The sequence below is a fragment of the Microcaecilia unicolor genome, unplaced genomic scaffold (genome assembly GCF_901765095.1).
Source record: "Microcaecilia unicolor unplaced genomic scaffold, aMicUni1.1, whole genome shotgun sequence".
Classification (NCBI taxonomy): domain Eukaryota; kingdom Metazoa; phylum Chordata; class Amphibia; order Gymnophiona; family Siphonopidae; genus Microcaecilia; species Microcaecilia unicolor.
Genome location: NW_021963543.1, coordinates 16,963 through 81,292, shown reverse-complemented (window position 1 = coordinate 81,292; position 64,330 = coordinate 16,963). Strand labels below are relative to the sequence as shown.

The 64,330-nt window shown below is 43.3% G+C and overlaps 1 protein-coding gene across 1 annotated transcript; it reads left to right on the top strand.

The window, feature by feature from the left end:
• Positions 1-4,528: 4,528 nt before the first annotated feature.
• LOC115459412 (tubulin glycylase 3B-like) lies at positions 4,529-59,918 on the top strand (the record flags this gene model as incomplete). The annotated part of the gene is made up of 5 exons (XM_030189241.1): positions 4,529-4,700; positions 23,322-23,462; positions 27,562-27,678; positions 55,190-55,283; positions 57,898-59,918. Coding segments are annotated over 5 exons (1,333 nt in total), but the record flags the coding sequence as incomplete, so codon positions are not given.
• Positions 59,919-64,330: the final 4,412 nt, after the last annotated feature.

Genomic DNA, 64,330 nt, shown 5'->3' with positions numbered 1-64,330 from the left:
GGCGTAGGAAGGGGGAGGGCGGTGGGGCGGTACGCCCCGGGTTCACGCCGCTGGGGGGTGTCGGCGACGCTGGTTACCTGCTCTCTGTGCCCCGGAACAGGTTACTTCCTGTTACGGGGCAGAGAGAGCAGGGAACCGACGGAGCCGACGCAGCTCCCAGCGACGACGTGCACTCGGCGGGGCGGAGCACCAGTGGTAATAATGCACTCCGGGGGGGGGGGGTGCACAGCTGCGACCTGCTCTGGGTGTCAGCCGCCCTCGCTACGCCACTGGAGAAACCAAAGCTAGTATAAAGTCCATAAGTTTATTATTGGGCTCTGGAGGGATATTTCTGGAGAAGAGGATCTTAATTGAATGATCTTGTAGAAGATTTTGATATTAGTATCCAGATTCAATATTTTGGAAATTCTGTTCCATACATCGGACCAAAAAGACTCAACATATGGACAGGAAAATAACATATGTGATAAAGAGTCATCTTGAACTGAGCAGGATCAACCTTTGTGAGGGAGATTAATCCTTGTGATTTTCATTATTTTGCTTGGAGTCCAATATGCTTTGTGTAATATAAAAAAGGAGGACTGTGTAATTCATAGAAACATAGAATCATGATGGCAGATAAAGGCCAAAAGGCCCATCCAGTCTGCCCATCCTCTGTAACCCCTAACTCTTCCGTTTCCTAAGGGATCCCACGTGCTTATCTCACGCTTCCTTAAAATTTTACACAGTCCTTGACTCCACGACCTCCACCAGATGAAGAGGGTCTATTAGTTTCCGTCTAAAAAAGTTTCCAATTAACCAAGCCTGGTGTCAAATTAAGTTCCCGTAGAAGCAACGTATGTGCCTTGGGCATACGTGAGGGCACCAAAGGCAGTGATCCAATCATGTTTCTTCAATCTTTGCTCCTGAAACTACAGGATATATATTTTGATCTTCCCCTGGAAATTGGAAGGGCCCACTATGTACCTTCTGTATGCTCTGCTAATAATAAGTTCCCACGATATCCACATACTTTGGCAATTCTTTTGATGATCCCGAAGACCTGCAATCCTACTTAGACTCTCTAAAATCCTGAAGGGGTCTAATTTTACATGCGGTCAGCTACTCAGTATTTCATGGCATTTCACTGTTCTTTCTCTAAGCATATACTCCACTTCACAGGTTACATTTTCTGTTGGTTACTGCACAGCTCACTTTATGTTTACTATGAATATATGTCTGTTTTTGGATATTGCTAATCAATTAATCTGTGCTTGAGCCAACGTATTCTTTACTTTGAATGTTGTTATAAGATAATTTTCTCATTTTCTAATGCTATATTCTGCTTAAGCTTGCATAATTTCCGTTCTAGTCTACTAGTGTAAACTGGCAACAATTCGCCTACATTCAGGCCTGTCCATGTACCCCAGTTCTATAGCTGTTGTATGTATGTAGCATTTCAGTGCATAACTTAGTTACACCTGTAAACGTTAGCCCTGCCTATGCCCTACCCATGCAAATCCTTGTGAACGAACGCACCCTTGCATTTATGTGCTAAGGCAGTTATGTGCATATTGTAGAATAACACTGAGTACATACAGTGGGGGAAATAAGTATTTGATCCCTTGCTGATTTTGTAAGTTTGCCCACTGACAAAGACATGAGCAGCCCATAATTGAAGGGTAGGTTATTGGTAACAGTGAGAGATAGCACATCACAAATTAAATCCGGAAAATCACATTGTGGAAAGTATATGAATTTATTTGCATTCTGCAGAGGGAAATAAGTATTTGATCCCCCACCAACCAGTAAGAGATCTGGCCCCTACAGACCAGGTAGATGCTCCAAATCAACTCGTTACCTGCATGACAGACAGCTGTCGGCAATGGTCACCTGTATGAAAGACACCTGTCCACAGACTCAGTGAATCAGTCAGACTCTAACCTCTACAAAATGGCCAAGAGCAAGGAGCTGTCTAAGGATGTCAGGGACAAGATCATACACCTGCACAAGGCTGGAATGGGCTACAAAACCATCAGTAAGACGCTGGGCGAGAAGGAGACAACTGTTGGTGCCATAGTAAGAAAATGGAAGAAGTACAAATGACTGTCAATCGACAAAGATCTGGGGCTCCACGCAAAATCTCACCTCGTGGGGTATCCTTGATCATGAGGAAGGTTAGAAATCAGCCTACAACTACAAGGGGGGAACTTGTCAATGATCTCAAGGCAGCTGGGACCACTGTCACCACGAAAACCATTGGTAACACATTACGACATAACGGATTGCAATCCTGCAGTGCCCGCAAGGTCCCCCTGCTCCGGAAGGCACATGTGACGGCCCGTCTGAAGTTTGCCAGTGAACACCTGGATGATGCCGAGAGTGATTGGGAGAAGGTGCTGTGGTCAGATGAGACAAAAATTGAGCTCTTTGGCATGAACTCAACTCGCCGTGTTTGGAGGAAGAGAAATGCTGCCTATGACCCAAAGAACACCGTCCCCACTGTCAAGCATGGAGGTGGAAATGTTATGTTTTGGGGGTGTTTCTCTGCTAAGGGCACAGGACTACTTCACCGCATCAATGGGAGAATGGATGGGGCCATGTACCGTACAATTCTGAGTGACAACCTCCTTCCCTCCGCCAGGGCCTTAAAAATGGGTCGTGGCTGGGTCTTCCAGCACGACAATGACCCAAAACATACAGCCAAGGCAACAAAGGAGTGGCTCAGGAAGAAGCACATTAGGGTCATGGAGTGGCCTAGCCAGTCACCAGACCTTAATCCCATTGAAAACTTATGGAGGGAGCTGAAGATGCGAGTTGCCAAGCGACAGCCCAGAACTCTTAATGATTTAGAGATGATCTGCAAAGAGGAGTGGACCAAAATTCCTCCTGACATGTGTGCAAACCTCATCATCAACTACAGAAGACGTCTGACCGCTGTGCTTGCCAACAAGGGTTTTGCCACCAAGTATTAGGTCTTGTTTGCCAGAGGGATTAAATACTTATTTCCCTCTGCAGAATGCAAATAAATTCATATACTTTCCACAATGTGATTTTCCGGATTTAATTTGTGATGTGCTATCTCTCACTGTTACCAATAACCTACCCTTCAATTATGGGCTGCTCATGTCTTTGTCAGTGGGCAAACTTACAAAATCAGCAAGGGATCAAATACTTATTTCCCCCACTGTAGCTCACACTTACATGCATCAGTGTGCACATTCTTGCATATGTCCTGGTATTCCATAAGCACATGCCTACAATTGGCATCTAACTTTAGGCGCCCTGTATAGAATGAGGGGCAAATGGATAGTGATATTCTTCATTTACTAGCTGTATAACTGAGCTGTTTAAGTTAGGACAGCTTTTTTGATGTCCATATTTAAACGACTTTTACTATTTGGATAGTGGAATGCCACCCCAGCACTATCTGCCGGATTCTATATAGTGCACCTAGAGATCCGCGCCGAAATCCAGGTGTATTCTGTACCAATGTGTGTAACTTAATTGGCTTAACAAGCAAATCAGTGTATTTAACAGCACTTGACAAGTAATAATGAGCACTGATTGGCAATAATGATAATTTACTCACATAACTCACTAAGCAGATTCTGTAATGAACTGCGCCTAAATTCTAAAGTGTGCAGTTCAAAAGGGGAGTGGCTATGGGCGGGGAAATGGGTGTTTCATGGGTGTTCCAAAATTTATGCGCGTTGTTATAGATAGAATATGGTCCAGTGTGTGTAAATATACACGCAGGGATTTACACCACATTTTTGTTGATGTAAATGGACGTGTGTAGTTGTAAGCTCTAGGATATCAACTAAGTGTATTCTATATACCGTGCCTCAGTGCCATAGCGAGGGCAGCTGACACCCGGGGCGGGTCGCCGCTGCGCACCCCCCGGGTGCAGCTCGGCGCCCCCCCCCTCGGTGCGCACCCCCCATCCAGAGCGCACCCTCCCCCGAGCGCATTTTTAATTGATTTAAAAGCAAGAGGCGGGCGGGAGGGCCGATCCGCCCCCGAGTCCACATCGCTGGGAGCTGCGTCAGCTCCGTTGGTTCCTTGCTCTCTCTGCCCCGGAAAAGGAAGTAACCTGTTCCGGGGCAGAGGGAGCAAGGAACCAACAGAGCGGACACCCTCCCAGCGGCGTGCACCCGGGGCGGACCGCCCCACCGCCCCCCCTTCCTATGCCACTGCCGTGCCTAAATCTAGGCGTTGCTTATAGAATACGCTTAGGTGGAAATGTTACCGCACAGATTAAGTAAACGCCATATAATAGAATTTGGCCCTATATGGAAAGCACCAGGACAGTAACGGTGAATTTTCAGCAGCACTATCTGTATAATGACACAGAACACTCCTGGTAGGGATTTGTACATTTACTGGCTGCCACTAAACATGTGAACTTCTTTCAATATCTGGCCTTGCTTTTTAATCAGTTCTAGATTCTCCAACCCCGGTTACTGTACACATTCAGCGTGTGTGCTTCTTTTCATGTACTCTGTATCCATAGCTCTGACCCTTACAAGTTCATTGCTTTTTGTAGGTACATCCAGAACCCTCTGCTTTTGGAAGGCAGGAAGTTTGATGTCCGCTCCTATCTCCTCATTGCCTGCACAGTGCCATATGTTGTCTTCTTCCGCCATGGCTATGTTCGATTGACCTGCAACAACTATGATCCCAACTCTGACGATCTCACTGGCCACCTGACCAATCAGGTAAAGGCCAAGTGAGGCTTTAGTAGCATTGGTAATGCTTAGGCAAGTGGCACCTTGGAGACTACCCAATTTATGTTACTGTTATCACTCCCTTTCCACACCTTGCCCTTCCTCCTGGTTGTGTCTTAGGGACCCTTTTACTAAGCTGCATAGGGCGCCTATGCGTGCCCAATGCACACCAATTCGGAGTTACCGCTTGGCCTGTGTGGTAATTTCATTTTTTACGTGCGCCTGCTATCTACGCCAGAACATATATTTTATCTTCTGGCACGCAGTGAAAATCAGGCGGTAACTCTGACTTGATGTGCGCAGGTGATTAGCGCACAGTTAATGCGAGAGACCTTACAGCTAAGTCAATGGCTGCCGGTAAGGTCTCAGACCCAAAATGGCCTTGCGGCAATTTTAATTTTGCCGCACATCCATTTTCAGCAAAAATAAAAAGGCATTTTTTGCAGGCGTGCTGAAAAATGGATCTGCACACACCCAAAACCCGCACCTACACTACCGCAGGCCATTTTTCAGCACATCTTGTAAAAGAACCCCTTAGAGTGATTATATTAACATAGTTCACGTCTCCTATTTTCTTTCTCCTTTTCTATTAGTATTGTTAAACCTGTTTGCAGTAAAATCAAAATGTGAATGTTTTCTCTTTATTCTGTATCCTCCCCCCCCCCCCCCCGTCCCCTATGCATCTTCATTTATTTATTGTTTGCATTTGTATCCCACATTTTCCCACCTCTTTGCGGGCTCAGTGTGGCTTACAATAAGATATGAATAATGAAAATACATTTGTTACAACTTGGTTATGGGTTACATTGTACAAGTTATGCGAGATAATCGAATTATCATTAGGAATATCACAATGGGACATCAACATTGAGACATTGGGAGGAGACAATGGGAAGCTTAAGGGCAGTGTTAAGACACAAAGGCACATGGTGTACATATTTCTGTGGGTAAATGTATGAGTAATGTGGAATTAGGGGGGATGAGAGATCATAAGTGGATGTATGATGCATTGATGAACAGTGAGTGTGGACTCTATGTGTTTTGGTTCTCTGATGAACTGCACTCCTGTCCTTGAAAGCTCAGGCCTCAATAAATTGGTTCGTCTGTAAGGTACCACCTGCCTCTGTCATTTGTGCTATGCCAGACTAACACGGCTACCCTTTGAAAGTAATGTTAAGAAGTGTCATGCAGTAGGCACGGCTAGATGTTATGCTCTTCCCTCTCAGGTACATATGGACCATAAGAACATTCTGCACTGTCATGCTTTAGTCAGGCTTTGAACCTTTGCCTTCCTGCAGCTAATACATTTTGTTTGGTAGAATTGCAGGCTGGCTCTATTGCAGAAGTGGTTCCTACACTGTGAAATGCTCTGTCGTTAGAATTAAAACTGTGACAGAATAAGCTATTTCACCTTAGGCTAAAATCTCGTAGGTTGATAGCCTATGGTGGTCAGTATTTTTTTTTTTTAATGCTGGCCACCACAGCTTTGTATTCCTAGATATCAGAGTGGAATATCCAGGAATTACGCAGCTGCTGGCACTTATCTCTGTTACTGGAGATATTCAGATTGGTACCTGGATTAAAGCCTTTTTGTAGTCCTAACTTTATCCAGACTGTTACCCAGTTAGTGAATTGAATATTGCCACTAATAATGTAACTCCTGGCTCTCCCTAGACCACCCTGGCACTGCCCGAATAGTGCTCAGGTCATCTGACTGGTGAAATTAGAAAAGAGAAGGGCAATGAAAATGATAAAGCGGATGAGACAACTTCCATATCAGGAAAAGCTAAAGCAGATCGGGCTCTTCACCTTGGAGAAGAGATGGTTAAGGGGAGATATGATAGAGGTCTATAAAATACTGAGTGGACATGAATTGATTGTTTATCCTTTCCGAAAATAAAAGGTCTATGGGGCATGCAATGAAGCAACTAAGTAGTAAATTTAGAACAAATCAGAGAAAATATTTTTTCACTCAGCTGTAATTAAACTCTGGAATTCATTGCTAGAGAATATAGTAAAAGCAGTTAGCTTAGCAGTGTTTAAAAAAGGTTTGGCTACTTTCCTAAAAAAAAATCCATAAGCCTTTATTAAGATGGACTTGGGAAAATTTCTGCGATAAGCAGAATAAATCCTGTTTTACCGTTCTGGGATCTTGCCAAGTACTTGTGACCTGGATTGGCCACTGTTAGAAACAGGATACTGGGCATGATGGACCTTTGGGCTGTCCCAGTATGGCAATGCTTATGTTCTTATGTGTTTAGTGGTGTTATGAAGGTAAGTGGTGCTAAAAACCAGGTAACATAGTAACAAAGTAAATGACGGCAGATAAAGACCTGTACGGTCCATCCAGTCTGCCCAACAAGATAAACTCATTTTACATGGTGGTATGACCTAGTCGGCTGGTGGTAGACAGTTGTTACTAGTGGTGGTGGTGGGGGAGGGGCAATAAATATAGATTACACTATGTGTCAATGATTCTTCTTCTTTCTCTAGAAGTTGTGTGTATAGGAGGTCCTAATCAGCTGTTGAGCTGAACACCAAGCCTATAGTATTGGGGTGGGAGCAAACAGGCTTCTATGGAGCTGTGTTGGATTGGTGGGGGAGGGGGGGAGAGGAGTGAATTCTCAGGACCCTATTTTCATGGGATGGGATCGCCCCTGATCCTTAGCATTTCATGAGGCAGATTAATGGCCTACCACGCTTGGTCCTGTTTTCCTTGATGCAGCTTTTTTAGAGAAAATTTGACCACCGCCGATGGGACTTTGCTCTTCTAACAGAGAAACATTTTTGAGAATACAGATAAGTCTTTTTGAATATTGAACACTGATACGTTTTTCATTATTCTGACAAATAATTGTTTTGTATATTTGTACAAGTTTTGATACAATTTGGTATAATTTTTGTTTAAATGCAAATTAACTTTAAGGGAAGGTTTTTATTCCGCCAATGAAGTTATTAACCCAAGAAGGTTTAAAAGAAAATGACACTTTAGATCAGGCACTGAGGCTTTTTCCTTCTGGTATAAGATAATTAATTAGGCTGCAGGCTGTCCTGTTTTAGCATACAATTTATGATTGTTTGAGTGGAAATTGATGATTGGGTTGGTTGATATAATTCCACATTCTACTTGTTTGGAATACTTTATAGCACATATATCCCCGCATTTCTAGCTATTTCTATAGGTTTATATTTACTACTACTACTATGTATGTAGCGCTATAAGTTGTATGCAGTGCTTTACAGAACCCTGCTCTGTGCAGTTTACAGTCTAGTCAAGACAGACAGGACATTTAGCAGGAAGGGTCTCTGCTGCCCTCTACAGTCTAAACAAGGAAACAGTCGGTTTCTGGGATGGGGATACAAAAGGAAGAACCATTTGTTTTCAACCACAATTTTTCTGTTTTGCTAACTGAGATGACTTGCATATGAACATAGCTCCTGTTTACTCAAGAAGGTTGACGGGCATCTTTTTTTTTTTTTAATCTCTCTACCTTTTTACATTACCCCATCAGCAAGTACCCCAGCAATACCCGTCTCTACCTGGGGGGTTGATAAAGAGATTTAAGTGGCTGGTTAAATCGCCTGGCCATGGCTAACTGCTAATTTTCAGTGGCACTTAACCGATTAGCGCTGAATTGAAAACTGGCTATTTTGGGAGCATTCCAGGGCAGAGTCGGCACTTGGCCTTTTAAGTACCAATATTCCAGGGGTGTAGCCAGGTACTGGGTTTTGGATGGGCCTAGACAAGAAGTGGGTGGGCACCAAGTGTCTTCCCCCATTATCTTAAAAAAAAAAATCTCAGCTGGCAGGAAAATGCTGCTCTTCACCTCAGCAGTCTGCAGCAGGCATGAACTGAAAACTGAGTATGCGCGGCTTAGGAAGTTCAGACTGCTGAAGTGGAGAGCAGCATTTTTGGCACCAACAGAGGGAGGTCTTCAGCTGGTAGAGCTTGGGATCCCCACCAGCTGCTGCTAAGGGTGTGCCGCTGGGTGGGCTTGAGCCCTAAGTCGGTGGGCCCTGGCCCACCCAGGCCCACCTGTGGCTACACCACTGCAATATTCAGCACTTAACCGGCCAGGTTAATCACATAAATAGAACCACATAAAAGTCAGTCCTATCTTTATGTGGTAACCCATAGCTACTGAAGTGCTAAATATTGTGCGTTAGCCGGCTCTGGAAACCTGGAAATTCAATGTGGTGCCCGGCATTGAATTTCTGGGTTTAACACTAGCAGTGGTAAGCAAAATACAGGTTGCAACTGGCTGAATATCAGGCCCCTGGTCCTTAATTATAACACAGTAGTATATTTTGTACATGCAGTTCACATTTACTTATTTATTTATTGGGATTTATTTACCGTCTTTTTGAAGGAATTCATTCAAGGTGGTGTACAGTAAGAATAAATCAAACATAAGCAATAGACAATTACAGCAGTAAAAATATTCAAATAACAATACAAAGTATGGCATAGTATAGGACTTAATATCAACACAATACATAATAGAACATGTTAATAAACAGCATAGGGTGTAAAAAAATGGAACATATAGGTAGATAAGATAGATGTTCTGAATGTTACACATGTGTTATGATGCTGCTATTTGCTGAGCTCCTCAATACCAACTAAAAGCAAACAAATGACAGCTGCTTATTAGCATAAATTACTGTGAAACCCAGGGGAGTGAGGGGTTGAACCTGAGCAAGTGCCAGAATCCAACCCTCTTGTGCCCACACTAAGTTCTTCTTCTTCATTTTTTTTTTTTTTGTAATTATTTGCAGTGACTCAGGGAGGAAGATGCAAGATACAGTAGGTCTGAGCTCAAATAACTTTCTCAATACAGTTTGGGATCATCAAAATAGTTGGTTTTCAACAGTAATCTAGAGAAAAGGTAGCAGTTCAGGGCTGGCATGGGTTTCCTCTTTAGCTCCAGCTGCAAAGGGGAGGCAAGTTCAGAAAGGTTCTGGGTAACCTTACAGAAAATAATCGCTGTTTACTTCTGTGCAAGCTTGGATTACAGTAAACTTCTATACTGCTGAAACCTACAGGTTCTTAGTGGTTTACAATAATTAAAAAAACAAAAACAAAAAAACAAGACAATCTCGGAAGCAAAATAAAAAATAGAAAATCTTATTCAGGAACTAATTGCAACAAACGTCTTAAAAAGATAGGTTTTTACATTTTTCTTGAATGAAAAAAAGATAACTGAGCAGCAAAACAAATATTAAAATTACTCAAAGACCTTGATGCTTGAACTGCAAGACGTCTATAATTACTTTCATTTATGCAAAGTTATCATGATTTATCAAGCTTGTTTGTAGTTTCTGATAACTTTTATTGGACCTGAATAAAACAATTCTGATGATATTGTACAGAAACATTTGAGAACGCTTGGGTCTGTGCATCAGAACACAGAATTTTGCATAATTTCATATTAGTCAAACATTCTTCACCCTCAAACAGTACCAAAATCCCTGCACAACTTGATATGGATACACTGTTGGAGGAAATATAATTATTGTACAATGTAATATTTACGCCATCTTACCAGCAGCCACAAAGTTCACACCTTCAATGTAAGTGCTGAAAGGCGGTGAATAAATAGAAAAATGAATACATTTTGCTGCTAGATTGTACTAGTATTTATAAAGACGAATAGGCACTGATACGTCTTTATAAAATAGGCCGCTTCTTGTCTGCTAAACCCTGTTACAAAACGACCCTTCTATTGGTAATTCCTGTTGATCATTAATTGCTGTAAGCTTAGGCAGCAAAAACCCTGGCCTTCTGAAGGCAGGTCATGAGAATCTCTCTGCTCTTCATTGTCTGAAGATTGACAGATAAGAAGATGACGGCAGATAGAATCTGGATCTACCTATTCGTGCTGCATCTACAGACATCCAATTTAAAGAACAAACCATTTTTGATAAGCTTATGGAATTTAGGGCTAAAAATCATTAAACACTGTTTGGGATGTTTTCCTCTATATAAAGCTTCTGCATCATTTCCCACTGGTGTATTTAAAAGACAGCCCATATCCTCTGCAATAGCACAGGAACATAGAATCTGATGTCAGATAAGGGACATTATGGCCCATCTAGTCTCTAACAAAAACCAACAAGAGTGGAGAAACTTGATCCACTACGAGGGTAAAGATAAAAGAACAGCAAAAAAGTAGCGAGATCAACACAACACTTCCAAAACACTGTGGAGGCGAGTAATAAAAAATGCTTTATTAAAAAAGTAAAAAGTACTCGAAAGACTCGACACGGAGCCGTGTTTCGGCGGAAAACACCTGCTTCAGGAGTCTGTTTATTGTGTAAGCCAGTGAGTGAAGCACCATTAGCAAGGAAACCAAATCAAGCCTTTAAAAAGGCTGATAATAGGTGATTGTACAAAGCATAAGCTTAGAATGACAATAAAGACAGAGAGTCAACCGCGGAGGTGCTTAACAAAAAACGCTTGGAGAAACAGGCGTTTTCCGCCGAAACACGGCTCCGTGTCGAGTCTTTTGAGCTCTTTTAACTTTTTTAATAAACCATCTAGTCTCTAAGCACTTTATTCCCGGACAGTGCACATATCTGGTTTTCCTTTCACTTCTTTGCAATTGGGGATCCTCTGTGCTTACCCTGTTTCTTGAATTATGTTACTGATTTGCTTCTGCCACCTCACCTGGGAGTACCTTCTATACAACTACCATCCAGAACGTATATGGCACAATTCTATACCATAACTGCAAGCAATTACATGCTCATTATACAAGTAACTGTTTAGCGTAATGACATTTATTTTTTATTTTATTTTTTTTATTTATTACATTTCTACCCTGTGCTTTCCCACACATGGCAGGCTCAATGCGGCTTACATAGTAACAATAAAAGAATTACAAGTCGTATGAAGAATATACAGTTTGTAATAAACGTAACAATAATGGGTTAGCAGATAAGTAAATTGAACAAAGGAGGAATTAGGTGTAGAATTAAATTGAATATAGGAGGAATAAGGTGTAAAAGGGAATGGGCGTAGGGAGGTAGGCATGGGAAGATGAAGAGGAATATATGGAGAGGAAAAGATTAGGGATAGCAATGAGGATTATGAAAAACATGATCAATATATGACAATCGTTGGTAAGAATCAAGTGGGCACGCTTTAGTTAGTATAATTGTTAGGGTAGGCTTTCTTGAATAGATGGGTCTTCAATGCTTTTCTGAAGGGCAAAAGGGTGTTAATTGTTCGGATTGGTCTTGGTAGAGCGTTCCAAAGTTGGCTACCCAGAAAGAAAAAATTGGATGCATAGAAGGATTTGTACCTGATACCTTTGCAGTTGGGAAGGTGTAAATTAAGGTAAGTATGGGAAGACACCAAACTGTTTCTGGTTGGGAGGTCAATGAGGGTATTCATGTAGGTAGGGGCTTCTCCGGGTAGTATCTTGTAAATCATTGTATGAACTTTAAAATTAATTCTTTCTCTGAAAGAATTAATTTTAAATCATTTTAACTTTAGAATGTACAAATTCATATAAATCCGCTATTAACAATGCTAAGAGGGAATATTACTCTAAGTGATAGTCTGACCTCATATGCAACTTTCTTTAAATTGGTCACCTTATTTTCTAACTCTTCTTGCTCTCTTACCTATCTATATTATCCTTCTTTGCTTATACCTTATGCTGTCTATTAAAATGTTCTATTACGTACTTTGTTGACAGACAGGCATATTTTCAAAGCACTTTGGGAGGCTAAGTTCCATAGGTTTCTATGGAACTTTGGGAGGCTAAGTGCTTTGAAAATGAGCTTGATAGTGTACTATGCCATACGTTGCATTGTTATTTGAATATTTTCACTGCTGTAATTGTCTATTGCTTATGTTTGATTTATTCTTACTGTACACCACCTTGAATGAATTCTTTCAAAAGGGCAGTAAATAAATCCTAATAAATAAAATAAATAAGCTTATTGATCGACTCTTTGATTCCTCCATACTCTTTAGTTTGCTTAAATCTCTTACAGGCTCATCAATTTCTGTTAATAACTCTTGCTTTATTTGTTTAATATTTGACTACTTATTTACTTATTTCTTGGACAAAATCATAATTTTATAAAGCCAATTATCTACAAGTCAAGTTAATTGTATTATCACTGCATCTCAAATTTTGATTTTATCTGGAGTATCCCCCTGTTCTTCAATTTACCTCTCCTTTTGTTCTATCTCTCGAGAAACGTCTACAGTCAGTGAGACCCACTAAATTGCAATGAGATCCTGTCCCTGCTTATCTAATTATTTCATAGGAGGATCTCTCTGAGCATGGACATGAGTTCTGTACCCAGTGCTTGGAAAGCTGCATGTATGTACATAAGTACATAAGTACATAAGTACATAAGTAGTGCCATACTGGGAAAGACCAAAGGTCCATCTAGCCCAGCATCCTGTCACCGACAGTGGCCAATCCAGGTCAAGGGCACCTGGCATGCTCCCCAAACGTAAAAACATTCCAGACAAGTTATACCTAAAAATGCCTAAGGTTAAAAGATGCTACTCAGAAATTAATGTTGCTTATGAAGTGTCGTCCAGTATCTAACTATCCATTTGTATCAAATTTTGTGGAGAAAATTATTTCATTATAATTAGAAAAATTTAGGCTCCTGTTTACTAAGGTGCGCTAGTGTTTTTAGCGCACGCTAAAAATTAGCCCATACTAAGGCTAGAGACACGAGCACTAATTTTTAGTGTGCACTAAAAATGCTAGTGTGCCTACAGCACGGCTTAGTAAACAGGGCCCTTATTGTGAAAACAAATGTTTTCCATCCACATCAAACAGGATTTAGGAAACATCATAGCACAGCGATGGTTATTATTGGCTGACTAACACATATCCAGACCAATTTAGATTTAGACCAACATAATGCCCTCCCGCAGGAGGTGGTGGAGATGAAAACGGTAATGGAATTCAAACATGCGTAGGATAAACACAAAGGAATCCTGTTTAGAAGGAATGGTTCCGCGGAATCTTAGCAGAGATTGGGTAGTGACGCCGGTAATTGGGAAAAAAAACGGGAGCTGGGCAGACTTCTACTTTCTATGCCCTGATTGTGACTGAATAGATAGGGATGGGCTTGAGTGCAAATTTTAAGGGGCTTCTTCAGAACTTAGTACAAGAACAGTGCTGGCCAGACGTCTACGGTCTGTGCCCTGAGAAAGGCAAGGACAAATCAAACTTGGGTATACATATAAAGTATCACCAGTGCTTTTTTTGTGCTGGTACGCACCGGTACGGCGTACGGCACCTTTTTTTGTGAGGTTCGGCTCACCTGCCCGCTCCTTTCCATTTGTGCACCTGTGCTCCCTGCTTTGAAATCTTTAATTTACCTGAAGTCGCAGTGAATCGGCAGTAAAAGCAGCAGGCAGGCAGGCAGGCTTGCCTCTTTGTTGCTTCCCTTCCCTCTCAGTGCGTCCCACCTTCCTCTGATGTAATTTCCTTTCCACGAGGGCGGGACGCGCTGAGAGGGAAGGAAAGTGACGAAGAGGCGAGCCTGCCTGCCTGCCAGTGCCTGCCTGCTGCTTTTACTGCCGGTTCGCCGCAACTTTGGGTAAACTAAAGATTTCAAGGCAGGGAGCATGGGTGCACGAACGGAAAGTCGAGGAACTGAGGGCAGGCAGGCGGTGGGGGGGGGGGGGCTGGGGTTTGAACAAATTGCTGGACATGGAGGGGTGGGAAGGGCAGGGGAGAGAGGAGAATTGCTGGGCATGGAGGGGAGGGGAGGGCAGGGAAGAGAGAATTGCTGGACATGGATAGGAGGGGAGGGCAGGGAAGAGAGAATTGCTGGACATGGATGGGAGGGAAGGGAAGGGGAGAGAGGAGAATTGCTGGACATGGATGGGAGGGGAGGGCAGAGGAGAGAGGAGACATGCTGGACATGGATGGGAGGGGAAGGCATGGGAGAGAGGATAATTGCTGGACATGGATGAGAGGGGAGGGCAGGGGAGAGAGGAAACATGCTGGACATGGATGGGAGGGGAGGGCAGGGAAGAGAGAATTGCTGGACATGGATGGCAGGGGAGGACAGGGGTCAGAGGAGAATCACTGGACATGGATAAGAGGGGTGGGCAGGGGAGAGAGAATTGCTGGACATGGATGGCAGGGGAGGACAGGGGGCAGAGGAGAATCACTGGACATGGATAAGAGGGGTGGGCGGGGGAGAGAGGAGACATGCTGGACATGGATGGGAGGGGAGGGCAGGGAAGAGAGAATTGCTGGACATGGATGGGAGGGGAGGGCAAGGGAGAGAGGAGAAATGCTGGACATGGATGGAGGAGAGGGGAGAGAGAATTATTGCTTTATATGGATACAGGGGAGGGAAGAGAGAGGAGAAATGCGGACATGGATGGAGGGGAGGAAAGAAAAAAGAAGAAGATGCACATGGATGGAGATGAGGGAAAGGGAAGAGAGGCGAAAAACTGGACATGGATGGAGAAAATAGGCAAATCTGGATCCACGTTATACCTCCTCCAGTCAATTCCATGGTGGAGGACCCAGCTTTTACTTATGGATGTAGGGCAAGAAATGAAGAAGAAAGGAGGAAAGTAAAGAAATAAATGGAAAGGAAGCCCTGGAAACAGAGTTAAGAGAACAGATAGAGAGCAACAGAATCAGAGACTGGGACCAATATGGATAGAAAAACAAAGTCACCAGACAACAAAGGTAGAAAAAAATCATTTTATTTTCATTTTAGTGTTTGGAATATATCCAATTTGAGAATTTACATCTGCTGTCTTATTTTGCACTGGGTATACTGGAGCTGTAACAGCTTACAGAAATTATTTATAATAAAAAAAAATCATGTTATTTTTTCTCCTATACTAGTATAATATTTTCAATGATGTCTGTTTAAATGCGCCATGGCTGGTATGAGGGGTGTGGCTAATGTGGGTGTGGCTATAATAGGGGTGGGGTCATATGTGGTGACCCCACCCATAATGAGTACCAGCACCTTTTTTTCTACAAAAAAAGCACTGAGTATCACATACCATGTAAATGAGTTTATCTTGTTGGGCAGACTGGATGAACCGTACAGGTCTTTATCTGCCGTCATTTACTACTACGTTACTATTCTTTTGATTTAGTTAGTTCTTTCAGCAGCTTTTGATTTGCTCTTGCTTAGGTTGGCTATTATTGGTTTAACAGATTATGGTTTTGAAGGGTTCCGTTCTTCTTTGCAACTGTGTACCTTTCGTGATCAATGGAATGATTCTTTTTCACAGTCATTTTCAGTTAAATGTAGAGTGCCTCAGAGTTCAGTACTTGCACCGATATCTTCATGGCTCCATTGGTTGGTTTGATCCATTCCCTAGAACTCGCTGTTTAAAAAAAACAAAAATTTGTGGTTGATATACAACTATTGACAACAATTCATAGTGGAAACCTTGCTGACATGGGCTCAGTTAAAAACTAACACCAAGATTCTATAAATGGCAGTGGCGTACCAAGGGGGGGGGGGGGGCGGTGGGAGTGGTCCGCCCCAGGTGCACGCCGCTGGGGGGGTGCCGCGCGCCTGTTGGCTCTTCATTTTCATGCTCCCTCTGCCCCGGGACAGGTTACTTCCTGTTCCGGGGCAGAGGGAGCATGGAAACGAAGAGCCGACAGGCGCGCGGCACCCCCCCCAGCGGCGTGCACCGGGGGTTCTTTCGCCGGGGGGGTCGCGCTGTTCGGGGGGGCACTGCACCCAGGGGGCGGGGCGCATCGGCGATCCGCCCCGGGTGTCAGCACCCCTAGGAACGCCACTGATAAATGGCACTTAAAATTGTGTGTGCAAATTTGGGCATGCATCCAATGTGAGTGCACGATTTAATTGAATAACAAGCCAATTAGTGCCAATAATTGGGTGCTAATAATTATCAGCACTAATTGGCATTAATTGAAGTTTACACATGCATTTTTAGTCATGGGGATCCATGTGTAAATTTTATGGGTGACTCCAAAAAAGTGGCAAGGCCATGAGAGGGTCAGGTGTGTTCCTATAATTCATGTGTGCTGTTATAGTATAAGAGGGATCCGCACCGAATTTAGATGTGAGGATTTACACCAGGGTTTATTTGGCGTGAATCCTATCATCTAAATTTAGGCAGCAATCCCGGCGCTAAGCGTATTCTATAAATGGTGTCTAACTTTTAGCACCTTGTATAGAATAGGGTATAGCGCAGGTTTTATCGGTGCCAATTTTTCAGTGCTATTTATAGAATTTGGTCCTAAACTTCAGATTATATCTGATTGGTGGTTGTTATACAAATTGAATCCTGAAAATCGAAGGCATTATGCATGTTTTGGCAGACTTCCGTAAATTACTAAAGACTAACCTGTTCAAAGAGATTTACCTAAAGGATCCTTCATAAATGACCAGTCATCAAAACTTTACCAAAACAAGATAACATTCAACTCTTTTTATTTGTTTACTTCATTCACATTGTTACTGTTGAACGATATACATTAACCCTTGATCTTTAATACTTGAATTGAACTGTTTATCTACTTACTTATAACTTATTTTAATTTCTGTACTTTAAATGTAATAATATTCTGTATTTCTCATTCCGGAATGGCGATCGCCATTACGGCATAATGTAAGCCACATTGAGCCTGCAAATAGGTGGGAAAATGTGGGATACAAATGCTGCAAATAAAGAAATAAATAAATATATATATAAATTATTGTTTTCTAGAATCCAAGTAGTCCCAATTAGCTTTCTCCAGTGCTTAATTTCATTAAAAATAAATCCTTGAGGTCATTATTGTTAATAAATTAGATTTCATGCTACATAATTCTAATTTAAGTATGAAAATTTTGCATTATTTGTTCAATTCGTAAACTTCTTACTGGAAAATCTACTACTGTTTTGATACATGCCTTGATTATGTTTATATTTATTAAAACGTTGTACTTTTCTAACTGCCAGAGCAGTTTACATAAAAATGACAAAATATATTAATAAGACAAAGGAAAGGAACGCCATACAAATAATAGAGAAAGTTATTCATTCACACTTAAAAAGAGGAATTATTGTAATGCTATACTGCATGGTTTGCATTTGTTAGATATTAGACACTTTCAGATTATATAAAATTGTGCAATTAAGCTTCTTACTCGAATGTGAAAATTTGATCATGTTACACCACTTCTGAAAGTAGAATATTAGCGTCCAGTGTCATCAAGTATTCCATATAAGATGTTGTTGTTAACATTTAAGATTCATCAGTCCCTCTAGAATGCTTTGGTCATTACAATGTAATCTTAGGTGGTTCTTTCTTTTGGAGTCATCTGCTTAGATACCATTAGGAGCATTATATTTAGTGTAACTGCACTGGCACTTTGAAACACTTTGCCAAGCTACCTTAGATTAGAAAGATCTCTTGAAAATTTAGAGATAGACTTAAAACCTATTTATTCCAAAAAGCATTTTATTTATACATAGAAGACATGTGTGCTTACACTGAAGGGTGTCGATTAGCTCTTTGGAAGATCGGCAGAGGAATCCATTCTTTCCATTGTAATCTGTGAGGCTCGGCCGGTGGTGATCAGTGTTTTGCTGACTGTTGCCAGCGGCGTTAAACCCGGAAATTCAATGCCGAGCCATGTTGGGCTCCAGGCTAAAAGCATAGGGGCCCTATTACAAAGCCGCAGCAAAAAGTGGCCTGCAGCAGTGTGAGCGTGTCTTTTGGGCGCGCACCAGGCCAGATTTTACCACTTCCTGGAAAAAGGGCCTTTTTTTAAGGGGCCAGAAAATGGTCGTGCGGCAAAATAAAAACCAGTGCACATCCATTTTTGGCCTGAGACCTTACCACCACCCTTTGACTTAGTGATAAGGTCTCACACGCTACCCAGGCGGTAGGTATGCAGGGCACACCCACTGCTTTTTACTGCCGGGTAAGTGCCATGCACTAGAAAATATTTTCTACCGCATGTTTTTGGTGTGCGCCAAATTCAGAATTACCACCCGGGGCACAACGCTGATTTGGTGCATGCTGGGCGCGCTTTGGCCCTTACGCACCTTTGAAAAAGGGCTCCTTAGCCGGTTAAGTGCAATATTCGGTACTGAACCGGCTAAGAAGAACCACATAAACACAGGACTCTGTTTTATGCAGTCCTATTTATGCAGTTATCGTAACCGATTAAGTGCTAATTCTGACCCCGGAACACCCTCCAAAATAGCTGGTTTTGACTTGAGCCAGTTAAGTGCCACTCAAAATACCTGATTAGCCCCGGAAAAGCGATTTAAATAATTTTGAATATTGAGCCCATTGTTTTTATCATGCTGTAGCTTCAGTTTTCTTTTTCTTATTTCTATTTATGATTTATATTAATACGCCACTCAGAAGTTATGTGATGGGCATTATATCAAAGCTAAATAAACTGTATATGTGCATGCCTGTGTGTGCATATCCACACATTACTGTCAAAATTCCATCCAAGTGCTATTCTGTAAATACCGTCTAACTTGCACAGTGCATATTTGCAAGGGGAGGGGGGGGGGGGGCCTCAAGCTTCCCTATGTAATTTATAGAATACTGTAAGCTTCAGGAGTCTCTGCAGCCCGGGAAGAAAAATGATTCACATCCGAGAGGCGCCTCTAAAAATGCTAAGGTATCAGCCGCAAGAAACTTCAGTCTAAAGTAATCTTTCTCATAAACACTCTCTCAATCTCTTAGAATCCCTCTCAACAGTCATAGAATTCCCACTGTTTCGTTACTTCTTCAGGAGAGGATATGCAGAAAAGCGATCTTGCGGCTGGTACCTTAGCATTTTTAGAGGTGCCTCTCGGATGTGAATCATTTTTCTTCCCGGGTCTAAAGCTAAGTATTTCCTTTTGTCTCTGTTCTGCAATAAGTTTTTTTACATTCAGTCCTCTCTCTCTTAAATATTTTGGCCTTACTCTTCCAATATACTATATTACATTGATTCGACTTAAGTGATATTTTCTGTGCTTATAGAGGCATATTTTCAAAGCACTTTGGGAGGCTAAGTTCCATAGGTTTCTATGGAACTTTGGGAGGCTAAGTGCTTTGAAAATGAGCCTCATGGAGGGGCATAATGGAACAGAAACGCCTATCTCCATGGGCGTTTATCTCCGAGAACGGGTCCGTGAAGGGGCGGGGCGGATCGTATTTTTTAAAAGAAAAAGACGCCCATGTTTTATTCGTCAAGGTGTGAGCTGGGCGTTTTTGCTTTTCAGCAATAATGGAAAATGAAATCGCCCAGCTCAAAAACGAATAAATCCAAGGCATTTGTTCGTGGGAGGGGCCAGGATTCATAGTGCACTGGTCCCCCTCACATGGCAGGACACCAACCGGGCACCCTAGGGGGCACTTTTACAAAAACCAAATAAAAGGTAAAAGAGCTCCCAGGTGCATAGCACCCTTCCCTTGGGTGTTGAGCCCCCCAAATCCCCCTCAAAACCCACTGCCCACAAGTCTACATCATTACTATAGCCCTAAGAGGTGAAGGGGGGCACCTACATGTGGGTACAGTGGGTTTGGGGGGGTTGGACGACTAGTAGTATTAAGCAGCACAATTGTAACAGGTAGGGGGGGGATGGGCCTGGGTCCACCTGCCTGACGTCCACTGCACCCCCTAACAACTGCTCCAGGGACCTGCATACTGCTGCTTGGGAGGAGGGTATGACATTTGAGGGTGAAAGTAAAAAGTTGTGAAACATCATTTGTTGTGGTGGGAGGGGGTTAGTGACCACTGGGGGAGTCAGGGGAGGTCATCCCCGACTCCCTCTGGGGGTCATCTGGTAATTTAGGGCACTTTTGGGGGCCTTATTCATAAAAAAACAGGGTCCAGGAAAAGTGTCCTAAATTGTAGCTCAAAACTGTTCCATTATCGGCGAAGGGCGCCCATCTCTGTTCGCCCGATAACCACGCCCCAGTTCCGCCTTCGACACGCCTTCGACACGCCCCCGTCCACTTTGTCCGCATCCGCGACGGAGTGCAGTTGAAAGCGACCCAAATTCGGCTTTTGATTATACCGCGTTATTCGGTTTTGTGAGATAAACGCCCATCTCCCGATTTAGGTCGGAACTTGGGCGTTATTCTCGTTCGATTATAAGCTGGATAGTCAATTACATAGTAACATAGTAGATGACGGCAGAAAAAGACCTGCACGGTCCATCTAGTCTGCCCACGATAAACTCATATGTGTATACCTTACCTTGATTTGTACCTGTCTTTTTCAGGGCACAGACCATATAAGTCTGTGCAGCAGTATTTCCCGCCTCCCAACCACCAGTCCCGCCTCCCATCACCGGCTCCGGCACAGACCCCCGTATAAGTCTGCCCTCCCCCATCCTAGCCTCTCAACCACCAACCCCTCTTCCCCCCGCCACCCAATTTCAGCTAAGCTTCTGTGGATCCATTCCTTCTGCACAGGATTCCTTTATGCCTGTCCCACGCTTGTTTGAATTCCGTTACCGTTTTCATCTCCACCACCTCCCGCGGGAGGGCATTCCAAGCGTTTACCACCCTCTCCGTGAAGAAATACTTCCTGACATCTTTCCTGAGTCTGCCCCCCCTTCAATCTCATTTCATGTCCTCTCGTTCTACCGTCTTCCCATCTCCGGATCATTTATGTGTTACGATACCAACCTCTGTTTTTTTACTACAGATTGATCTGGTTATCTCACTCTGTAGGTTTTTCGGAGGCGGCCGTTGGCCCATGATATAAGCCTTGTTAGGTGTGTCTACTGAGTTGGTACCCTAGGCTGATGAGGCCTCTTGTTAAAATCATTTATGATATACTTTGTGACAATAGCACAGATAATACCTATAGTTAATTAGAGCAAGTTTCTTTAGTTTCTTTATACTTTTTGCTCTAAGCAGATTTGTTAATTTTTTGATACTCTGATACAGTCCATCTGTGCAGCGAAAAGCAGGGGGCTCTGACAACATTATAATATGCTACTGCCTTGTTTTTCTCACAGCTGGGTTATGGATCTTTGCAATGTAACCGGGCTCTTGCATAAGGCTGCAGGAGGGGAACACTCTCTCACCTGGGGAAACACACTGGCCCTGCTTTGGATTTGCAATATCACCTGGCAGGTGATTTTGAGCTGACTCTGGGATTAATTAACTGGTGAAATGAACTCTTGAAAACCCGCCTTCTCAGTGTTGTGTATGGTTGTTTGCCAGAAGTGTGTGTTATTGCAGCCTCCCTGCACAGAATTAATCCCTTATGGTATTCTGAAGTGCTCAGACATAGATGATAACACCTTTACACCAGACCAGGTGGCAGCTGGAAGAATGGGAAACAGTGAAAATGAAAGACGTGGGAGAAAGGACCTTGCACCACACCCATTCACATTTAATAAATCTAATTCTGCTTACTAATTACAGATAAATATAATGATTGACATAGAGAGATAGATGGGCAGGTTTGTAGCTCGAACAAATGATCATAGACATGGAATTTATCAAGCCTGTGGAACAAAAGATGATCTTGGTGTATAAATCTGTGGCTTTCCCCAAATCTGTGCCTTTTATAAATTAGATACACAGGGCTGGATTTATGTGTATTGTAACTCCTAAGCCGTAACACTTATGAGCCTCCCCCTCCCCCCACTCAAGTGTGAGGTAAATTTTAGATGTGATGCAATAAATAAAACAAAAAACAACAAACAGTAGTTGATAATCATAAATTCCTGTTTTTGTTATCATTTCTTCTTTTGTTAAACCACTTTGAACCTCTGTAAATGCAGTTACATGTTTGTTAGTGAAGCATCAGACCCCCCTTTTAATGATGAAGACCTCAGCTGTAGCTTGTCTAGCTTATACATAAATCTAGCCCTCAGAAAAATTCAATAAAAGCACAAACTACTACTACTATTTAGCATTTCTATAGCGCTACAAGGCGTACGCAGCGCTGCAGAAACATAGAAGAAAGACAGTCCCTGCTCAAAGAGCTTACAATCTAATAGACAAAAAATAAATTAATCAATTAATGTGTACAGGAAGGAGGAGAGGAGGGTAGGTGGAGGCGAGTGGTTACGAGTCAAAAGCAATGTTAAAGAGGTGGGCTTTCAGTCTAGATTTAAAGGTGGCCAAGGATGGGGCAAGACGTAGGGGCTCAGGAAGTTTATTCCAGGCGTAGGGTGCAGCGAGACAGAAGGCGCGAAGTCTGGAGTTGGCAGTAGTGGAGAAGGGAACAGATAAGGATTTATCCATGGAGCGGAGTGCACAAAGACATAAAAAGAATCACTGCCCCACACTGGAGCTTTCTCTCCTCTCATTATAAGTCCATCCCTTCCAATCTCATGGATAATCAAAAGGAGGAATTAGCAAAGCAGAGAAAGAAGACAGTCTTTAGTGATATTGACTTCTGAAGTGCAATAAAGTGTTGCCCACCTGGGCCAACCCTTTGACATAAAGCTGTATCAGCCCATCTTCTTCTCCACTGTACCAAAAGACGCTCACCTCACTGCTGCCGTTTCTCCAGAGTAGATCTGGCAATGCAGTGATTTGAGTTTATTCCTACTTGTTTCTCCATTACCTTTCTCACCCTGTTCCCCCAGTAAAGAATTGCTGCCAATGAAGAACTAATTGTCCTTTCTTCCTCCACCCCTTCTAGTACATGCAGAAGAAGCATCCGCAGTACAAAGAGCTGAAGGAAGAGACAGTGTGGAGTATGGAGCGCTTCAGCACTTATGTGAATGAGAAGTTTGTGGCAACTAAGGGTCTCCCTAGGAACTGGGTCTCGACTGTATTCACAGTGAGTATATACGAGCATGTATATGCGTGTGCGTGCATTTCAGATTGGGAAGTGGAAGAGTATCTCAGCAGATTTACATCCTCTCCAGAGAGAAGCAATTGAGCCCAACTCATTAGTGCTATGCCATTAGCTTTGCCTTGGTAACAGCTTCCCCAGAGGTTTCACTTTGCAACCAAGGTGTTTAGGTGTTGTAAACATTCCCAGTGTGATTCCCAGCACTTTTGTCCTCTGGCAGTTTATTACAGTTATGTCCTATTGGGCTAATCTCAAGGGTTCTCTGCAAGTGAACACAACATGGAAGCTGAATTAGACATTTAAAAGAGAAATACACAAGGCAGGTAGTTTTGGGGTTGAATGCTTTGATGAGATGGAGATAGGTACGAACAAGAAAGGATGTGTGCTCTTCTGTCCCTTCTGGGTTTGTCAACTCCCTTAAGTTGATCAAACAAGCTGATCCAGTCTACTACTACTACTGCTTATCATTTCTATAGTGCTACTAGACGTATGTGGCACTATACATTAAACATGTAAGAGACAGTCCCTGCTATTCTATTCAAGACAGACAAACAGGACAAATAAGGGATAGGAATATGGTGGGAATGATAAAACAGCCATGAGTACTTTAACAAGTGAATAGGAGTTAGGAGTTAGAAGCAGCCTCAAAAAGGTGGGTTTTTAGCCTAGATTTGAACATGGCCAGAGATGGAGGTTGACGTAATGACTCAAGAAGTCTGTTTCAGGCATACGGTGTAGCAGAATAAAATGATTTGGCAGTGGAGGAGAAGGGTATAGATAAGAGAGACTTACCCGATGAACAGAGTTCCCAGGGAGGAGTGTAGGGAGAGATAAGAATGGAGAGGTATTGAGGAGCAGTCCTGGTTTGTCCCCTTGTTGGGGCAATTCTATAACTGGGCACCTTCATTTAGGTGCCCCAAGGCCATGCAGTAGGAGTCTATTCTATAATAGAACCTACGCAGCCAGGCTCCATTATAGAACACTACCATAACCTGGTTTGGTGGCCTAACATTTAGGCCCTGCTTTTACACCAGCCATAGAGATGGCTTAAGCGCAAGCACCTAAAGTGGTGGGCACACATAACTTGCAGTGCTGTGCAAGTTACACCCATAAGTGGGAGCCCTGCCTATGTCCTGCCCATGCTCCACCCATGTCTATGCCCCCTTGCAAATATACACTATGCAAGACAGTCATCTATATACAGAACAGCGCTTAAGTAGCATACTGGCATGTGTGCACTTTTATGTACATTTATGCACATATATACTAGTGATCTAACATACATAGCAACATAGTAGGTGACAGCAGAAAAAGACATGTACGGTCCATCCAGTCTGCCCAACAAGATAAACTCATATGTGCTACTTTATACGTATACCTGACCTTGATTTGTATCTACCATTTCCCCCCGGTAGGGCTCACAATCTTGGTTTGTACCTGAGGCAATGGAGGGTTAAGTGACTTGCCCAAGATCACAAGGAGCAGCAGTGGGATTTGAACCGGCCACCTCTGGATTGCAAGACTGGTGCTCTAACCACTAGGCCACTCCTCCACTCATAAACTGGGTACATTAATGTCAGTGCCTAGTTTATGGAATTGTCCCATTAATTTCCCAGAAGGAAATCGGTGCTATAAATCTATGTTTGCAGTGGGGCAAATCCAGGACTAGATCACCCTGTTGAGTCCCTTCCTGTCCTACTTGAATCATAATGTCGCCTTACTGCGATTAGGTGTACATGTTATACAATGGGGCCACTATGTGAAGGGAGTTGGCAAGACTTGGTTAGAACAGTTTGTTCTCTCTCTCTTAGAAATGCACAGCAGTTCACCAGCTTTACTGATAAAGCTTAAGATATCTTCTCTGTGTACCCCATCTTGCTGTATTGTGCCAATGGTATTTGGCACAATACAGCAGATGAAAATGGGATAAACACAAATGAATCCTGTTTAGAAGGAATGGATTCACAGAGGAGATTGGGTGGCAACACTGGTAACTGGGAAGCAAAACCAGTGCTGGGCAGACTTCTACAGTCTACACCCTGATTGTGACTGAATAGATATGGATGGGCTTGAGTGTAAATTTTAAGGGGCTTTGACATTAGCTTCAGTATTTTTAGTACAAGAACAGTGCTGGGCAGACTTCTACAGTCTGTGCCCTGAGAAAGGCAAGGACAAATCAAACTCGGGTATACATATAAAGTATCACATACCATGTAAAATGAGTTTATCTTGTTGGGCAGACTGGATGGACTGTACAGGTCTTTATCTGCCGTCATTTACTATGTTACTATGTTACTCTTTGGGGTTCTACATGGAATGTTGCTACTAATTGGGATTCCGGAATCTTGTAACTCTTTAGGATTCCAGAATCTTCAGAACTTTTAGTACCAGAACAGTGTTGGGCAGACTTCTACGGTCTTTGCCCTGAAAATGGCAAGGACAAATCAAACTCGGGTATACATATAAAGTATCGCATACCATGTAAAATGAGTTTATCTTGTTGGGCAGACTGGATGGACCATATCTGCCATCATTTACTATGCTACTGGGTTATATTTGCTTTGCTTCCTCTCTAATTTTAGTCCTACCCATTCTACTTTGCTATATGAAGTTCTGGTTTTGCTAGACAAGCAAGAGTATAAATACCAAAGTTTATTCAAAAGTGGTGACTTTCCCTCTCCCGTTAATCAGGGCACACACCTAATTTTCATGTGCAAATTAATTGAAAAATGAGCCAATTAGTGCTGCTAATTGGGCACTAATAATTATTGCTGCTAATTGGCATTAATTTTAATTTGCGTGCCCAACTTTAGGTGCTAAGATCTGCATGTAAATTTTATGTGCAGATCCAAAAGGGGCTATAGGAGAGGCATGGGTGGGTCAGGGGCATTCCTGGAATTTGCACGCAGTTTTACTGAATGAGGGAAATCCATGCCTAATTTAGGCATGAGAATTTACACCAGGTTTTAGCTGGTGTAAATCCTTGTGCCAAACCCTATTCTATAAATGGCGCCCAACTCTGAGCAACGTTCACAGAATAGTGATTAGTGCTAATTTTTATTGGCTCCCAAATTTGGGTGCTATTTATACAATTTGAGTCCTAAATGACCACATCCACAGGAGTATGGCTATAGAATCAAATTGTTGCCCCTTGTGGTCTTGGGCAAATCACTTAACCCTTCATTGCCTCAGGTACAAATTTACTACTACTACTACTTATCACTTCTATAGTGCTACAAGGCATAGGCAGCGCTGTACACCATACCTGAAAAGACAGTCCCTGCTCAAAGAGCTCACAATCTAAATAGGACAGACAAACAGACAGAACAACTAAGAGGTAAGGGAATTAAAGAGGTGGGGATAAAAGGGTACAGGGCAAGTGAGTAGTGGTTAGGAGTCAAAAGCAGTGTTAAAGAGGTGGGCTTTTAGCCTGGATTTGTAAACGGCCAAAGATGGGGCTGGACGTACAAGCTCGGGAAGTCTATTCCAGCTCGGGAAGTTTAGGGGGTCTTTTACTAAGGGCACGCAGGCGTTTTTAGTGCTCACTAAAAATAGGCGCACTAAATGCTAAAGATGCCAATGTATTCCTATATGCGTCTGTAGCATTTAGCGTGCGCCTATTTTTAATGCTTGCTAAAAACGCCAGCGCACTTTAGTAAAAGACCCCTTTAGAGCCCTGTTTACTAAGCCGTGTTGTAAGTGTGCAAATGTTTTAGCGCGCACTAACACTAGAAACACCCATATAATGGATGTCTCTATTGTTAGCGCGTGCTAATTTTTAGCACACGCTAAAAAGTTAGCGCCTCTACAGCGCAGCTTAGTAAATAGGGCCCTTAGATTGTGAACTGTCTAAGGACAGAAAAATATCTACTATGCCTCATTGTAACTCACCTTGCGCTACTACTAAACTAGGTGTGAGTTAAATCCAAATAAATAAACTAGTGTATGGTAAAGTTCTTGCGTTGTCAACCAGCTGACTTCCTTTGTTTTCTACCGGCATCTGACAAATCTACCACTAGTTCTGGTTCTTGCTAGTTTAGTTTTGGCCTTGTTAGAACCTAATCCTGTCCTCCTTTGTCTGCAGAAGAGAATGCAGCAAATCATGATGCAGTGTTTCCTTGCTGTCAAATCCAAGCTAGAATGCAAACTAGGTTACTTTGACCTCATCGGCTGTGATTTCCTCATCGATGAAGAATTTAAGGTAGAAAACTATATTGTTTCCATCATTTCTAATTGCCCCTCTTGGTTTGTGCTTTGACAAAGGCTATGATAAAGGTAAAACTTTAGGTTTCAGCATCTATGAACTTCTCTGCCAGCAGCCCTGTGTAGTAACATGGAGTATTTTACTTGTGTGCTAAGCAGTGGCGTTCCTAGGTTGGCTGACACCCGGGGCGGATCGCCGATGCGCCCCCCCTGGTGAAATTACACCCCCCTCAGGTGCAGCGCCCCCCCCAGGTGCATTTTTAGCTGCTGGGGGGGGGGGGGTGCCGCACGCCTGTCGGCAGAGGGAGCAGCAGGGAGGGAACGAGCGGACTCGGCCAACAGGTGGGCGGCACCCCCCCAGCAGCGTGCACCCGGGGCGGACCGCCCCCCCTTGGTACACCACTGGTGCTAAGTAGAGAAATCGAGAAAAATATTTATTTATTTATTATTACATTTATATCCCACATTTTCCCGCTGATTGCAGGCTCAAAGTGGCTTACATAAATCTGCAGTAAGGCTACAGTGCAATAAAAGCAATTATACGAATTGAGAATAATATGGGAAATAACAATATCAACCCCTTCAGAAGATATTGTTAGGCAACATCTCACCCGCCAACAGTTCTAGATGTTCCTAACCGTTTTCTTTTTGTTGTTTGACAGCCCTGTAGTTCAGTGCTTCCCAACCTTCTAGTCAACTGGGTTTTCAGGATCACCACAATGAATATGCATGAGATAAATTTGCATATAACCAAGATATTCATTGTGTTGATCCTGAAAATCTGACTTGGGGGGAGGGGGGGGTAACCTCCAGTAGTGGGTTGAGAAGCATTGCTCTAGATGAATGCTTCTTTGTTAGTAGGTGTGCTACTAGGGTTGGTGCCCAGGAGTCATCCAGTCCACTCATCCAGTGGACTTTTTTCATAGAAATGACATAAAAAATGTTTGCAGAAAGGGACCCTATGGCCTATGTATTCTGCCCATCCAAACCAGCAGCCCAGGCTCTAAAACCCTTCTCTCTCAGAAATCCTCAGTGCTTGTTGGGCAGACTGGATGGACCGTACAGGTCTTTATCTGCTGTCATTTACTATGTTACTATGCTTGCTCCATGCTTTCATGAATTTTGATGCTGTCCTCGTCTACAGCACCTCCAGTGGAAGGCTGTCTATGCAGCCGCTACCCTTTCTGAGGGCTCTTTTCACTCATCCTCGTAATCCTAATTTAGCGTAATTTATTACATTTGCTATGCCACCTGCATCCGCTACATCAAAGTAAATGTAAAAATGAAGTCAATATTACAATTACATTATAAGGAAACCTAGAAGACAGTGGTATCAGTAAGAGAATGAAAAGAATGGAGGATAAAATAAAGAAACAATGGACCCCACTTTCTGGATAGCAGTGCCAGGTATTCGGATACATCCACTGACTGGGAACATCTGTTGATTTTCAGTGGCGTTATCTGAAACGTGCAGCTATAAATCATTACTGTCTGAAGAGTGCCAGGGTGGTATGGGGACACAGTGAAGGTGGAGTTGGAAGTTATTCAGTCCACTAACTGAATAATTATGCAAATAAAGGGGCCCTTTTACTACGCAATGCTAAAAAGCGGCCTGCGACATCCCTGGTGTGGGTTTTTACCATGGCCTAAGGCCACTTTTAGCGCTACCAGGAAATGTATATATTTATTTATTTGCTACATTTGTACCCCACATTTTCCCATCTATTTGCAGGCTCAATGTGGCTTACATTACATTACAAAAGATATAGTTATGAACAGAATAAGAGGTTTGTTCTAAATTAAGATATTACTATGTAAGAAATAAGGAAGATATGTCGGTAGAATAATTTACATAACATATAATAAAAAGCAATAATATATGATGACCAATAATGATAATATGGCTAATATAATCAATTCAGAGGGATCAGTAGGTGGTTGGTTTAGATACAGAATAATCAAGTTCTTAAGGAGGATTCTTATTGTAAGTTTCTTCGAACAAGTGCGTTTTCAATAATTTCCTGAAGTCTTGTCAAGTTACGTGTTATTTTTCTAGTGTTCGGTAGTTTATTCCATGCTTTTGTGCAGAGGTATATGAAGGTAGATGCCACTTTTCTATTTTGCTAACCATGCACTAATTTTCCCATCAGCACGTACTGACACCTATTTTCTAAGCAGTAAGGGCTCTCATGCCAACCACGTGCCAATATATATGCACTAATTATTTATTTTTATTTATTTGTTGTATTTGTATCCCACATTTCCCCACCTATTTGCAGGCTCAATGTGGCTTACAATATTCCGTTATGGCATTCGCCATTCCAGAGTAAAAGAAACAATTGGTGTTACATGAAATACATGGATGACAATATCGAATTAGCTTACAAAGTTCCGTTATGGCATTCGCCATTCTGGAGTAAGTGATACATTAGAGTTGCATGGAGAATTAAGCTTACAGGTATAGCGAGAGAGTGTTAAGAGTGTAGTTGAAGTGGTATTGTGTGATCATTAAGTTATTGCTCGTTGTGGTATGCTTTATTGAATACTAGCACAGAACACGCCTACTTTCCACTAAAAAAACCTATTTTTTAGTGCGTGGGTAGCATGCTCACTTACCTCAGGACACCTGACCACCTGTCCCATGGTAGTTGTTTTTAACCTGCAGTAAGCACATGTTAGTGCTTACCACAACTTACTAATAGGATCTCAAAGTTAGGATAGCAATAAATAAATAAAAACCTGTCTTTACTTTTATCTGGATAATGGGCTCAGTATTGCTGCTATGTGGATAGTTATATATATATCCAGCACCAGTCACTATCCGGATACCGTTGCTGAATATCTGGATATTTTTGGTCAATATATAAGAACATAAGAATAGTCATACTGGGTCAGACCAATGGTCCATCTAGCCCAGTATCCTGCTTCCAACAGTAGCCAATCCAGGTCACAAGTACCTGACAGAAACCCCCCTTTAAAAAAAAAAGAAGCTGACCATGGTGGTTAAATATTGGCCTATATATTTCAAGTGGAAAGGAGGAATAAATCAGAATGTGCATTCGGTTAGCTGAAGCCCCTAAAGCCCTTTAATCACTGCCCCTAAAGCCCAAGGATATATTCTAAGAAGATTTTATCAGAGCTTGTTTATTCTCCAAGTGGCTGTGCAAAAAGCCATGTTTTGATACTACTTTTAAAAGTGTATGTAAGACGATTCAAGTCTTAATCTAGAACAGTGATTCTCAACCCAGTTCTCGGGGCCACACCCAACCAGCTTTCAGGATATCCACAATGAACATGCATGAGCTAGATTTGCATGCACTGCCTCATTGGTATGAAAATCTAGCTCATGCGTATTCATTGTAGATATCCTGAAAAGCTGACTGGCTGGGTGTGCCCTGAGGACGGGATTGAGAAGCACTGATCTATAAAGAGTGATAGAAAAAGGCAGATTGGCAGATTAACTCTCATTTAGCATGAGAAAGCGAAGGGCTAGCTAGTGTATTATCTTGGGACATAGCAAACCAAAAGATCTGCCATAAGTGCTGGTGAAGGATGATACATGAAGCGATGGATTATGATTAGGCTTTTAAAGCGAAGATGGAATGCAATGGGAAGCTGTGGTTGTTCCTCGAATGATACAGTCATACAGTGGGGGAAATAAGTATTTGATCCCTTGCTGATTTTGTAAGTTTGCCCACTGACAAAGACATGAGCAGCCCATAATTGAAGGGTAGGTTATTGGTAACAGTGAGAGATAGCACATCACAAATTAAATCCGGAAAATCACATTGTGGAAAGTATATGAATTTATTTGCATTCTGCAGAGGGAAATAAGTATTTGATCCCTCTGGCAAACAAGACCTAATACTTGGTGGCAAAACCCTTGTTGGCAAGCACAGCGGTCAGACGTCTTCTGTAGTTGATGATGAGGTTTGCACACATGTCAGGAGGAATTTTGGTCCACTCCTCTTTGCAGATCATCTCTAAATCATTAAGAGTTCTGGGCTGTCGCTTGGCAACTCGCAGCTTCAGCTCCCTCCATAAGTTTTCAATGGGATTAAGGTCTGGTGACTGGCTAGGCCACTCCATGACCCTAATGTGCTTCTTCCTGAGCCACTCCTTTGTTGCCTTGGCTGTATGTTTTGGGTCATTGTCGTGCTGGAAGACCCAGCCACGACCCATTTTTAAGGCCCTGGCGGAGGGAAGGAGGTTGTCACTCAGAATTGTACGGTACATGGCCCCATCCATTCTCCCATTGATGCGGTGAAGTAGTCCTGTGCCCTTAGCAGAGAAACACCCCCAAAACATAACATTTCCACCTCCATGCTTGACAGTGGGGACGGTGTTCTTTGGGTCATAGGCAGCATTTCTCTTCCTCCAAACACGGCGAGTTGAGTTCATGCCAAAGAGCTCAATTTTTGTCTCATCTGACCACAGCACCTTCTCCCAATCACTCTCGGCATCATCCAGGTGTTCACTGGCAAACTTCAGACGGGCCGTCACATGTGCCTTCCGGAGCAGGGGGACCTTGCGGGCACTGCAGGATTGCAATCCATTATGTCGTAATGTGTTACCAATGGTTTTCGTGGTGACAGTGGTCCCAGCTGCCTTGAGATCATTGACAAGTTCCCCCCTTGTAGTTGTAGGCTGATTTCTAACCTTCCTCATGATCAAGGATACCCCACGAGGTGAGATTTTGCGTGGAGCCCCAGATCTTTGTCGATTGACAGTCATTTTGTACTTCTTCCATTTTCTTACTATGGCACCAACAGTTGTCTCCTTCTCACCCAGCGTCTTACTGATGGTTTTGTAGCCCATTCCAGCCTTGTGCAGGTGTATGATCTTGTCCCTGACATCCTTAGACAGCTCCTTGCTCTTGGCCATTTTGTAGAGGTTAGAGTCTGACTGATTCACTGAGTCTGTGGACAGGTGTCTTTCATACAGGTGACCATTGCCGACAGCTGTCTGTCATGCAGGTAACGAGTTGATTTGGAGCATCTACCTGGTCTGTAGGGGCCAGATCTCTTACTGGTTGGTGGGGGATCAAATACTTATTTCCCTCTGCAGAATGCAAATAAATTCATATACTTTCCACAATGTGATTTTCCGGATTTAATTTGTGATGTGCTATCTCTCACTGTTACCAATAACCTACCCTTCAATTATGGGCTGCTCATGTCTTTGTCAGTGGGCAAACTTACAAAATCAGCAAGGGATCAAATACTTATTTCCCCCACTGTATTTCCTAGAGCCATAAAAGAGTTTAACCAATGTGTTTTGGATTAGCTGAAAACATTTTATGAGACAGAACTTGAGTACCAGGTAGAAAGAATGACAATAGTCAAGGTGATTGAGAAACAGTGAATGGATAATTGTTCGATCCTAATTTAAAGTCCTCCTAGTGGAGGAGTAGCCTAGTGGTTAGTGCAGTGGACTTTGATCCTGGGGAACTGGGTTCAATTCCCACTGCAGCTCCTTGTGACTCTGGGCAAGTCACTTAACCCTCCATTGCCCCAGGTACGAATAAGTACCTGTATATACTATGTAAACCCCACAGAAAGGCAGTACATCAAGTCCCAGTTCCCTTTCACTATTTCAGATTCTACATGGCATGTTGCTACTATTGGAGATTCTAGATGGAATGTTGCTACTATTGAGATTCTGTTGCTACTATTTGAGATTCTACATGGAATGTTAATGTTGCTATTCCACTAGCAACATTCCATGTAGAAGCCTGACTTGCAGCCGCGCAGGCTTCTGTTTCTGTGAGTCTGACGTCCTGCACGTGCAGATTCCCACTGCAGGCACAGGCAGCTCCTTGTGACTCTGGGCAAGTCACTTAACCCTCCATTGCCCCAGGTACGAATAAGTACCTGTATATATACTATGTAAACCACTTTGAATGTAGTCACAAAACCACAGAAAGGTGGTATATCAAGCCCCATTCCCTTTCCCCTTTCCCTCCTCAGTATATTAGTTCATCTGTTCTGGAAGATGCTTCTCCCTTTCTTTGATGGGTGGACACTATCTCTACTCTGAAGTTCTTAGAAAATCACACCATGGTTCATTGCAGGAAAAGGAAGCATTATATAAGTACATAAGTAAGCCACACTGGGAAAAGACCAAGGGTCCATCGAGCCCAGCATCCTGTCCACGACAGCGGCCAATCCAGGCCAAGGGCACCTGGCGAGCTTCCCAAACGTACAAACATTCTATACATGTTATTCCTGGAATTGTGGATTTTTCCCAAGTCCATTTAGTAGTGGTTTATGGACTTGTTCTTTAGGAAACCGTCTAACCCCTTTTTAAACTCTGCTAAGCTAACCGCCTTCACTAGTCCTGTTGCCACCAGCTTGGCATTGTAGGCTCCCGACTATGTGGAAAGGGGTTTGAGGTCAATTCAGTCTTCCAAATGAACTTTGAAGTATATATTAGAGCAGGAGATAAGAAAGAATGTGAACTGATAATGAAAGTGTACATCAGCACAGGCCTATTGGTACATTTATATTACACTATTTCACTCAGCTGGCTTCTGATATCTGTTACATTGGAGGACTTTTGTGGTGCTGGACCAGGTGGTAATAATGCTTTCAAAGGAGAAGGGAGAAGAAATGGGGTGAAGGTCAGAAGGAATTAAATGATACAATAGAATTTATCATATTCAAGATAGAAAGTACACATGACTACTAATAGCACTATATGCTGTAGAAACTATAAGCACTGGGGAAGGCTTCCTTATTGCATTAAGCACCTGTGACTCTGCTGGCTAGTAGAACAGGCCATTGGAAGTACACATCCTGCATACAGCAATGAAAGTAGACCACTGGAATCACACAACCTCCATGCAATAGTATGGAGAGGCTATTGGAAACACACAGCGTGCAGTAAGGACAGACGACTGAAAACCCATGCAGCAGGGGCAGCCCAGAGACTCAGTGGTTGTACTATGCATTGACATGTCAAGGGTAGGGGTGGAGCCAAGGATGGGCTGTAGTTCTTCTGCTTTAGAGTCAGGCTCACCCAGTCAACAAAAGGAAAACTGGGAGGCAGCGTCAACATCTGCACTGCCCAGTACTCATCCATGTTAACATTGGGGCCCACCAGAAAGTTGGTCCTGGCTACGCCACTGGTGGAGGGATGTGAGGGCTAGGGATGTTGTGTAGACAAGATTCACAGCTCAGTGTTGGGGGAAAGTCATAGTCATAGTTCAGTAGTAACATCTAGAGGCTGGATTTTGGGCCTATGGCTCTAGAAGTGCTGGTGCGGTAGAGTCTTGCTGCTTTTTTAAACAGCAAGGAAATAACATTGTTCTGGTTTTTTTTGTATCATTTCCCATCCCAAAATAAAACAACAAAATGTCATTTCATTTCTGGTGTTTTAGTGTGCGCTGAAGTAAAATGACTGGAAATGAAAAATGAAATGAAACAAAAACTTCTTCCACGTACTCCCCAATGTTGCTGACCGAGGGCTGTTACTGCAATGACTGGACTAAAGTAAGCAGGGAGTTGAGCACAAAATATAGCAAAAATGCCCCCGTGGTTGTGAATGAAGGGCCCATGATTTTGAATCCCAACCCCAGTCCCAGGTGAGCTGGAAGCCCAAAGGAAACAGCTGGATTTAACAGCTGACAGACCTTTGGCTGCTTTTCTTTTGGAGGTTGGTTGCTTAGCAGAAACCGGCCAATCCAATGAAAGCACATAGTCACATTAGCAAAGAATCAACAGGCACATTAATTCCTGCCAAGTTGGCCAAGGTTTGAGGACAATGGTCCTTTTGTACAGGAAGTGAATGGAAAGCATCTCCAATTTCAGCTCATTGTTTTCAGCAATATTGGCAAGCAACTCCTCTGTATATAAGCCTTAAATAGAAGGGGAGCTCCGGTATCATGCCATTGTGCCAATTCCTTTGTGATTAATTAAAGAGAGCTAGATCTCTCTCTGCAAATGGTACCCACTGAGGGTACAGATCTGTTCCTGTATCAGTGTCTTTCTTATACTGACCAGTATATGACATGGAGTTTTAAATATTAGTATATGAAATGTGTTTTCTTTTAGGGGGTGATTTTATAACAGGGAACGTCTGTGAGAAATCCAGAAAGGTGCCTATTTTATTGTAACACATTCTTTAAAGGTCTTTGTCAAAAGGAAATTAAGAGACTTCAGTTAATACAGAATATAGCGGTTAAATTGAGCTCTGAGGCTAAAAAAATATCATCATGTGACTACACTTTTAAGGGCCAAACATTGGCTACCAATTGAGTACCGTATAGGGCCTGATTCTATATATGGCACCTAAAATTATAGTACGTTAGGCAATTACGCCTAAGTGTATTCTAAATTCTGTGTATAGCGCTTACATCTATGCGTGTAATTTAGAATATGCTTCGGCATAGTGCATACGACTAAATCTACACGCATCCATTTTACACCATCAAAAAGCTGGTGTAAATCCCTGCACATAGATTTAGGCGTACTGGCCCATATTTTATAACAGTGCACACAGATTTTGGATTGCCCACAAAACTCCCATTACCAGGCCTCTAAGCATGCCCCTTTTTGCCTGCACGCATTAGAATTTAGGAGCAGTACATTACAGAATATGCTTAGCAATGTACACACATAAATGACTGACCTCATAGACCTGCCAACCAGAAACTCAACCAGATCATCACGAACATACTTAAATCTTCGCCACCCTAGTTGCAAAGGACTCAAGTACAAATGAATTTATGGATCCAGCTTCTCCTATATAAGCACGCAACTCTGGAATGCATTCCCTAAAGCTGTAAAAACTACGTACGACCACCTCAACTTCCGGAAATCACTAAAGACTAACCTGTTCGAAAAGGCATACTCCACTGACCCAACATGTGCCTGAACCCAGCAACACAAAGAAACTTAACCTTGTAATGAACACTATGAACACTATATAACTTCCCTCTCTACGATTTCAAATGTGTCTGTAACATATTCATCTCATTGACAATAACATCACTCTGTATTTGTTTCTTCACCGGAGGTGGCTATCACCTTATGGTACTTTGTAAGCCACATTGAGCCTGCAAATAGGTGGGAAAGTGTGGGGTACAAATGTAACAAATAAATAAATAAATTCTAATTTTTGCCAATTAGTGCTTGTTATTGCTTGTTAAGATAACAATGCTTAACAGCTTGTTAAAACAATAGAATACACTTAGATTTACGTACATAAGCGCGTATAACTCTCGGCGCGCTATATAGAATCCGGGGGATAGTGTATAAAATTCTGTTTTTAGTTTATAAAATCCATCATACAGGTTTGCCTCGGGGGTCCTTTTACTAAGGTACGCTGAAAAATGGCTTGTGGTAGTGCAGGCGCGTGTTTTGGCCGCGTGCAGAATCATTTTTCTGCATACCTGTAAAAACTGCCTTTTTGAGGGGCCTAAAATGGACATGCGGCAAATGAAAATTGACGCGCATTCATTTAGGGTCTGAGACCTTACCGCCAGTCATTTACTTAGCGGTAAGGTCTCACGAGTTAATTGGGCGGTAATGGTCAACGTGCATCCAAATGGTGATTACTGCCCACGCGCCAGAAAATGAAAATATTTTCTGATGCACGTATCAGAAGCGTTTCAAAAATGAAATCACCGCCTGGGCCATGCATTAGCCAGGTGGTAAATTGGAATTGATATGCGTTGGGTCCGTGTAAATGCTTATGCGGCTTACTAAAAGGACCCCTCAGTTTTTATCTAGCTATCCGGTTCTTTATGTCCCCTCACGGACTCTACAATCTGCTGTACAGAATTTGTTAACTGTTCCTTTGTTTCGTGAGGTTTATCTGAATTTTTTTCATGGCTCTGTGTTTAGTATTGTAGGACCTTCTCTCTGGAATTGTCTTCCTTTATCTACGCATTTGGAGTCCTCATTTCAAAAATGTTAAAGGATTCTTGAAAACATATTTATTTTGATAGGCATTCAATCAATATTCCACTGTAGCTTCTGCCTTCGTGGTCCGGTGCTGCAGGTTGGGGGTTGGGTATTGGAGATTTGGGAGTGCATCAGTCTGGTAGTATTTTTCTCTGTGTTATTGTAGTTCTTTGATATTTGTAATTTCATTTTATTGATCACCGATTTTTGGTTTTCCTTAAAGCAGGTAATCAAATAAACTGAACCTTGAAACTTAAGATAGGTGCTTATCCAACTTATTTTCGAAAGAGAAAAACGTCTATAGTGCGACCTAAATCGGGAGATAGACGTTTGTCTCGCAATGGCGCCCAAATCGGTATAATCGAAAGCCAATTTTGGGCGTTTCCAACTGCACTCCATCGCGGGAACGAATAAAGTTGACGGGGGCGTGTCGGAGGCATGGTGGAGGCGGAACTGTGGCTGGTTATCAGCCGAGGAGAGATGGGCATCTTTAGCTGATAATCGAAAAAGAAGGGCGTTTTTACCGCGATTTTGGGTCACTTTTTTTTGGACCCTTTTTTTTTCACGAACAAGTCCCAAAAAAGTGCTCCAACTGCCCAGATGACCACTGGAGGGAATCGGGGATGACCTCCCTGGACTCCCCCAGTAGTCACTAACCCCCTCCCACCAAAAAAACCCCCACTTTAAAACTTTTTTTCCAGCCTGTATGCCAGCCTCAAATGCCGTACCCACCTCCATGACAGCAGAATGTGTTTGATCCTGTCACAGCCTTTCCCTGGGTCAGATGTGGCTCTCGGGTGCAGTACAGGGTCACATCAGCATTGCATTGTGGTGGGTGTAGGGTATTGGGCTCCGTGATTTCATTAGCTTGTGTTACACACTCACGATGTTGGTAGTTGGTAGGCTCTTCTCCCATGGTGCTTTTCCCCCTGCCTACTGGGTCAGAGTGTGCCCTGTTGTGTTTCCTGTTGTAGTCCATGCGGTAGTGGCCATTTTTGTAAGCCAGTTTTAGTTCCCTTTCCTGTGTTAGCCACGTTAGACAACTTAGTTCTTCCCTTGAATGTGGCTGAAAGAGGGCATTGTACAGCATTCTGCCAGCTCTGACCTACTGCTCATCTCAGTACCAGGGAGACTCGTTGCCAGTGGGGCACAACCTCTGATCTGCAGTTAACTGTGAGTAAAGGCGGTTATTCCAATAAAGGACGTTTTCGGAGAGATTAGTCTTCAGGTGTCAACTGGTGTGCCAATGTTATATAGCAGCAACCAGTCCTAGAGGCCTGCGTGTATGCAGGTCCCTGGAGCACTTTTAGTGGGCACCGCAGTGCACTTCAGCCAGGTGGCCCCAGGCCCATCCCCCCCCCCCACCTGTAACACTTGTGCTGGTAAATGGGAGGCCTCCAAAACCCACTGTACCCACATGTAGGTGCCCCCTTCACCCCTAAGAGCTATGGTAGTGTTGTACATTTGTGGGTAGTGGGTTTTGGGGGAGGGGGGTTGGGAGCTCAGCACCCGTGGTAAGAGAGCTATGCATGTGGGAGCTTTTTCTGAAGTCCACCGCATTGACCTAGGGTGCCCAGTTGGTGTCCTGGCATATCAGGGGGGCCAGTGTACTACCAATCCTGGCCCCTCCCACGACCAAATGGCTCGGATTAGGACGTTTTTGAGCTGGGCGTTTTTAGTTTCCATTATCGCTAAAAAAAAAACAAACGCCCAGCTCAAAAACGTCCATTTTTTTGAAAATTCGGTTCGGCCCGCCCCTTCACGGACCCGTTCTCGGAGATAAACGCCCAGGGAGATAGGCGTTTCCGTTCGATTATGCCCCTCCACGGACCCTTATAATAATAGATACCCAGAACCAGTTCCAGTAGTGCACAGATATTTGCAAATTAAGTTTACTGCAGTTTTTTTGTATTCCACTCTTCGATGTTGCCAACAGAATTGTAAATGTTTACATTTAGTCAGTGACATAGCTACAGGGGTCATCTTTGACTCTTCTCTCTCCTTCTCTGCTCATATCCAGCAGATTGCCAAGACCTGTCGTTTCTTTCTTTACAACATCCGTAAAATCCGCCCCTTTCTTTCCGAGCACTCTACCAAAACCCTCATCCACACCCTTGTCACCTCTCGTTTAGACTACTGCAATCTGCTTCTTGCTGGCCTCCCACTTAGTCACCTCTCCCCTCTCCAGTCGGTTCAAAACTCTGCTGCCCGTCTCGTCTTCCGCCAGGGTCGCTTTACTCATACTACCCCTCTCCTCAAGACCCTTCACTGGCTCCCTATCTGTTTTCGCATCCTGTTCAAACTTCTTCTACTAACCTATAAATGTACTCACTCTGCTGCTCCCCAGGATCTCGCCACACTCGTCCTTCCCTACACCCCTTCCCGTGCACTCCGCTCCATGGATAAATCCTTCTTATCTGTTCCCTTCTCCACTACTGCCAACTCCAGACTTCGCGCTTTCTGTCTCGCTGCACCCTACGCCTGGAATAAACTTCCTGAGCCCCTATGTCTTGCCCCATCCTTGGCCACCTTTAAATCTAGACTGAAAGCCCACCTCTTTAACATTGCTTTTGACTCGTAACCACTCGCCTCCACCTACCCTCCTCTCTTCCTTCCCGGTCACATTAATTGATTTGATTTGCTTACTTTATTTATTTTTTGTCTATTAGATTGTAAGCTCTTTGAGCAGGGACTGTCTTTCTTCTATGTTTGTGCAGCGCTGCGTATGCCTTGTAGTGCTATAGAAATGCTAAATAGTAGTAGTAGTAGTAGTACAGGGGGTCTTGGGGGCCCAGGCCCCCCTATTCCAGCCTCAGGCCCCCCAACCCTGGTGGCCAATCAAGTGCCTTTGTTTTGGGCACCACTGGCTGCCCTCCCGCTCCCTGCACCACTATCTTTCAATTTTCCAGGCCACTGGCAGCATCAGTGAGGTAAGTACACTGCCTTCAGCGACCCAGAAGCTTTTCCTCTGTTACAATTTCCTAACCCTGCAACGTCAGTGTTTCCAAGGTTTCAATAAGTGTGCATGTGGCTTATGTTGATGCAGGACAGGCTGTTTACTTAGAAATCCGTTATCAAGGCATTTTTTAAGAGTATACCAAGCACTACTCACACCTATATGCCTAGTACCCCCCCCTCATGTTAACTCTGGACCCCCAAAAATGTCAGGTCTGACTACACCTCTGCATGTAGTTTATATGTGTGCTCACATATTTGTATAAAACACATCACAACTGCACTGCCAGGAAGGCCTACGCATGGCTCACATACAAATATGTACTCCGTTCAGCGCATGGACTCCTACGCGCATATTTGGCTGTGCAATTTTACAAGAGCTATTTTCCACATGCAAAAATTGGTTTCTGCATGGAAAATGCTTTATAATAATTACCCCCAGATGGATTAATTTTATGAAGGAAAAATGGTATAAAGACAACATATACATATATGTACTTTTAGAGTCCTAGAGGGTGAAGCCCTGGCTGGGGTACCTGTGAGGAGTGTGAAGTGTGTTGGAGAAGCAGTAGTCTGAGCTTTTGCCTTGCTGTAGTGCCTGTTTCATTATGGATAGTTCCACTCCATGTGACATCATTTTCGGGACTGGTAGACCCAGCACAAAATCGAGAAGGAGCCATGGGGTGCAGTCACAAGAATGTGCCCAAAGGGGAATGCCCAATGGGAAATGTCCCTTTGGAGCACCTGAGGAGCAGCAGAGAGGCCATGGAAGCCCTGAGGAGCCTTGCAATCATCTGTGGGGGTTTTTAAATCAACATTTTCAAAATAAATTCCAAGAATATTCTTGATACAGAAAAAATGTGAAGACAATTACCATAATACTCATAAACTAGCATAAGTACAATAAAAGAAAATCTTGATATTAAGATAACTATCTTGCCTCAAATTTAAATTCCACAATAGGGAGAGAGAGCAAGGTACAATTCGAGGTAATTTAAACCATAGTATCAGGAAAAATGAAAGGAAGCATACATCGGGCTTCTAAACTATGCTACGGAGCATAGATGTTACTGGCCTAGAAGACAAAGGGAGGGGAGGCACAGCACATTTAGAATCCAGAAAATTGGTCAAATGACCCGGGTCAAAGAAAACATATTTTACTAAGTTCAACTTTATAACACATGTACAAGAAAAATTTAACCAAAAAAGTGCTCCCAGTTGCTGTACTCTAGGTCTCAGTTTCAGGAATTGCTGGCGTCGCTTCTGTGTCGACCTTGCCACATCAGAAAAGATTTTATTTTTAAAATTCAAAATGAAGACATCTCGGTGACAGAAAAACAATCTCAGTAACCAGTCTTGATCTGGATCCAAAACTAAAGTCACTATCAAAGTTACAGGTTTCATACCACTAGTTTCATCCTCCAAGATTTGGGTCACATTCAACTGATCAAAGGAAACTTCAGACTCAGCAGCAATAGGTTGAGAGGAATCTTTCTTAACAAAAGGCTTAACAAAAGCTTTGCCATTTTTAAGACTTCTAGCATATACAGTTTAAAGTTATAAGAGGGCCACTGAAGATAACTTTGGAAAATTTATAAACCTCAATGTTTTTCTCCTAAGTATATATTCCAGATTTTCTAATAAGAAAACACTGTTTATCAGACAATGTCTGGTAGGTTTTTCCAATTTATTCTGTCTTTTTTTTCAAGAGCATAAATGCACTGTTCTGTATTTCCCAATCTAGTCGAGTGCTGGTCTATCTGAGAGGATAACACTGGAAATGTTGTAGAAAATGAGTTCTGTATCTCACGAAAGCGTCCAAAATTGAAATCCATTGTAATACTTATGGGCTTGGAAGATAGAACAGGCTTGGTCAGTGATTCCTATGTTGCTGATTCTTTCCGTGCTGGGGCACCTCCTCTGTCGAAATGACCAGCAGAAACCCCATCGGTTCCCTGAGCCTCAGAGAAAACTGAGGTTCCCGGTTGCAGATTATCTTCACGGTCAGCCCCCAATAAGGGCACTCCCCCCCAAACATTCTGGTGAGGTCAATGACCCACTTACTAATTCTCTCTGAGCTGGCATCAATGGTGGTGAACGCAACTCAGGGCTAAAGGTGACATCTGCTTCAGGCAGGCAGGCAGGGCGGGCGGTTCACCTCTCATTGTACCGTCTGGCAGCGAAGCAACATCCCCTGATTCCTGACCCAATGTCAAGAAGCGATCCATCGGACCAACTGTAAGAGCAGCAGGCACTGTGGAGTAAGTGCGTTGCTTGCCCCGGCACTTCAGCATCAAGAGAGTTTAAGGAGTTGGAGAAGTGGCCTAGTGGTTAGAGCACCGGTCTTGCAATCAAGAGGTGGCTGGTTCAAATCCCACTGCTGCTCCTTGTGATCTTGGGCAAGTCACTTAACCATCCATTGCCTCAGGTACAAACTTAGATTGTGAGCCGTCCTGGGACAGAGAAATATCCAGAGTACCTGAATGTAACTCACCTTGAGCTACTACTGAAAAAGGTGTGAGCAAAATCTAAATAAATAAAGAAGGAGATAGCACCAAGTTGAAATGAGAGCTGCTCTCAGTTCTTCCTTCCAGCAGCCATCTTGTTCCATATTCTATGGAGTTAATTAAACTCGTTATTCAGATAGACCAGTACTCAACTAGATTGGAAAATACAGAACTGTGAGCCTCTTTTTCATTCTAACTATATTGTCCCAGTATTGGCCTTGAAGACCCTAATGGGCAAGAGGAAAAGAAGAGTTAAAGAGCAGATGGAGATAAGAGCTGAACCATTCAGGGGACCAAGAATTTTTTTGTGATATCTGAAAAAGTTACTGGGTAAGATGTCAGCTGTATTGCCTTAGGGCTGAATAGAGGGACTTCAGAGGGTGAGCCATCTCTGAGTCTTACACCTTGCTCAGGTCCACTCCCACCAGCTGACATGTTGGTTTTGTTTATCTTAAATAGTGGCATCTTTATTTTAAATGGAGCAGAAGAGGGAAATAGACAATCTCAACCTAATGTTATCAATATAAAGATGTTTATTTAGCCTTTCTGAAGATTTCTGAAAAAGATGGTAGGAAATTGTAGCTAGTGTGTGAGGATATTTCACCAGCTAAGAAAGACCAAGGCATTCTCTGTGTTGGAATAAACCTTTGAGTTTTGTAGGTCACCCTAGAGCTGTTTTCTGTGATTGTACTCAGGGAAGTATTCAACTTGAAAATTTACTACTCAGTGGCAAGAAAGAAAACCACCTTGACTCTCTGCCTTTCTCAGGTTTTTAGGTGACACTATATCTAAAATTGCTACCCTTGATCAGTCTGTATTGAAGAGCAACGTTGTAATTTAGGAGCAGTGTAAAAAGAATTCAGGAGGAAGAGGAATTATCTAATCAAGCCTTGATTAAAGGCAACTTAGTGCTAAAAATAAATTACAATCAGTATAACAATTTGCAGTTTTTCAATTGTTAAAAAAACTAGATTACAGTGGAGAAACTTAATGTGTGATGTCATGGTAAAAGAGTCCCTCCAATCGAGAAGAGCAAACATGGTACGATGGATGACTTTTCAGAAGACTTGGGAACACAAAGAGCAAGATTTTAAATTTTTGAGTCTAGTAGGGAAAAATTATAGAGGCTAACAAAGGGAAGGGGGAGTAAAAGGTCTCTAAGGGGTCCTTTTACTAAACTGCAGCAAAGCATTAATGCATGTTTACTGCAGCTTAAAATAACTTACTACAGGGCGTACTCACAGTAATTGTGGCATCTGCTTGCGCTTCCCACATGCTAAAAAATAGAATTTATTTTTTAGTGCTGGGGTTGGGTCTGGGCAGGGAGTAGGCACGTACAGTGCTAATTGGTTAGCGCAGCTACATCACTGCGCAGTAACCAATTAGCACGGGAGCTTACAAAATAGGTGTCAGTAAATGCTCATGCGCTAATGGGAAAATGAGTGTGTGGCTATTAATTTTAAAAAAAACCCGAAAACTCAGCCATTTTACCCACGTGCATGCTCTAAGGCCACTTTTTACTGCAGTTTGGTGAAAGGGCCACCAAGTTAGTTTGACAATGATAATTACCAGGAGTTTGGTGTAAAAGATACCACTAACATCCTGGGGTACAGTCTGAATAAAGTGATTTTCTGTTTGGAAGGAGAGGGCAAGTAAAACGAAAGAAAGATAAGAAAGATGTATAGATGTTAATGTTGCAAGATGATACCTGAAAGCCCTCGTAGAGGGAATTGTGGAGTTCAATGTAAAACATACCTTGTCCTCTGATATTATGAACTGGTAATAACAAGAGTATTAAAAATGCCAGCATTCTAGTCATTTACACCAAATATGAACATATATAGATTTTCTATATGGTGCCTGAAAAATTGATGCCAAAAATATTTCCGCCTTGGCATATTCTGTAGAATACGCCTATTGGCCATGCCTGCACCTAACTCTAATAGAAAAGTTCTTCCTGCTCGTATTACACAACTTTCGTGTGAATATTTAGACCAATATGTTTTATAATTGACCTCAGCATGGGACCTAAGCTGACAGTGTGTTCAAATGCCGCTTAGAACTGTATCCAATCTCGTCACTGGTCCATACAAATTTTATTCTACATAATTTTTTCTTTTAATAATTGTTCAAACTTGTAATTCAGTAAAGTAACACTTAGCTTATGAGCGATTTTATATGTAAATGTGTGATGCATAGAATACATGGACTTTTACAGAACCCACATGTAGGTGTGTTCAGGGTCAGAACATAGGTGTAATTGTGATTTACACGTGTGCTTTACCTGATAACATTTATATGTGCTCCTATGCTTCAGTCTAGCCATGATTTCTGCTGGTTGCTCTGTACTGTTCTATAAAGACATATTTAATTTAGATTTTGCTCACACCTTTTTCAGTAGTAGCTGAAGGTGAGTTACATTCAGGTACTCTGGATATTTCTCTGTCCCAGGTGGGCTCACAATCTAAGTTTGTACCTGAGGCAATGGAGGGTTAAGTGTCTTGCCCAAGATCACAAGGAGCAGCAATGGGATTTGAACCGGACACCTCTGGATTGCAAGACCTGTGCTCTAACCACTAGGCCACTCCTCTACTCCACCTTTGTACCTTCATAGAATAGGCACCTACTTGACCTTCACACTTGACATCTGAAAAGTAGCACTAGTGAGGGAGAGTGGAGGCTTCAAATCTGGGAGTGCTTGAGTTGGGGGGGGGGGGGGGGGTTGGAAGTCTGGGGTACCCTGAGCTAGTGGCCCGGGAGCCTTGGGCCACTGTTTTGTGGCCTGATGCTCCTGGACTGAGGTGGCTCACAAGCAGTGTTATTCCTCTAAGGCAGGATCTAGCAACCTGTAGTACTAGGATTTCCCCCCCCAGTGGTAAAATAACATATCTGAACTATAGCCCACATTGATAACTGTGTCCCTTAGGGGCCCTTTTACTAAGCCATGTAGGCGCTTACATGCACGCATATCAGTTCAGAGTTACTGCCCGACTACCACATCGCCGGGGCGGTAATTTAATTTTTTACGCGCGTCCATTACGTGTGCTGGAAAATAATTGTCATTCTATTCGTGTAGACGATTACCGCCTAATTAACACTTGAGACCTTACCGCTAAGTCAATGGGTGGGGGTAAGGTTTCAGACTGAAAATGGGCGCACTCCCAAAACACGCGCCTACACTAGCGTAGCCCATTTTTCAGCGCACCTTAGTAAAAGGACCCCTTAGTGTTGAAACATTATTTTGGGAGCGTGTAACTACATTTCATTTACATTGGATTTATTTTTTTCCTCATATTTCTCCTTTAACATGAGGTGAGGAGGTTATTTATTAATTGGGATTTATTAGCTGCTTTTATGGAGAAATTGACCCAAGGTGATGTACAGTAGGTACAGTTTAACATCAATCTTACAATTTTGTTAACAGCATAACAATAGTAAAATGAACAAGTAAAGACATAGACAGAATGAAAGAGGAAAACTTGAAAGCAGCAAATTGACACCTAATAATAGGGCTACCATGAAACAGGATCAAAAATATACAGGTGTCTGATTAAATTTAATGTCAGTAAGAATACGTTCATAGAACTCAGGCGGAAGCCTTGATTTTGTGCAATATAAATCAGTTCTTTAGGTTACAATGATCTTGACCCTGTGTGTTGGTGCACTATCCGCCTTATTTTCGAAAGAGAAAGATGCCCATATTTCGACCCAAATGGGCGTCTTTCTCCCGTGGGCGCCCAAATCGGTATATTCGAAAGCCGATTTTGGGCGTCTTCAACTGCACTCCGTCGCGGAAATGGCCAAAGTTGATGGGGGTGTGTCGGAGGCATGGTGAAGACGGGACTGGGGCGTGTTTATCGGCCGAGAAGAGATGGGCGTCCTCGGCCGATAATCGAAAAAAGAAAGGCATTTTTAGCGCGAATTTGGGTCACTTTTTTTGGACCTTGTTTTTTCATGAACAAGTCCCAAAAAAGTGCCCTAAATGACCAGATGACCACCGGAGGGAATTGGGGATGACCACCCCTGACTCCCCCAGTGGTCACTAACCCCCTCCCACCCAAAAAAAAACAACTTTAAAAACTTTTTTTTCCAGCCTGTATGCCAGCCTCAAATGTCATACCCAGCTGCATGACAGCAGTATGCAGGTCCCTGGAGCAGTTGTTAGTGGGTGCAGTGGACTTCAGGCAGGTGGACCCAGGCCCATCCCCCACATACCTGTTACACTTGTGGTGGTAAATGGGAGCCCTCAAAACCCACCAGAAACCCACTGTACCCACATGTAGGTGCCCCTCTTCAGCCATAAGTGCTATGGTAATGATGTAGAGTTGTGGGGAGTGGGTTTGGGGGGGCTCAGCACCCAAGGGAAGGGAGCTATGGACTTGGGAGGTAGTTAACCTTTTTTTTTTTAAATTGTTACACGTGCCCCCTAGGGTGCCCGGTTGATGTCCTGGCATGTGAGGGGGACCAGTGCACTACGAATCCTGGCCCCTCCCATGACCCAATGCCTTGGATTTGGTCGTTTTTGAGCTGGGCGCCTTCTTTTTCCATTATCACTGAAAAACGATACCACCCAGCTCAAATCCGCACAAATCTGATGCATTTGGCTGGCACAAACCGTATTATCGGAACAAAGATAGACGCCCATTTTTTTTCCAAAATACAGTTTGTCCCACCCCTTCACGTACCCGTTCTCGGAGATAGACGCCCATGGAGATGGGCGTTTGCGTTCGATTATGCCCCTCCACGGGGTATTTAAAGGTTAGTGTCCTCATTTTGAGTCTTATGTAGTTTATTAGTTGTGAAACCTTAAGGCCTGAAGAATTATTTATATATATATATATATATATATATATATATATATATATATATATATATATAGGCAGGCATTGAACTGTGGGGATTCTGTATAGAATTAGATTGCAAGCATTTTCTGTAAATTTTGTTATTTTGATAATTGTCTTGTGATTATTAGTAAATGTATATTATAATTTTTTAATTATGCATGCATTCTGTACCTCGCCTTGAACTCTGGAGATTAGGTGAGTCACAAATTCATTGAAATAAAACCCGCACAGACACAACCTACTTTAGAGTGATTATACTGCAGTGGTAAGGAGCACACAGCATTTCCATATCTCAAGTTAAACAGCTGTACTGAGGTAGTATACTGAAAAGGAATCACTGCCTCTTTGTTGCTTTCTGAAACAGGCATTTCTAGCTTCTGCATTCAGTGATGACCTGAATTAGGAGACTTTCTTTACAGGTTTGCCTCTTTCGTTGGACCTTGAATAAACTGTACCTTTTCCTAGCCAGTGAGGCACTTCACTATCTGTTAAGGATGTGCATTAACACACTTTGATTTTGCAGGCACTAAAATTTCTAATCTACCACTTAGAAACATGATGACAGATAAGGGCCAAATGGCCCATCCAGTCTACCCATCCTCAGTAACCTCTAACTCCTCCTTTTCCTAAGCGATCCCACATGCCTGTTTTGCTTGTTAACCTAAAAATTAATGCGTGTACAATTGATTTAATGCATGTTTTAAAAAAATGATTAAAATGAGGGAGTGAAAAAAAACCCATTAACTGAAAAGAAGCCACAAATGTTTGGCCTGTGCACATCCCTACTAGGTGTAGCAGCTGAGGAAACAGCTTCCTAACTTCTGAGGCTTAGGCGCCCTCTAGTGGTATTCAGAAGTTTTCCTTTTTACAGAAACCAGAACCATTTCCCAAGTCGATTGTAAATATAGGGAATTATGTTTCTCTCTCATATCATATGTCTTCATAGTGAGCTCTCAGCAGCCAGGTTTCTCAGAGACAGATAACTTTATTGGCATAACAGTGGTGCCAAATACTGTACATAAAGGAGATAATTTTATAACTCATTTCTAAAAGTAAAACTGTGCTGTGCATGCAGAAGTAAAATGCCCAATATATATATATGTATGCAAATTAATTGCTGCGTCTTTGCTGCTTTCTGAAATGTGCAATGAAGCATGCACATGGGGTTCAAGAAGTGGAATTTGGACAGATCAGATCCTACAGAATATGTACAGTTACGTATACAATAAACCCGGACATTTGTATGACGTGAGAGCAGGTGTAACTGTAGGTGTTTACTTTCTAGGGGGGAGGGGTAAATAAAATAGGTGTAGCTTATGTGCATTTTCAAAAGCATTTCTGCAGTAAAACTAAACTCACAGATACAGGCTTTGATACAATCTGATATGTGGATAAATCTTATTGCATACAGGATATACATGCATATATTTAGTCAGACTGAGCTGAGGCATTCTGAGCAGCAGGATCAGGGAGAGGTTAGTGTTTAGCTGCAGATTTTTAGAAAAGACCCACATATGTACATAAAGATAATCTGACAAATCTGTGCATGCCAAAGAGTAGGTATATTGTAAATGTCAGAACCTAAATTCCCAGAAGTAATTCTTAAAGTCCCATGCATACTTCTACTTGAAAATTCACAGGTAAAAGTATGCATGTACTCTTTATGCATATACTCAATTATAAAATTACCCCCAAGGGGATTAAAATAAACAAGTGAGGGAAGGTGTGGAGCATAGCTCATGGAATTCTTTCCAGCCACCTTAAGTGAATTTCTTCAAAAAGGCGGTAAATAAATCCTAATAAATAAATAAATAAATACATACATAAATAAAATATTTGTGTGTGTTTCTGACCTAGAGAGGAGAGGCAGTTTGAAAGGGGCTGTACCCCAACACTGTTGATTTGGAAAGAATAATGAAATAAAACCAACTATAAAAATATATCAAACCATTAGATGTCGCTGTTAATATATTTCAAAGAATGGATTTTACAGTTTAACTACAGGGTGTCACTGTTCCATGAGAACAGGTGTTGCTGTGCTATAGCACCACTAGTCAGCAATATACACAGCAACAAGTAGCAAACTACAATGTTCAATCACAAGGTTTCACAGTAGAATTTACAAGAAAGAAAATGAAATACACATCTGAATCACTAAGAACCAGCTCAGTTGGGACAGGGTGTGGAAACACTGGGGGCTGCCTGCTGGGAACATCAAGTGGAGCATGCCTAATGGAATTATTTCCAATTCCATGTATGTGGCTGTGTTGTGTATTCTATTTCCTTAACTGCTATATTTCAGTGTATCAAATTTTCTATACAACAGAAGCTAGGTTTTTGGGGAAATTATTTCTCTGGAACCCTCAGTCCAAATGGCCCAGTTTTTGAACTCGATGTGTTTTTTTTCACTGTTTTCTCTCACCCGGGCCTCGCAGTTTTCTATCAACAATTGATAGAAAACTGCTCTGCCGTCTGGGACCCTGAAGCAACTAAGCGAGGCCCATAGGCAAGTGGAAAGTTGGAAGAATTCATTATTTTTGTTCTACTAAAGATAAGCGCTTTCTTATAATGGAAAGATTATCCATTATGGGAAGCGGAAGCAGAAAGGTCAATCTTTTATCCAGCTTTGAGCTCCCTTTTTGGACTCGTCACTGAAACTGAAAAGTTGGTTGTTGAATGCTTTAAATTGTTAATGGGGTGTGGGGGGAGGGGGGAAGAAATTCATTAGTCCTATGCTTGATCTATAGTTCTGTGTTTTAATAGGTGGTATTATAGATCTTGGATAATTGTCTTATATGAAGGTGGGAGGGATTTAGGGTGGGTAGAGGGGTACAGTGGGGAGGTTTTTTTTAATGACATAATGAGCGTTTGGATTGTGTTGAATGTTGGTGTTGTGTTATGGAATTTTTGTAATCTTTCAAACTCTAATAAAAATGATTTTCATAAAACTACCACAGGGGTTGTGCATGCAAGACTGTGCACAGTACCAAGGTGGAGCATAGTTTTATGCAGCCCACATGTGTGCATGTTCAGAGGCAAAGTTTGGGCAGAACATGAGTGGAATTGCACATCATACACATCCTATATAATAAAACGCACCTCCAACATTCTGAAGCTGACTGCATGGCTGAGGCATTCCTGCTCTCTGTATCCATCTCCTGAATTGACATCACGTACTTCCGGGTTCGTCACAAGCAGAAGTGACCAACCACACAAGGTTTCTCGGCTTCAGAATGTTGGAGGTGCCAGAGCTCAGCATCCTGCACAGTAACGCTCAGACATCAGGGAGGGAAGGGGGGGGGGGCCTGACACCAGAGAGTGGGGGGGGGGGGGGGCGGTATCTCTGTCTCACACACACACTCTCTCTCACACACACTCTCTCACAGTCAATGTCTTTCTCTCTCACACTCTCACACACTGTCTCTCACACACTCTGTGTCTCACACTGTATCACATTCACTCTCTATGTGTCACACAGTCACTCACACACTCAGTCTCACAGAGAGTCTGTATCTCACACACACTCTATCTCTCGCACACACTGTATCTGTGTGAAACACACTCTCTCTCTCACACTGTGTCTCACATATGCACTTGCACGCACTCTCATTCTCACACACACACACACTATCTCTCTCACAGACACACGCGCACCCAGACTCACTCTCTCTCTCTCACACACACACACACACACTCGCACATTCACTCTCTCTCACACACACAGTCACTCTCACATACACTCTCTCAAACATACACACTCCGAGGAAAATCTTGCTAGCGCCCGTTTCATTTGTATCAGAAACGGGCCTTTTTTACTAGTTGATTATAAAATATGTGTGTGTGTGTGCATGCACATACTTTGGACATGAACATCCACACCTAGACACATACCTTCATGCATATGTTATAAACTTTCCCTCCACAGGGATAAGTGTATATTTTATAAAATATGCAGATACATTGCAATTCTCTCCCTGCTTTGCCCAAATTAGGCCCCCAGGAATACCTGCACATGGTGCATATGTAGGTAGATGTCATCTTATGGATGTGCAAATGCATACATACATATAAAAAGCCATTTTATGCAGAAAACCCTTTTAATAAAATTACCCCCAGTGTGTGTGTTGCATGTGTTGTATCCCCTTTCATCCAGTGCAGTATAATTGCTATTTTTTAATAAGTGGATAAAAATGTGTTTTGCAGAGGAAGGTGGTAACTCAGCATCTTCAACTGTGAATTAGAGAGAATCCTATGGAGAAATATGTCACCAGATGATTCCTAGTCATCCAGGACAGGGCACACTAGTTCTTAGTTTTACTCAATTAAATTCATGGAGATGTAAATGGCAGTTCTATAAATTGGCTCCTAAAGATAGTCCCCAATCGTGGATGCCAGTTATAGAAATGATAGAACTCGCATGTGTGATTGGTGCCACTAATTGGCAATTATGTCAGTGATAGATCCTGTTCTGTAACATATGTGCCAAAATCACTTAGCCCATAAGTGTGAGAGGGGCTTAGATATGGGCAGCGTACTATCAGCTCATGGGCATATCTCTGAGATACACTCCTAACTTATAGAATACTACATTATGTGCACTTCAGGGTCAATTAATCTAATTAATCTAATACAAGTCTTATATTCTGTAATAATCCTCTTGAGTTCTGTGCAGATTGTATTCTTTACCCTGGTATGGCGATGCCATATCAGGTCTTTGTAAGCCACATTGAGCCTGCAAATAGATGGGAAAATGTGGGATACAAGTGCAATAAATAAATAAATATAAAGACAGCCAGGCATACCTGAGATACATAAATTATATAAATCACATAACAGTGTTTGTAAACTCCAACATAAAACTTAAGACAGATCTTTCCTAAATAGCCATGTTTTTAAGGATTTAACAAATAGCTGCTAAATTACCTAATAGTTGGAGGTAAAATATCCCATATCTTAACTCCTACAAATGAGAAGGCTGACTGAAAAGATCTTAAAAACCTAATTGTTTTAGCAGAGGGTAAATGAAGTGTCAGAAAATCTCTCAATTTCCTAATGCTATCAAGAGTTGGAACGTTTATAAGAGACAGCATGTAATGAGGAGCCATACCATGTAATATCTTAAATATCATTACACAAATTCTAAAGGTTATTCTAGCTTGGATAGGTAGCCAGTGGGTCTTAATCAACAATGGTGTCACTTTGTCAAATCTTCCTACACCATAGATCAACCTGAATGAGGTATTCTGCAAAGTCTGCAAACTTTTCAAAAATACGCGGTTACATCCTCCGTATAAAGCTCTTTATACAGCAAGTTCATCTTACCTTGTGACCCTAACTATTCCATACACACCGACACGAACGCTTCGTTCACTCACAGACAATAAACTAGTGATACCACCATCCTCAAGGGCTAGATGGTTAGAACTATCATACCCTCTTTTCCTTAAAGCTCTGAAAACATATTTTTACCAAACAGCCTTTGATATGTAACATTGTATTTTAGTGGGAAGACCACACACAGGTGCTTAGAGTGCTTAACACTATACAAGGAGATGTTAATTGTTAGATAATTCTGTATGACTGTTGGAATGAGTGCCTATCAGGGTCATTTTCGAAAGAGAAGGGTGCCCATCTTTCGACACAAATTGGGAGATGGGTGTCCTTCTCTCAGGGTCGCCCAAATTGGCATAATCGAAAGCCGATTTTTGGTGTTCTCAAGTGCTTTCCATCGCAGGGATGGCCAAAGTTCAAGGGGGCGTGTCAATAGTGTAGCGAAGGCGGGACAGAGGCGTGGTTAACACATGGGCGTCCTCGGCCAATAATGGAAAAAAGAAGGGCGTCCCTGACGAGCATTTGGCCGACTTTACTTGGTCCCTTTTTCTTCACGACCTGCCTGAACTGACCAGATGACTACTGGAGGGAATCAGGGATCACCTCCCCTTATTCCCCCAGTGGTCACCAACCCCCTCCCATCCAAAAAAAATAATTAAAAAACATTTTTTCCAGCCTCTATGCCAGCCTCAAATGTCATACACAGCTCCATCACAGCAGTATGCAGGTCCCTGGAGCAGTTTTTAGTGGGTACTACAGTGCACTTCAAGCAGGCGGACCCAGCCCCATCCCCCCCTACCTGTTACATTTGTGGTGGTAAATGGGAGCCCTCCAAAACCCACCCAAAACCCACATCTAGGTGCCCCCCTGTTACCCTTTAAAGGCTATGGTAGTGTTGTACAGTTGTGCGTAGTGGGTTTGGGGGGGGGTTGGGGGGCTCAGCACCCAAGGTAAGGGAGCTATGCACCTGGGATCAATTTATGAAGTCCACTGCAGTGCCCCCTAGGGTGCCCGGTTGGTGTCCTGGCATGTGAGAGGGGACCAGTGCACTACGAATGCTGGCTCCTCCCATGACCAAATGGCTTGGATTTGGCCGTTTTTGAGATGGCCATCCTCGGTTTCCATTATATGCGAAAACCGAGGTTGGCCATCTCTAAGGTCGGCAATCTCAACATTTCGGTCGACCTAAATGTTGAGATCTGGCCGTCCCCGACCGTATTATCGAAACGAAAGATGGACACCCATCTTGTTTTGATAATACGGGATGCCCCGCCCCTTCGCCGGGGTGCCCTTAAAGATGGGTGCCCAGTTCGATTATGCCCCTCTATGTTATTATCTTCAGTATGGAAGTTTTGTCTGTTCTGTCCTATCATACAATGAATTTCCTAGTTTAAACTAATTTGTGTGTTATTGTACCATTTTTAACTTGTAAAGTGTTCTGGTTTGCTATGCAATAAGTGACGGTATAGTAAACAAATAAATGATAAACATATTACATTGACTTGGTGTGACTATTGGTGAGTGTCTTTAGGCACACTAAATGCTGCCTTCTTCTACTTTTCTATAACAGATTTTTGGCGCCAAGAAGCTATTATTGAGCCACATTGAGCCTGCAAATAGGTGGGAAAATGTGAGATACAAATGTAACAAATAAAATAAATAAATAAATTTTAGTATTGGCAATAAGCACATGGCATTGGGGAGCCTAACTCTTGGGACCAATTTATAGAATTTGTCGCTGTAGTGTCCATCTTTCTTAGGACTATCGAAACTATATCTCCATGCATGCAGCGGAGTTACCACCAGGACTGGTATGGTCTATACTAGAATTCATGGAACCATCTGATGAACCTCCAAAAGAAACGTTAAGTTATAGAGGAGGTCCAAATCTATTTCTTAAATGTCTCTAGTGTTCTCTGTGCTCAGTTGCTTGCTTGCTTTTTGTAAACAACTGTGTTTTGCAGGTGTGGGTTCTGGAAATGAACAGTAATCCAGCGTTGCATACAAACTGCCAGGTGCTGAAGAACATTATCCCTTCCGTGGTCAATGAAACCCTGGGTAAGAAACTTTTATTAGCTTACCAGCAAGGCTTGCAGAAACAGTTCACACCAGTTAATTTAAGTTCACACCAGTTAATTTAAGTATGTAGTAATCCAAATCCAGGTCACAGAGCAGTCACAGTGGGGTTAATAATATGAAGTCCTTTCAGGCACATGGTTCTAGAATTCTGACCAGTGTAAACATACACGCAATGACATGGTGGTGCATTCCAATAGGCATGGACAGGGCTGGAGTTTGGGTGAAGTTTGTAAGCACATATGTAGATTATAAAATACACCGTCCAATATTCAAAACGATTTAACCAGCTGGAAACATCCGCCGACCAGTTAAATCACTTGTTCATGGCTATCCGGTCATTTTCAACAGCAGTTTAAATGGTTGTCTCACTGAAAATGATCGGTTAGCGCCAAATTCAAAAGTGGCTAACTCATGGGCATTCCAGGGGCAGAGTCAGGTTAAGTGTCTATATTCAGTCTAAATAGCAGTCCTGTCTTTAGGCAGTTTGGCTTATTTATTTTTTATTACATTTGTACCCCGCGCTTTCCCACTCATGGCAGGCTCAATGCGGCGGGCAATGGAGGGTTAAGTGACTTGCCCAGAGTCACAAGGACCTGCCTGTGCCGGGAATCGAACTCAGTTCCCCAGGACCAAAGTCCACCACCCTAACCACTAGGCCACTCCTCCACTTATGCAGTCAAGGACTGACTTTCTCTTATTCTGAACCATCCCATCCCTTCTGACGTGACTTCCTATTTTGTGAAGGGTGGGATGGTTCGGAGTAAGAGGGAGTCCTGGTGCAGGCAAAAAGTGCCGCTGCTGCTGTCTGGCAAGGCTGCAGTGGAACTGATTTGACGGTACGGAAGGGGCAGGGGGTGGGGCAGCAGGGGTAGAGACATAGCCGATTAGAAAAAATCCTGGATATGTTGCTGATCCACAGGCCTCTTTTAGAGAGATAGGATAAAATGCAACAAAGGAGTTCTGTAATACTAAGAAAGGTAGTTACTAAGATGCGTTAAGATATTACGTTTTATTGCAGCTTAGGTTACTGCAGGAGTCACTAACCTGTATTGTAGTTTAGTAACTCCCATGGTAAATGAATAAAGTGGTACATCTTAAATGGGCTGGTGCTTATGGCATTGAATACAGATCCCCCTCCTGGAACAGAGTTTCAACCCCTCCCCCTCAGCCACAGCACTCCCCTTATATAGCAAGTTGACAATTGATGGTAATACCACAAGATTACCATAGGAGCCATTTTGAATCTGGAGCCCAATGGGGAAGGAGAGATTGGGGGATCACTCATCTCCCAGCTACTAGACAGTGTAACCTTATTTGGCAACTTACCCCCCCAGTACTAATACTGTGAGACTGCCACTAGGGGGGTCATCCAGCGCCGTTTTGAACCCAGAGCCTGATGGGGCAGGAGCAATTGCAGATCACTCCTGAACCAGCCACTAGATATTAGAAAATTCCCTTGTATGTCCTGAGAAGATCATTAGGGAAGGTGAGGGATGGGTTGAGAGGCACCTTTCTGGGGAGTCTGCAGGTCTGTTCTAGGAAGCTTGGGGTGTCTTTGGGGGGGGGGGGGGGGTTCTGTTTTTTAGGGGTGAGAGGGGTCTTTGTGGAGAGGGGTCTGCAATTCAATGCCTTAAACAGTGAGCCCTTTAAGATGTCCCTGGGAACATCTGTATGGCAGACTGACCCTGCCTGGTGCATCCCAGGATTGGGGCCAGGTGCCACCATTTTGAAGATGATGGTACTGGACACAGGAGCAAATGGGCATTGGGTGAAGATGATGGTACTGGACACAGGAGCAAATGGGCATTTGGGGGGGGGCTGGGCAATAGGTTGGGTGGAGTCCCCACTTGAAACCAGGAACTTTGTTTTGTAAAGTCAATTTGGGTTGGGAGGACATGGCTGTGAAGGAGATATGCCACTGGACACCACAGATGTTTTGGGGGGGGGGGGGGGCAGGGGGGGGGGGGAGGGAGTTGTTCATGGCAGGAGGGTGCCGGTACACACCAAGGATGTTTTTCAGGGATTGGGGCGTGAAGAGGTGTCAGGTCATGGGGGAGTGGTTGTGAGGTCATCATTTTTGGGGGGGAGATGCAAAATACTATAGCATGCTTTTTTGTGCTCAAAAATTCTTGTGGGTTTGTTTTTTTTTTCATCACTGCTCAGGCACTGACAGAAAAGGTGACATTTAGAAATCAGCTGCAGATTACTCCTGTATTTTTAACATGGCAGTAATTTGCAAGCTTATTGCTTACTGCATGCCATGGTATTTATAGATTGCTAATTTCATGGTAAAGCTAGCACTGATCTTGGCTGTACTAGAAAGCTTTCGGCATTGACCCTAATGCTTGCAAAGTTCAATGCAAGCTGTGTTATTCAATTTGTATAATAATAAAATGCTTTGCATGCATCTATAAACTTGTGGTGTGATAAACCAATGTGCCTTAGAGTAAAATAATGCACTATTTTACCATTTAGCATGCATTAAGAGGCAAATATTATGCATTATTCCTTAATACACATTAGGCTACCCCCTAAAATATGACAAAATACTCTGGAATTCAACAAATTACTGTATCCTGTTTTTGTGTTCTAGATTTGTCTCTTGAGATCTTCCACAAATGCCTGAAGGGCCAGCGAGTGTTACCACTAGAGACACAAAGAAGTTTCGTACTGCTTTATAATGGGGATTTTCCAGATCAAAGCTTGAAATTCACACGGGTTAAACCATCTGTAACTGCTTCCAAGATCCAAAGATCTTCAAAGCCTGAGGGTGACACAGAACAGATGCAGAAGGCTCCCAAGGGGCTGGAGAAGCCACCGAAGACAGCTGTCACCTCCACAAAGAACAGTAGTGGTACTAAGCCTACCCTAAACAAGTTTCTCCAGAAACACATCCTTTCACTTCCCTATGTCAAACTATATGAGATCAGCAGAGCTAGTTCTGCAAAACTGAAAGGCAGAAATGAACCGCCAGTCAGCAGCCCAGGTGTAACTAAACAGAAGGCACTCACTGAAGAGCCGAATGTGGCAGAACTCTACAAGGACAAGGGTTGTCACGCTGTCACTGTGCCCCTGTTAATTGAACAAGTCATCCCTATTCCTCAGCATCTAAGGATGCTGGGAAACAAATCACTATCAACCAGAAAAAGCCACAATGCCCCATCCATCCTCACCAATCAAGATTTATCCCTGCAGCTCCAGTCCAAAATCTCAGGTGGCAAGTCATCCTCTCAACCCAGTGCCAATCAGCACAGCATAGCCAAGACCCAGTGCCATGTCGGGGGAATGGTGCCGGCCCATGAGGAAGCAGCATGTGCAGCTGATTGCTTAAGTGCAAATGCTGCAACAGCTGAGGATATGGAGCTTGTGTCACACTGTGTGCTTAGCCCACAGTCATCCTGAAAACGGTTCTAAACTCAATGTTCTATGAGGGCAAAAAAAAAACCCCCCCAGACCACATCAGTGAAACGTTATAGTGGTTTCAAGGGATCACACAACACCACCAGTAGCACCCACATGCACCTATTATAAACAAAAGCAGTACTTAGCCGCATTCTTCTGATTGCACATGTAGGTTGCAACGACCTGGATGAAGGGCACCTCACAGAGGCAGAAAGGAGAAGATGATGACTTTTCCAGATCATCATTGTACATTCTACACTGTACATTGTAAATGAATCCATGCTGCTGTCGGTGAGGCGTCCATTCAGGAAGACACCGTGGTGATGTATTTCAGCACAAGAGTAAAGACCCCTCAGCAAGTCCAGTCCTGTGACATCATTATTCCAGACATACTTTACAGATATAATCATGTATTCTTTTATATTTTAGGTTGGGTGCATTATTAATCCAAACTATGGCCATATACAATTTTAAAATCATATATATGATATATAAATATTCAATATAAAATAGCTTTTTATATGTTACACTTAAAACAAGAATAATTTTTTTTTCTGTGTGGTACAAACAATCTGATGTCCTTGCTTTGCTTTCATGAGTCTGATGTTTCTGGGGGAGAGGTTCAATACTCATAGGGCTTGTCGGTTTTGTTTCCTCTTCGTTATCATAAGGATTTAACTTCCTGCAGCTTGTGAACCAATTCTTAGGATTGTGCACAGAAGTTCCAAAGGTGCTTGTTTTCATTTGTGGAGTTCTTTCCATGGCATTGTTTCCAGAAGTTGCAGGAAATTAATTTCTTTTTGGCTGTTTCAAGTGTACAGGTTTTTTTTTGCACGTTCTTTTCCATCTTTACTGAAAAGTTTGAGTCTGACTCATGCTTTGAAAAGGGGTGCTGCAATAATCCTGCATTACACGGGGACCCCAGCAGGGTTCTTCAGTGTTCTCACATTTCTCTGTTTAGCCTTTCCAAAGTTCACTTGTGCCACACGTTACATTCTTTGGAGAAGGTATTTATCGATTTTTATTTCTGTTATCGACAACCAGTTGCTGTGTAGTAAATATGGTCCTACTCTGTAATTTGTTTAATAATGAATAAAGTTGCTTGTTCTGCTTGCATGGCTTCTGAAGTTTGTTGGATGTTTGATGAGTGTCTATGCACTAGAAGAAAGGATATGCAACCTGGAATAACTAAACTCAAAACCGAAATAATGTTCCAACTTATGGTCTTATTCAAAAAGGATTTTTCCCCACTCTTTGACCATGAAAAATATGTGTGTTGAATAAAGCACATATTCCTTTGAATTTCTCTGTACCTTGTTTGGTAATCTTGATCATTGAACTAGAAGAGGAAAGCAGAGAGGAAAGGAGAGACAGGGGTGATACGATACAGACATTCAAACATTTGAAAGGTAGTAATCTACAAACAAACCTTTTTCAGAGATGAGAAGGTAGTTGAAGTAGAGGACATGAACTGAGGTTGCAGAGGGGGCCGACTCAGGAATAATATCAAGAAGTACTTTTTCAAGCAGAGGGTGGTAGATACCTGGAATGCCCTCCCGCAGGAGGTGGTGGAGATGAAAACAGTAATGGAATTCAAAAATACGTGGGATTAACATAAAGGAATCCTGTGTAGAAGGCATGGAACCAAAAAGCTTAGCGGTGATTAGATGCCAACACCAATAATTGGGAAGTGAAGCCAGTACTGGGCAGACTTCTACGGTCTGTGTCCTGAACATGGCAAGGACAAATCAAGATCAAATATACATATGTAGGATCACATCATACCTTATACTATGACAGTGGTGTAGCAAGGGCGGGGCGGTGGGGGCGGTCCGCCCCGGGTGTCAACGGGTGGGAGGGTGCTCCGTCCACCCCCCCTCCCGGCGCAGCACCTCTCACTCCCCCCACCTGCCTACCAGCTGAGCTCCGGCTGGCACCTCCAATCTGCAGCGCTGCTGACTTTAAATGAAGAAAACCGTCTCTCGTTGGCCCTTCACTCACTGAGTCCCACCCTCGAGGAACTAGGAAGTTATATCAGAGGGCGGGACTCAGTAGTGAAGGGCCAACGAGAGACGGTTTTCTTCATTTAAAGTCAGCAGCACTGCAGATTGGAGGTGCCAGCCGGAGCTCAGCTGGTAGGCAGGTGGGGACTGTCGGGGGGAGTGAGAGGTGCTGCGCCGGGGGGGGGGGGTTAGGGTCCACACCAGTGGGGGTGCCATTCCACGCCAGGGGGGGGCGCCATGTTGCACTGCACCCGGGGGAGGGGGGTGCGCGCAGCGGCGATCCGCCCCGGGTGTCAGCCAAGCACGGAATGCCACTGTACTATGAGTTTATCTTGTTGTTAAGATACAAAGGAAGAGAGTGAATCCATTGTGCATTTGCATGTAGAGCAGACACTCAGCCTCAGGAAGCTCTATAAAAGTGCTTATTCCTGGAAGGTGAGTTTTTGGCAGAAGGTGAGAGCAGGAGAGGGCGAGGCAGGGCTCTGCAGGTCCAGTATTGTTCTCCCCCCCCCCCCCCCCCCCCCCCCCCCCCCCCCCCCCCCCCCCCCCCTCCCCACACCACCCGCATATTCAGCTTAGCACTCAGAACACAGATTCCACACATGCAGATCCCTAAGCTTAGCTCCACTAAGGTGTTTCTCAGTTGCCTTAGAGAGCAAGCAAGACTGGCCCAAGGGTATTGGACGCCCTAGGGCAGGGGTGGGCAACGTTGATTCTCGAGGGCTGCAACCCAGTCGGATTTTTGGGATTTCCCTAATTGAATATGCATGAGATCTATTTGCATGCAGTGCCTTTATTGTATGCAAATAGATCTCATGAATATTCATTGTAATAAATCACAAGTAATGTATTTAATTCTAAACTTTTATTCAATGTCAATATTTCATTTAATTATCCCTCAAAATATAAAATCTATATCTTTCAATCACTCTTCATTACCCATACATACCACTCTATCTGAAAACATACATAGAAACCCTTAACTCATACTAGGACACTTGTCATCTCTCTATATAAAACGCACCTCCGACATTCTAATGAAGCCTCACTTTCCCAACGTTCTAAAGTGAGGCGGCTGAGACCACTTTTTTGCTCCATGAGTGTCTGCCCCGCCCACGCGTCAAACGTAATGACGTCGAGGGCAGAGCAATGACACTCAGCAAATAACAGCGCTCAACCTAAAATGACGTCCCATTAGAAGGTTAGAAACACACTATCCGCCCTTCCCAACTTCCCCCCCCCCCCAAAGTCGCCGACCGTCACCAAACCCCCCCCCCCCCCCAAGGTTGCCACCGCTAACACACGGAACAAACCCCCCCCCCCAGCATGTCCCCCACCCACCAAAGTCGCCGCCCGTCACCAAAACACCCCCCCCCCCCCAAGGTTGACACCGCAAAACACACTGAACGCCACATCCCAGCAAACACCAACCCAGGCAGGGGAGGAGTAGAATCGCTCCAGGTTGCCACCACAAACACACGTAACCCCCCCCCCCCCCAGCAAACAACAACCCAGGTAGGGGGAGGAGTAGAATCACTCAAGACTGCTGCCAGGGACGTAGCCACGGCCGGCCCTGGACGGGCCCTGCCAGCCCACTTTTCCTCCACCGCGACAGCGCCAGCCCCAGCTCCCATTGCCGGCCACTGCTGCTTTTCATGTTGAGCAGCAGGGCCGGTGCTACAAAAAAAGAAGAAGCAATCAGCTGACTAACCTGAGCGCAAACAACAAAAAATGTAAAAAAAAAAAAAAAAAAAACAACGCAGCACCGCAGGCAGCCTTGAGCCATTGGCTTCTGGCTGTGCAGGCTCCGCCCGTCTCTTACGTCACTGCCCCTACGTCGCTCCGGGGCAGTGATGTAAGAGACGGGAGGAGCCTGCACAGCCAGCAGCCAATGCCTCAAGGCTGCCTGTGGTGCCGCATTTTAACATTTTCTTAAACATTTTTTTGTAGTTAGCGCTCAGGACAGCTGAGCGCTTCTTTTTATAGTGCCAGCCCTAGAAGTACCAAAGATACAACATCAAGTGGCAGGGCGGCCCGGAGGAAGAGAAGGTGGGTGTGTACCAGGCAGGGGGAGGAGTCACGAAGATCACCGATCAAGAGGCAGGGAGGGACAGAAGAGGAGGAGGTAAACATCAGTGCTAGCAGGCAGGGGGAGGAGTACTGAAGAACGGGATCAAGTAGCAGGGAGGGCTGGAGGAGGAGGAGGTGGGGAGAGAGGGAGGTGGGGAGAGAGGGAGGGGGGCCCCTGGCAGGGAAGCAGGCAATGAGGGAGGGGGGCCACCCTGGCACACACTCTCCTTCATACACACACACTCTCTCTCTCTCTCACAAACACACTCACACACACTCACTCTCTCTCTGTCACTAACACACACTTAAATCTGGGAGGGGGAGGGGAGGAAGGCACCCCACCCTGGCACACATTCCCCCCCCCCCCCACACACTCTCTCTCTCTGTCACAAACACACACTTGCACCTGGGAGGGAGGGGGCCACCCTGATGGACGGGGGCCACCCTGGCACATACTCTCATTCTTACACACACTCACATTCCCATACACACACTCTCTCACAGAGACACTCGCACACAGTCTCACTCTCTCACACTCACAAACATACACTTGCACCTGGCAGGAGGAGAGGGAGGGGGCCACATCTGAGGGAGGGGGGGCCCATCCTGCCACACACTCTCATTCCCACACACACTCTCATTCCCACACACACACTCACACACACTCACTCTCTCACAAATACACACTTACACATGGCAGGGAGACAGGGAGGGGGGACCATCCTGGCACACACTCATTCTCACACACACTCTCATTCCCACACACACACTCTCTCAGAGACACTGGCGCACAGTCTCACTCTCTCTCTCACACAGACACTCAAACACAGTCTCACTCTCTCCCAATCACTGTATCTGTGTGAAACACTCACTGTGTCTCTCACACTCACTGTGTCACACATACGCACTTCCACACACATCACACACACACTCATTCTCACAGACACACTCACACCCACACTCACTCACTCTCTGTCACACACACACACTCGCACATTCACTCTCTCTCTCTCTCTCACACACTCTCTCAAAAATACACACTCCAAGGAAAACCTTGCTAGCGCCCGTTTCATTTGTTTCGGAAACGGGCCTTTTTTTACTAGTCTATATATAAATGATCATAAATATTGAACTATGTCAATCAAGTTTCTGGACTAGTACAATACTACCTTTTCAACAACATCATAACTCGAACTATTTATCTTTCCAGTGATATTCTTTGTATCCATGTATTTAATTTCACCATATAATGCTTCAGTACTTGCTGATCATTTGCTTATGAGGTCAAAATTCACCAATAGACATACATATTCAGTTAAATTCATTGTCCATAATGTAAGCTTCCACTGTGTGTCTCTTCAATGTCCATTTTCCATATCAGAGTGTACAAGCTTCAACTTTTCCATATCTCAATTGTACAATCTTCGACTTTTCAAAATTCAACAAATTGTTAATACCAGCTGCTCTTTATCCTCTTGACTCTTCCATTCTTACTGCTTGTTGTTAACCTCCTTGTTAAGAACAAGAGCAGCTGGCCTTAATGGCCAGCTT